This window comes from Triplophysa dalaica, chromosome 2, assembly GCF_015846415.1.
Source record: "Triplophysa dalaica isolate WHDGS20190420 chromosome 2, ASM1584641v1, whole genome shotgun sequence".
NCBI lineage: Eukaryota > Metazoa > Chordata > Actinopteri > Cypriniformes > Nemacheilidae > Triplophysa > Triplophysa dalaica.
In genome coordinates, this window is record NC_079543.1 from 30,122,720 (window position 1) to 30,194,808 (window position 72,089).

Below are 72,089 nucleotides of genomic sequence, written 5' to 3' on the forward strand. Positions count from 1 at the left end.
GAGTTTTATGATGGTGAGCGTTTACCTGAGGCGGTTATTCAAAAGCTAGGAGTTCAATGCACTGAATGAGTTTGTTGTTCTAAATCTCTTCTCGCTATTAATAGGCACTTGTGCTAATCTTCTGTTTCTGTGAACTCCTTCCCTTGAGATTCAATTTGGTGTTTGGTGCAGCTGTCCTACATCACTGCTGATATATATCTGTAATGATAACATGAGAAACACCAGACATTCTTCAGGATAAACCTTCTCTTTGGTTGGACAGACATGAACGTTTCCTCATTATTTATTCCCCCTAATGCTGGTTAAACCTCAATGGCTTTGCTTTATTCATCAGAACAAGAAAAAAATGTTTTGTGTTTTTTCTTTCAACAGGAGTGAATTTTAACCATCTTTTCAAGGTAAACAAACTCCTGATGGCTCTTGGTGTTTATTCAAGTTTTCCTGTAGCTCAGTGGTAAGAGCATTGCGTTAACAACGCAAGGTTGTGGGTTCGATCCCAGGGGATTGCAAATACCTATGTAAAATGTATAGGATAAAGCAATGTAAGTCGCTTTGGATAAAAGCGTCTGCCAAATGCCTAAAAATGTAAATGTAAAGTGTCCTAAAGGCATGTTAACAGGATTGGTGATAAAAAAAACTTAAACACAATCCATTATTGTGCCTCTTTTCTTTGTGCGGGAGCGTACACAAACAACACAGTTTTCTCTTCTGTCCCGTGTTTTCACACCAACCTTTAAGCTTTTTTCTATTAAGTAAACATGAGTGTTGCGTATCTGACTGTGTCATGAAATAAGAGACAAATAGATTTGTTTTGTTCACTTTATGACTGTGCTTTTGTCATTTTTAAGACCTATGTATTTCTATAGCAGTGAGCTTGTGAACTCCAAAATCTCAAATTATTAAACTTATGAATGAATTAGGAGTTTTTAATAAGAAAGTCAGGTCAAAATATGACAGATGTTTCCATGAGATTTCCCAGCTAAGGTTACACTAGATGAGAGTAATCTCAAAAACATGTTTGATAGCAGAGATACACCGCCGCTGCACTTCCACCAACACAACCTTTCACATAACACATGAAACATTCATGATCATGCATGCCTGATGTGTTTCATGTGAAGCATGTTGCTATAAATATCTTTCCAAAGACTTTGGCCTAAATCCCCAGATGCAGCTGGAAAATGTTTGACTATAAAAAAAGCATCTGGATTTGAGTAAATGTGGTGAGAAACGTTTGGTTGATCTTGAGATCTTCACTTATATTGACTAATGTGAGCTCAGTTTGACACATTGTTGACATCTCTTCTGCCTGGTGTCATCATTTCAAATGAATCGTGCCTTCAAAACACTTTTTTACTCATGAATAATATCATGCAGATCTCTTTGCAGACAGGTTTTCTAGCCTGGACTGAGTTCAGAATAATGTATTCAAATCCAAAGCCTTTATCATCTGATATGTTATCTTCAAAGCTGGTTTTAACCCATGGGAGAAATCCTCTTTGAGCATCACAGGGACGTGTACCTTTGACATGACGTCTGAGCATCATACATACAGGGACGTCGTGACGTCAATGGTGCTCAAGTGATGTGAGCATTGAGCTGCTGTATCATGCGGAATCATCGAAGGAGTCTTGCATTGTGTAGTTAGGATGTATTCCAGAAGGATCATGCATACTCATTTCTAAAGATGGGTTAAACATTCCAATCACGTGACTTTATTATGTTGCATGTTTAAATAAATATGCTTCTTTTAAGAGCGTTTAAAGATTCAATCTGCAACCCTTTTCTTTATGGGATTTAAAGGTTAAGCCGTCAAATACGATTTTGTGAGAAATGTTTGATACCATTTAACTAACACACTTAAAGGTGTGATGAACTGGCCTTTTTGATAATTTTATACTGTTGTGCGAGGTCTACTTTTGACGTTCACGTGGTCTTTACATTCAAGAACATCGAAATCAATAAGTTTTACAAAATGCGTCTGTATCGAGCAAGGTGGGACGAGAGCCCAGAGTGAACGACGAAAGGCCGCTGACGCGAGTTATCATGAGTGGAAGCATAAAAGGACGAGCGACAGGAGTGTATGACGAGAGAAGACCAGGCCTGGACTTTACATTATGGTTTATTATGTTTGTTTATTTATTTTATTTGTTTATTATGTTTGTGTGCCCGACAGTTGACCATGAGGGAGCTGCCGGCATTTTACTTTTGTTTTGTTTTGTGGTTTGTTTATTTTATTTTATTTTATTTTATTTACATTTACATTTACATTTAGGCATTTGGCAGACGCTTTAATCCAAAGCGACTTACATTGCATTATCCTGTACATTTTACATAGGCATTTGCAATCCCCTAGGATTGATCCCACAACCTTGCGTTGTTAACGGAATGATGCATCATTTGCATCATTTGCACTCTATACTGCTCACTTGCACACCTGAAATATTACACTGAATGCTCATTTGCACTAATGGACTACTCTCATAACTGCATTACCTCATCTACTGCACTATAACTTCAGTAACTGCACCAACTTCTCTACTGCACTGTAACTCATCTATTGCATAACTAACTGCATCTACTCATCTATTGCACTATAACTTCAATAACTGCATTAACTCATCTACTGCACTATAACTTCAATAACTGCACTACTCATCTTCTGCACTGTAACTGTATAACTGCATCTACTCATCTACTGCACTATAACTTCAATAACTGCACTACTCATCTACTGCACTGTAACTGTATAACCGCATCTACTCATGTATTGCAGTATAACTTCAATAACTCATGTACTGCACCGTACCTTTAATAACTGCACTAACTCATCTACTGCACTGTAAATGTATAACTGCATCTACTCATGTATTGCACTGTAACTTTAATAGCTAATGTCTGTAACTTATGCACACTCAGGTCACTTGCACTATTGTATAGTCTATATTGTTATCTGTTCATAACCACCTGTACATTAATGTTCACAGTATATAGCCTTCTGTTTATATTGTTCATAGTACATACCGACTGTCATATTTTCATAGTACATGCCCATTGTAAAGTATTTTCCTAATATTGTATTCTGTATTTATTCACACTGTATATCCTGCAATTGCTAATTGCACTTCTGGTTAGACCTAAACTACATTTCGTTACACTGTATATGTGTAATGACAATAAAGTTGAATCTAAAAAAAAATGCTCTTACCACTGATCTACATTTTATAAATATTTTATAAATCATTGTTAAATATTCTCCAGTTCCCACCTCCTTCTTCCCATTCCTTTAACTTGTTACAGCATTTTACAAAATCAATAAGTAAAACGCATTGAAGACATGGAAGTAAACGCCCACTGCTATGATTGAACAACAGTCCCAAAAGACATCAGTGTGCCCTGTAATGAACATCTCTGTGTCTCATTGACAATCTACGTGCGGAGTTGGAGCCTTCTGTAAACTTGGTCAGACGCCTAGGTTACACACAATCAGGACATATAAACACATCTAACATAGCAATAATGAAGCATCATACATACGGTATGTGTTTTACTCACATAAGATTCCGGTCGGATTCAACATTGACGGCACAGCATTGCTTTTTCATCTCAGTCTCTCTGCAAATCCAGCATGGAAATGTGTCTTGTTTACAAAGAAATCTGCGGTGAAATGAAGCAAACAAGCGCTCAATGTTTTACCCACATGAGCTGTATCGTCTATCACAAAGAATGTTTCTCTGCATCACAAATGCCAAACTGTGATGTCAAAAGCCATTCTGTCACAGGGTTTCTCACTAACATCCGTTTAACTACGCCAGCTTTTTCTGGATTAATTTGTCAATGAATCAATATTCATGCCACAACTTTAATTAGCATCCACTTGTGGCCTAAAGAAAAGAGCTGGATTGTATTAATGGAGTTTTTAATCATTTAAATGCACCTTGTGCTGAAGTCACACACATTCAGGATCAGTAGAAAAAATAAAAAATGATCTGTTAGAATCAAACAAACAAATTGATATAATAGCCTACTATTAGTCAGCTGTGTGCAAAGTGACCCACATTTGCTTTTCAACCATAAAATGGGTTCAATTTGCTCATGGAGATGTATTGAGCTTCCCATATCTCTGGAACTGTACCATGTAGGACCTTATAAATGACAACCAGATAAGATTCCCAAAGATGTTTTAGATATCTTTAATACTTCTAAAGTAACAGGCATGCAAACCTTGAAAAAACGTACAAAAAATATGCTTTTTCTTCTATTAGAAATGCCGCCATTGGCATGTAATGTACCAAGGATAGCTGAAGTCAACAAATTCTACTTATAGATCTACCAATCTCTGTTAAAAAATAAAATTATGATGCTGACATTTTTCTAAAGCCATATTTTACCCCCTGGAATTTGGATCCAAATGGAGAAAACATCACTTTAAAAATACTGTAGTTTGGAACATCAATTATATTGTGTTGACCTCATACCACCTTAGATATAACTTAAGACAAATTCAAAACACCTTAGCAACCGTAGCTGAAGCAACACCCTATCAACCATCTCGAACAGTGTAGCGACTGTATTAAGAAACATGTTGACAACTATGGCAACCGCAAGCTAACATCCTTCCAATGAATCACACAACATACGAGCATCATTGTGTCAAATTTCCTTGATGAAACGCTCAGATGTCATTTTTAACACTGCTATCTAAAAACATCACAGGACATTACAGGCACTATATGGAGCTCATTATAGACGTCTGAAACAGCTGCGTGTCATACATCACCAGAGTTTGCACGTGTTCAGCACGTGACCTGTTCAGACATTCTCTTCTCGTACTGTACACGCTGCTCTCGGAGCCTCTGGCTGGAGATATGGATCGGCTCTAGATGTGCTCAAGAGTTCAGATGGCTTGTGAAAACCAAACGGATGAGATGCACTTGATGTCTGGACTCTGGAGTGAACATGGATGTACATGGATGGTAATGGTCTATCTACACTGAGCGCAGTTTGTATCTGTATTATTATGGCAGATGAACAAATACACTGTCAACTAAATGTCTATGGGGCTCCAAAGAGCATAATGACAAAACATAAATGAATCAATTCTGGTTCAAAACCATTTATACGAGATACAGTGTTTGCAAGCCATTTGAATTGTTTGATGTGAAGTGATCCCGAACAAAACAGGATATTCAATGAGGAGACATGTAGGACGGGACTTAATTGAATCTATCAGGACATGAACGGACTATGAGAAATGTTCTCTATATGACAATTGGAGGCAAGTAGTTTGCAAAAAATTCGGTTACATTTTATTTGACAGTGCTCTTGTTACAGTGTAATTAATTAACCATTTTTGTACAGAGTAAGAGAAAAATACAGGTACATGTACTTACTATAGGGTTAGGGTTAGTGAATACAATATAACATTATTATTATTTAACATTTCAGCATAAAACATTGTAGAAAACAAATGTAATGACCAGATTAAGAAATATTAAGAATTGATTTGGTGTTTTGTTTTAAAAAGTTTTCTAAAATAACTGTGCATGCGTGCATGTGTTTTCCAGCAGAGCACAGGTGCCGATCAGAACATGCACCACAAACACTGGAACATCAGGGGGACATCAACCCCCCTCCAGACATTTATCTGTGATAAAACCACACGTGCACTAGCAGGAAAAATTTAATTGTTGCCCCCCCGGAATGAATGTGTTTCCTTACTAACATAATAAAAAATGATTATAGAACATGTCAAATGTATTGTATTAACTCCAAAAAGACATCAGTCCCACTTACATTTTGTCATTTGGCAGATGCTTCTGTCCAAAGAGTTCAGGGAACAACAAGCGACACCTGTGTCTTTTTTAATTAAAACAATTTTTGATGAAGTCAAAGATCTGACTTAATGTTATTAAGTCTTAATGTGATCAGTTTGGTTATGAGCATTCTTCCAAATGTCTTTCTCTGTGTCCTCCGAAGCAAGAAATTTATACAGATTTATAACAACTTGAGGAGAGTAATTGATGACACTTTTGGGTGAACTGTCCCTTTAAATGAGATATAAATGAAACTCGTCATGACTCCTGAGCGAAGAATTAAAACCTCTGAGCAATAAAAAGTGTCAAGTGGTGGAAGACCAGCACCATAAACAGACACACAGCTCGAGGACAATGTGTGTTCACATAAACAGTGAATTTTTCACTTTCTCTGAAAGAGAAACTCTAAACAGTAGCCGTACATGTGTTGTTTTTTAGGATTGGTGTTGTTAACTATCATCTGTAGTGTAAAATAAACAAAATCTAAAGAAAAATATAGACTTTAAACTTATGTTTATTTAGGTAAATACATATGATAAGTATCATAAATATATAAAGTTTCTAATGAAGATCTCAAGAAATGTCCTTTCACTCAATACAAGGGCTTACGAACAGTGTCACAACAGTGTTAACCACAACTGATCCAACACAACATTACATTTGAAGAAATAAGAAAAGAAGAATTATTTGTGGAATTTCAAGACAAAGCTTGTAAAGGAAGAAAGCAGTTGGTTTCTATTAAAGGTTTGGGGACACTGAGCTCATTTCACATCAAATGTTGGAGCACCTCGAGGTTTCCATCCTGGGCTTCAAGCTCCACGGCATGATACAATCATGACACATCATGTAAAAGAGTCTTTTTCCACCACCACGGCCGACATGCTTGATGACAACATTTAAATCAACCAATCAGATTTCAGATTAAAGTTTACAGTTATTTGAAGTTTAATCTTACAACTACGATTAGGTGTTCATTGTGTTCATGTAGCATTTCCCTCTGATTTAAGGGGTAAGTTATGGTTTGCGTTTTATTTATAAAAATGTTGTCTTTAGGTCAACACATTTTTTTTCCATGAGGACATCAACCACTTGGCAAAATCAGTTTGAGCGCGGCCTACAGTCACCTCTATAACTCCAGCCAATGACTGCTGGCTATGTTAGTCTCAGGTCAGAGGCTCGCAGGTCTTGGAACGGAGTTTACGAGGGAGAGTCTATCAATACGTAGACCTCCAACCTCCCATCGTTCAGCCTGAACATACAAAAACAGCTCAGCTGCACAAACCGACAGATGTTGTTTTGCGCTGATTCAAAAAAGAGTGTTGTTTTACCCAGCATGCCGAGCGCTTGAGAGCGGGGGCCTGCGGAGCGAAGGTGGTGAGGGAGGTCAGCTCATGAAGATCTCAAGACATTCTGCACTTCTCTCTCTCTCTTTCTTTAATGTTTGTTCAGTTGGACTGAGGAACTCTTCCGCCTACATTCACTCCCACCAACACTCATTAACGCTCCACTTTATGACCGGTGAGCTCAGCACTTCAGGCCATCGATAATAATCCAAATGCATTTCAAAAAGTCCTCAACTGCTCGAAAAATGTGAAAAGCAAATTGATCCTGTGTGGGCTGACAGAAACCCATCTCAGAGATGCTGACAGGACCGGCGAGGATTGTACCAGTCAGACTGATGTCACAACAATTCATTCTTAACATTTGATAATTCATTTCAATTACTGTGAACTGTAAAAAAGTTATAATTTTAGAAAAGGCACTAATGAGACCTAACCGGCAGGTGCGCAAGAGCAGATCGCACTAAAACATACAAATGAATGAGAATTCAACATAATAACTCTCTCTAGATTAGATCAGATGAGTTGAGTTGATTATTTTCATCAGATGTTAGAGGTCGATTCTTTCATTTTCAAGAGAACAGTGTCAGGCTGTGCTGTTGCTGTTCTCAGAAGCGTCCTGCATCTTCTTTTCAAGCACAAAGAAAAGTCAGTGAAGTGTTTCACCTGATCCAGACAAACTCAGATTCCCTGTTTGCTCCTCCAACAATTCCTTTTTCTAACCTTCTGTCATCATTTCCTCACCTTAGAGTTCTTTTAATCTGTATAAATGTATTTGTTCTGATGAACACAGAGAAAGATTTTTGTAAGAATGCTCATAACCAGACAGATTTTACCTCATACATTCTTCAAAATATCTTCTTTTGTGATCAACAGAACAAAAAATGGGTTTAAGTCTTTTTTTTTCCTCACACAATGGATGTTGAGAACTGTTTGGTTATGAGCATTCTTCCAAATATCTTTCTCTGTGTCTTCCGAACCAAGAAATGTATACAGATTTGAAACAACTCTCAAAGGTGAGTAAACGATGATAGATTTTTCATTTTTGGGTGAAGTGTCACTTTAAGATTACTTAGGCAACTATCTTCCTATCTTTTCATTCTCACTGCAAAGAATCCAAACCCAAACTATTATTTTTTGGCAATTCACCAGTATTTTATTAGGTAGGGTTAGGTGTAGCCTGACATGCTAAACTCCATCTAAAAGAGAATATAGCCCTTATATCTAAACCTCCACTCGTCCAGGTACAGTCAAATGTAATATTACAGCGCCCCCTGCAGGGCTTTCACCTGAAAATAATATTCCAGTAACTTCAGTATTAACTACAATTTTCTTTGAAATAAAATTACTTTTCTTGTATCGCAGTATTATTCTATGTGTCACTTGCCATTTTACCGTGCACTCAGAAATAATGTTTTTAATATATTACCATCACTCACAGAGCAAATCCTATAATAAAGAACTGGTGTCATCCTCTAAATTCATGCTTCATTCTTTCACCCTCAGGTGGTGGATATAGACAATTATCACACAACAAAACAGGTTCTGGGAAGAGTTTTGTACCCTCAGCCATGAAAGAAAATGTGGAGTGTTTAGTAATTGACTCAATGATCACCTCCGGTTGATATTCATAACACACGTGTAAGGGCTGCTGATGTATATCTGCCATAGGATGTGTATAGCATGTGCATTGATCTTGTTTCTGTTGTATATTTGTACTCACTGGGAAGATGTGTGTATCATGTGTATTACTGCTTGGATTACCCCTTCCACTTGGATTTATTACAGTAGAAGTGAATGGGGGGCTGTGCTGTTCTGCTATCAACATTTTTCAAAATATCTTCTTTTTGTGTTCTGCAGAAAGAACTGGAATTAAGTCATACATGTTTGAAATAACATTAGGGTGTGAACATGATGACAGAAATATCATTTTGAGTGTGAACTACTGCTCTTATAATGTTCCATGTCTTTCTAGAAGGACAACTGTCTCTTTAAAGAAAGAGATTTTGATTGGCTGCGTACTTCGCACGTGTCCTAATGCGTAAAGCTTTTAAAACGTCACGAATCATGATCATTGGACGCATTGAACTATTCCTCTAGGTGGCGCTGTGCGATCCAGAAAGACAGTTATCCATTGATGTATTCAAATATCAGAACGCTTTTCATCGTATTGGTAACATTTGTATAGACAAAGTTATGGTCGTTTGAATAGTTCAATCATACGGGATTTAAACTATGCAGAAATGTAAACGTGATCAAGGGACCTACATGTATGCGTTTATAAAAAAATCACACTCGGTAAATCAAAAACGACACCGATTGGTTCTTTCTGGCCACCGAATTAAAAAGTAACGGCCGTCACAAGACAACGTCGTTTGCGTGCAACGTCAGCTTCTCGAACAATGAAGCATAGGCTATTTAAACCATGTTACAGGGACATTTCGACGTATTTCATGAAATAAAGTTATTTTATGTTTGTCCAAATTTTTTATATCTTTGAGCCAAAGGCCGCATTTAATTAAAATGCGCATATTTTTATTGTTTGCTTTTCCACCGATTTTCTTTCTAACGTTACCACAGTGCTCAAGACACGCCCCCAATGGGTCATTTTACTGCCACGTGTGAAGATGTTTAAATAGAAAAGCCTTCAGTTAAATTCAGAGTTTTTATTCACCATACAGAAGAAATAATCATGATCAACTGGCGGGTAAGACTATGCCTTTGTTATTTATATAATGTATTATGTCAGCCGGATGTCGTAGTTCGGTAATGCTACAGTAACATCGTTATCATTTTTGGAGACGTATTGACATATGGGAGCATGCCTTTAAACATGTTACATGTACTATGATATTTATACGGCAATACAACGTACTTGTAAACAGTTGACAAAACACACGGTATTACCGCGGTACATGCAAAGAACTAGGTCTTACCGCGGCACTTGATACTTTATTTGTACTTTTTTGTAACAGTTCACTATACGTGTAATTAAACACCGCATTATACTCAACGTTAGTAACTTGCATGGTACAAACAGGGCAAAATGGGGCACTACAGGGTTAACGTGTGTAAACAGCTGCTACGCACGCACGCGCACGCGCACGCATAAAGAAACCCTTCCATTACCTTCTAGACTGTGCTAGACATCAGCAAAGGTCTTAAGACGTCTTGTTTGTGAAGTGACAACAATATCTCTGAACGTTACTTGTCCATGTTGTGCCGAGTAGTTTTCTATCATGGTTTAGTAACTATAAACTTTTCAGTAAACTTTTTAAAATGTACGTAGTGTTGTTACCTACTTAAACTTAGGTGCTTAAACAAAAAGAGACAAATCTACTGACGCCATAAATCATCACAGAATGCATTCAGTCCATTGCTCATAATAATCTTATTTTTTGGGCTCTCACTTTATCCTTGGTGTTTCGAGTATGACGTCATCACGCACCCGTGTACTTTGGCAATTTTAACAATCATATGTAGTTTAGATGGTTAGAGTAAAGGTTTCGTGTCAAAACCAACAACACCAAGGATTTTAGTGAGAGCCCTGTTTGTTTGTGCAGTTGTTGTCCCTCCAGATTGATGTCACTTCCTGGGAGATGATTATGTCATTTAAATAATTGTTCTGAAAGTGATATTTACGTCATAGAAAAAAAACATAAATGAAATGATATATACATAGTTTGGTATCAAATTAATTCACAAAATTAGGATTTTTTTGCAGAAGACAAACACACTAATCTTTTTATTTTGTTGGGAGTTGTTTTTGAAACTTTACACTTGTGGTCATTATGGACTATCATTGTAAAAAAAAGAGTTGTATTGTTAATTCATGAATACTTAGTTATGCATTTGTGTTGTTTAATAATATTATTGTCATAGTAAAGCACATATGGATTATAACCAGTATTACTGAAAAGAAATGTGTTGCCTTTGAAATATTGTCACCAAAAGAAAACTCCTCACGTTCTACATTTTTCTTTTGAGGTTGAATGTGAATTGAACGTTTTGTGACTGAACTGTGTGTTTTATAGGCTTTGGACAATGTTCCTTTGCTGCTCTACATACTGGCAGCCAAAACTCTGTTGTTGTGTTTGGCATTTGCTGGAGCGAAGATCTATCAGAGCAAGAAAGCAGAAGCCGCCCTCAAACAGCAAGTGGAAATGAAGAAGAAACTTGCTCAGCAAATTCAAGAAATCATCGATGACAAGAAGGATGACTGACATCATGAGTTTGTGAGCAGGTACATGTGTCAAAGGTAGAAATAAGAATTCATCTTTGATTTAAATAGAGCTCCGGCAGTTATCAGACGCCGTCATCCTGGCAGGATAGGACAGACGGCAGCCGATATGAAATGATTGAGTATCAAGGAAACAGAGTTCACAGACCTGTGCAGAGCAAAACTTCATACATTAAACATAACAGATCCCTGTAATGCCCATCAATAAAGAAACCGATCGATTTCTAATATCTACAACTAACTCATCAACCTTTCATCGTCCTACGTTACTCCGGAGACTCTTTTAAAGCCTGGAGAATTTTGTAATAAATGTTCAACTTTGGTGTCTGCCGGATTTAACCTGCTTGGTCGTCATTATAACGGTAAGTCAATTGTGTTGTTAGCTAACGTAATCGACCCTAGCGGTCCTTGTTTGTAGCCAGAATAGCTAAATCGCTGATCTTGCAGGTTAAACCTTCCCACAAAACTCAATGACCCTCCATTGAAGCCATGGGTGGTGTTCAGACACGATGGAGCTCACGGCTGGACTTACGTTAGGCGATTGCTGCTCTCATGTGTCTTGTTTGGGATTGGGCAGCAAAGAGATCACGTTATTGGTGACATGTGTTGGTTAGCACATTTTATTGCAGTTAACCATTTAATCGTCTATCGGGGATTCAGGATCCTTTGTTTTCCTCACCTGTTCTGGCATCCTGGCGCACAGCAGGTGTCCATCGTGTTACAATAGTAAGATTAAATGAAAGCTCCAAACAGCCTGCTTATAAATGTTGCTTTGACCGGTGTCAACACCAATGCTACAGCCGTTCTCCTGAATTCAGATTGCATGACGCAAACCTCCGGAGCTCTATAGACCAGTGAATCACGCATGACCTGAACAGTGTTTGTGTGTTTCAGGAGAGTATCAGCGTTTGGTGTGAAGACGTGTGTTCAGGCTGCTGTGGATTCAGATGCTCATCTGGACGTCATGTGTTACTGCAAAGTCTCTTTTTGATACTCAGATTTTATTTATTACCTCTTTACGTTTGTAATAAAAATGCTTTGTCTACTGGTTAGTTTTGATTTATAGCAGTTTATATATACAAGCATTTATATGATATATTTACAAGGGCTGTCAAACATCCAGAATAAAGCTTTGTGTTTACATAACATAGATCCGTGTACTGTGCATATTCATTTTGTATTTAGAAAGACAAAAAATACAAATACAGATAAACATCATTTCAAATGTATGCATTTATATTTACCAGTAAATGAAATGTATTAATTGTTATATTTGATATTTTTGTTTAAATATATGTACTTATGTGTATGTTTTCATAAATACAAAATTATATGCACAGAACACCGACCTATATTATGTAAACACAAAAGTTTATTCTGGATATGATTAATGTTTGACAGCCCTAATATTTACATAAAAGTATTTGACCTTTTAATATAGAGTAAAGACTGTTACAAATCATATCATTTTGATTAATAGTATGAACATCGCTCATTGACTGAAAGCAGGTGGCTCCATTCTATTGTTTTGGAGATGAACTGTGAGCCAGAAACATGACCATGGCAAGGACACTTCCACCTTTTGACCAAGATGTTCCTGATAAAACAAAGCCTGCAGTAAACCACATCAAGCGTCTTAAAGGGATATATCACACAAAAATGAAAATGCATCATTGTCGCTCCAAACCTGTTTTGAAGAATATATTTTGAAGGAGGCTGGTAACCAAATGACACTAACAAAACCACCAAACCATTTCTCTAAATATTTTCTTTTGTGTTCAGTGTTTTTAAAAACATGAGGGTGAAGAAATAACAATCGTGTGTATGGTCATAAAACTATAAGATCACAAGAACCTGATTTCCATAAGACACAAATAAACTCGAGATTCACGTCTTTGGTCAAGATGGTTTTATTAAAGGTAGGTTAATCTCTCCTCACACTCCTGCTAGCTGATTATTTCTTCTTTTCTGATAGAAATCCTGAAATATTCAAGATATGAGCTACATTCAAATACATCAAATATACACAGTACATTACAGCTGCTTGAAATGGCTGGATGACATGTGAACATCTAGAATAATGCAAAGATCTCCAGAGACGGTAGAGCACAACTGAGCCATTCTGCAAACACCACGATGAGCGCACGGCGGCTGTGTTGAGGAGCTTACATTCAGAATCTTCATTGAACGTCTGCTCGTGACATGTCATGTCATTTCAAAGAAATAGATTTGCCGATTTCTACACTATACTAATAAGTCAAGATCTCGTCGAATATTGTAGAATGATCTACTCAAGCTTATATACCGCAGGAAAAAAAACAAGAGAAGGTTCCAAATCTTCATTAAATCATCATATCTAGATGTGTTGTGGCCATTCCGGTGTATTATCTGTTGAATTTCAACAAAATCAAACCTCGGGAGTGACGTAATCAACCAACAGCAATGTGAAAGACTGACAGCAGGACAAGACACGTGAAAACTGTGAGAAAAACCACAAACAAAAAATACTTTTTGAACGTTTCCTTAATACATGTAGAAGTATTAGTGTTATATTGTTTCAAAGTGAATCTGAACTTGTTTTCTTTGGAGTATGTGAGGTCTGAAAAATACAGAGGATATTTTCTGTTATTAGAGAAAGAGAGAGAGAGCGACAGAGAGAAAGAGAGAGAGTGAGTGAGAGAAAGAGAGAGAGTGAGTGAGAGAGAGAGAGAAAGAGAGTGAGTGAGAGAGAGAGAGAAAGAGAGAGTGAGGGATAGAGAGAAAGAGAGAGAGAGAGAGAAAGAGTGAGAGAGAGTGAGTGAGAGAGAGAGAGAAAGAGTGAGAGAGAGTGAGGGAGAGAGAGAGAGTGAGGGAGAGAGAGAGAGAGAGAGAGGGAGAGAGAAAGGGAGAGCGTGAGAGAGAGTGAGTGAGTGAGTGAGTGAGAGAGCGTGAGAGAGAGAGAGAGAGTGAGGTAGAGAAAGAGAGAGCGTGAGAGAGAGAAAGAGAGAGAGTGAGAAAGAGAGAGAGCGAGGGAGAGAAAGAGAGAGAGTGAGAGAGAGAAAGAGAGTAAGAGAGAGAGTGAGAAAGAGAGTGAGAAAGAGTGAGAGAGAGAAGGAGAGAGAGTGAGAAAGAGAGAGAGAGAGTGAGAGAGAGTAAGAGAGAGAGTGAGAAAGAGAGTGAGAGAGAGAGGCATCAGCTCCATAGACTTCACATCGATGGAGGTTCATGGAGCGTCTCAATAGTTCCCAGAAGTAACTCGTGGAGCTGTGGCTAAACAGAACGATTGTGACAAACCTTTATCCCATTCAAAGACGTAATAATGAATAAACGAATAACCAAATAAAGCATTTAAAGAGAAAACAACTTCCTGGAACTATCTGAATGCTCCATGAATCACGTGACACGTAAAAAACTTCCGTTATCACGACTCTCAACGCCTCTGGACTAATCCACAGTTTCCCGACTAGTCTTCTTGTAGATAATAATTGGGATTTACTGATAATAATCGTTTTAATCACACTGGTTCTAACAGAGACAATGATAGTAAAGAAATTCGACTCGCAAATTTGAAAATATGTTGATCATGCCTCAGCGATGCAGAAAGATCTGTGGAAAGAACGCATGGAAAATGATTGACAGGATCAAATGGTGAGGCTCCTCTCCAACCTGATGTTTGTGTCAATCGCAATGCTTCATGGGATAGCAGTTCTCTAGCTCATTACCCCTTGATCTATCTCAGATATTTGTCAGAACATTTTGTGCTTAAGCAGTTTGATTGAGTTTGGGTTTAAATACTCTTAAGAATGAAACAAGAATTCTCTCAGGAACAAATAAATTGGAAACACACTTCCACGAGCGCTGGACATGCGAGCGATCACCGTTGCGCTCTATATACAAAGACGAGTACTTCAGGATGTTGTCTGTTCACCACGTTATAAGGCTCTATTCTTAAAGTGCTTAATACTTAAAGGAGCTCGTGAAGTACTTCAGCAATAATGACTTTAAAAAAAAAAGGTGGTACGAACGCTACGTGATAATGACGATGAATGTGAACACATGGCAACAATACACACTCAACACTTCAGACACAATGTTCAGCTTTCTGTGCTACACAGAACTCCTTCAAACCGGATGTGATCGCTATTACACAGTCGCCATGTCAAGCAAATAATGACATTCTTAAGACGAGAGAAACTTGCAGAGTCCCTGATTCCATCAGCGATGGACAATAAGAAATGAACTTGAGATAAGGAGAATGGTCAACTCTGCCCCACTGGGAAGGGGCTGGCGCTCAACACCCTCTGGTGGTCAGGATGACAAACTGCAGGTTCCTGGTTATTTCCTTGCTGGTCAGCCAAATGAAATTCTCCAGAATGGCTCTCTCACTGGTTTACTGAAGGGACGTTGTCTGGACGACGGGTCTGGATGATTTTGGGGCGAGCGCGTTTGTTGCCCTCCGTCTCCTCTTCGCCCTCCGAGCTGTCGTCTTCACACACGTGTACGATCACACTGGGCGTGTTGGTCGTTCCCGTGTGGAGCTCGTACTGCTCACCTAAAATACATTTGGACACATTTTTCTTGAACAATAAATAGATTGAGTTTGAGGCCAAACCCTGCATCGTGTTTAAACACAATGTGCCACTGTGAATGTAAAACTGAGAACCCTAAAAAAATGAAAGCAGCCTGTTCTTCGAGGTATCAAATGATGATAAACATGATCATATTTTTTAGAGTAACAACAGAAGTGATGCTGAGTATTTTATACCTGGTCCTAGTTTAGTCACGGCACGCAGGAGGTCGTAGTTGATGTATGGCGTGGCATCCTGCGACTGCTCCCAGCCTACAGGGGGCGACGCAGGGGGAGAGATGAGAAACTGCTTGTCTGGTTTAGGAGGCTCTAGGCGAGAGCTGCCGATGTGTATCGACTGTACAGAGACGTCAGAAAGACAAACAGAGAAAAAGAACAACGTTTACCCAAATGAGGACACAATGATGTCGTCGGTGTGGCGTTTCAAATACAACACAACACAAGGCATTTTTACTCCCTCTAGTGTATTTTCTAATGTTGTGAGTTATCGAATGTGACGAGTCTCTTTCTCATTGTAATAAAACACAAAGCATGTGACTCTGCCCCGTAGCTCGATCAAGACCCCTTCAAAAACAACACAAACCTGCACAAAACACAATAGAAAATGAAATGGATTTGATGGTTATAATAAGAATTGTATTGGTTTTAGTGAAACTACAACAGTGTCTATGGGTATGTGATGGATTCTATTGGTGGGATGTGTTTTAATGGAAAAAGCTACTGTTGTGAAATGTTTTTTCATTGATTAACATTAGAATTTCTGTGACATTTACATTTATTTAAACATTTGGCCGATGCGTTTATCCAAAGGGACTTACATTGCATTATACTATACATTTGTTTCTATTAATGTGCAATCCCAGGGATCGAACGCCACGCTCTAACCTGAACTACAGGAAAGGTCAGTGGTTTTTAAGCAGGGAAAAACAAGATACCATTACAAAAGGTTTTGATGGTTTCCATTCAAATACCATTATGAGCCATTAGCCTTTTCCATTAAAACCATCACAAAACTCATTTTTGTAGTGTGTTTTGGGCATTATTCCAGTAGGATTTACCCCAGCCCATCAATATAATCCATCAAATACCAGAAGACACCCTTACAGTTTCCATTAAAACCAAAACAAATCCCCTTAAAAGCATTAAAACATCTTTAATGGTTTCTATAGTTTTTTTTCTGCATGGAAGAATAATGCCCAAAACAGACTACAAAAGGAATTTTGAAATGGTTTTAATGGGAATGGCTAATGGTTCATAATGGTATTTGAATGGAAACCATTTGAATTTCTGTAATGGTTTCAGTTGGGTTTATATTGTTCTTTCTGCAGGGATTAAAACTAATACAATTCGCATTTTATTGATGTGTAGCTCCATTTATGATACAGACACGAACGATTTGTGAGCGAAATGTTGTTTTAATAAGCGATCATACTTACACAGTGGCCAACAGTCATAGAGGGACTTTGAATTAGACTGAATGATAAAAGAATCATTTAATTCCACACCCTCACTGTACCACGGTCTCTTCAAAAAGCTTTTCTGTACGTTTTTACCTGAGCGAAATACAACCGCATCTCTTTTCCATTGAAGTCGCTCTTGTGGAGTTTGACACGGGCTTCCGCTGCGGCGAGAACATCTGTGAAGTTGATCCGAACCCGTCTGAAGCTTTTGAAGAACTGGAACGATGCGCCTTGATCGAATTCACGAAATAAAGCTTCAAACTGCACCTACAGATGAGAAACACAGACGCTATAAATAAAGTGTGGTGAGCTGGTGGTGAGCTGGAGTCTTTCACAGGTAGAGTTTAAATAAATGATGACAGCATTTTTATTTTGGGTGAACTATTCCCTTAAACATTGTCTCTATAACCACGAACCTCACCTGGATCTCCGGTCGACTGAAAGCGTCATGGTCTACAAACATGGCCACTAGACAGACACTGTTGCACATAGTTGTTTTAAGATGCATACTTCAGTTTGATAGCAAGCCAACTCCTCCACAAAAAGGACAACCTCCAATACCAGGATTTGAAAACATTCAGAAAGTCACACACAGAGCCAGATGAAGATGCAACCAATGTGACCCGAGCACCGATTCTGAACTTCTCTCCAGCAAACAGACTCCATACAATCCCAACAGAGAGGAGCTTCTGGTCTTTCCTTCGCGCTTTCAGCTGTGCTGCCAGGTCTGAGTAGATCTCATGCTGTTTATAGCACAGCCCACGCCTCCGAGCACCTCCTTCCTCTCGTACACACCGCTAGAGATGACCACACCAGTGTCTTTACCTCTCCGACTCCCTCTCTTTGTTATTTACTAATCCTCCTGAGGGACTGGAAACTCATGACATCACCCGCTTGTGTCCGACACTCTTCAGTGTAACCTTTGCTTCTGTCCCTGCAGCATGTTTCCATTCACTTTCAGATTGTCAATTCTAAACTCCTTTATTCTCTGGCAAACAAGAACTGATCTGTCAAAGATCTAAACTAGAACACTTCATTGGTTTGGATGATGGTCTGTGAGTGCTGATGCTGGTGTCTGGTTGCTAAAGTGTTGAGTGTTTATTCATTCATATCTATGCAGTTGCTAGGGGTTCTTGATGGTTGCTAGTAGGGCTGTGCGATATAAAACAAAAATGCGATATTCCAATGCTAAATAACACGATATCCAATGAAAGTATTTCCCTTCTAAAATCTATTTAAATTGTTTTAAAACATATTGAATGTGATAACCAATCATTTGATAAATAATGCCATGTGTGATAGAATAATGGTTCAAGTTTGTAAAATATCTATTTAACAACTGAAGGTTATATAACCAACATACATATTTGACATTATTTCTGATTACTGATCATCTTCACAAAAGTCTCTCCACCTAAAGCTTAAGGACTATAGACTACTTCACAATATGTAAACACTGGTCCAGAAGCACTTCTGCTTTCAGATTTATTTATTAATTGGAATCTCACATTTTGATTGGGTTAAAAATTGCATTTTGTTCAACCAATGTGTAGTGTTAAAAAACTGAAAGAAGTTATTTTTGTTCAGCGTTGTTATCGTCATTCAAAGTGGTCTATACAAAACTTTTAGAATTTTTTTTAATTCAAAAATATTGTGATATGCACATTTGCGATATATTGTGTGTCCCTAGTTGCTAGGGTAGTTTTAAACAGGGTTATGGTATTTGTGGAGAGGTCGAGATACGCTTCATGAGAAAAAGTCCTACTTCGAACATTAATCACAGACTCTAAAAAGAAGTAAATACTTTTAATAGTGCACTAAATATCTAGCATGGATAGAAAGCATTCTTTCAGCCGTAGTCACACATTCACCAATTCAGTGGTAAACCTGTGCTGTTCTGAGTTTGACCAACATTACAGAGACAAAACTCAAAGAAAACAAACTCAAGACATTTAGACCATCGAGAGGATTCTTGTTTATCTTTCACATACAAATGGCTTAAAATACTAAACAATTAACATGTTTCCATCCACCTGTTATGTGCATTTTTCTGCAAAAAAAGCTTTATGGACACGCCATCATGTGATAAGAGAAATGAGAGTTATGGGTATGTTAGAACGATGAGGTCTGGACTTTATTAATGGTTTATTTGTAAAAGTGACATATCATATATGTCCATCCCAAACCTCATGTATGTCCAGACTCAGCACTTCCATTTCATCTTTAATACTGACGACAAACATCAAGCCATTGCTTCCATTTCCATTTTTATTAGTGATGTTTTGTAACAAAATATTATGATATTGTTCTCTTCGACTCACCGAATGGAAACCATTGACTTTATCTGCAAATGTTTTATGCGATGACTCAGTTTTTAATTTGTAACTTTAAATGGAACCCAAGCTTATGTCTCATTGAAAATGCAGAACGGTTTGTGTGAGGTCTTAGAACATGTCATGAGCTCATTGTTAAAACCATTACATCAGTGAATGTACAAACGTGTCGGTGTGTGTATGTTTTCGTGGGTTCTGTTAGTTTACAAAACCCAAACTGCTCAAGCCTGCGTGTGCGTGGAGGTGCGTTCATGGGACGAGAACAGCGCATCTCTGCCGCTGTGACAGAATGGAAACATGGAAATATGAAACCGAAAGAAGTGATGGAAAAAATGCAAAGGGAGGCAGAACTAGATGCTTTATGCAAAGACGTGTGGAGGTGAGACAGCAGCTGTCGCTTATGCACGGTACATTTAAGCCCCTCACAGACGTCTATACTATTATTACCTTCAGTTGAAGAACTGCTCTTCTAACTTCCACAGCTGTTATGAGAAGGAATTTCAAGCATGTCGTGTAGTCTACCTTTAAATGTGCAGATCAAGTTTTCTTCATTGACCGAAATATAAATATCTGATAACAGACACGATGAAACCACTGTCTGACCATTCAAAGTGTGTTACGAACACAAGACTAACCATAGCATAAAGCTTGAAGGAAACCAATGACAATGTGCCTTATTTGACTAATCAAATTAGATCAACCGTAGATCATGAACCGTGTAAACTTCCGAGACTTCAAGTAGCATTCAATGGTGCAAAAACCCAATGGGACACAGTCTTCTGGAAAAGTCCTTTTTGTGTTTATAACGCAGTAAGCCTGACTGACATTTCCATTTCTCTTACGGGATGGTTTCAAATTCAACACCTAATCCTTCTTTCCACTAAAAATAGGATGAGTAATATTACATAATAAATCTAATTTTAACAACTGCTGTGATGAAAGTCACGAACGGTGGAGAAAAACCAACTTGGTGTCAGTGGTGTCGGAGATAAACATCCTGCAGGTCAGCGATTGGTCAGTGATCTTGTCATTGGAAAAACACAAAGCGTTGAGGCGTTCTTTTCTTTTCCATCTGTGCAGACGCAGGTCAGCAGGTGTGATGCTATATTAAAATGACTGCTCTCAGATGAATGAAAAACCCTGAACAGAAGTACACAACTGAAACTATAACCAAGATCTTTGATTAAAATGGAACATGAAGAGAAGTTGGAAAATGGACTGTATGATTAATAAATCACATTATCACAGTATGTAAATATTTAACTCAATGTGCTAATAGTTAGGGATACTGAGGCCCTTTGAGCAACATCATACAAGAGCCATAGAAACTGCAGAGCATCATGGTAAAAAACCTTAGCAACCACCCAAAACATGAATTAAGTGCCATTAAATAACAGTAATAAATAGTTCACCCCAAAAATCTAATCAATTCCGTCACGATCATTTACTCGCCCTCTTGCCAATCAAACCTGCACGATATTCTTCCTTCTGTAGAACACAAAAGAAGAAAGTTGGAAACTGCACCCCGCTGGCACACATTTACTTCTATTATATGGACACAAAAGCAATGCAAGTGGATGCAAGTCTTCTTTTGTGTTCTGCGGAAGAAAGAAAGTCAAAAATGGTTTGAAATGACAGGAGGGTGAGGAAATGGCACAGGACAGTGTTTTACGTCATAGGCCCGACATCAAAATAAATTCATCATAGCTTGCAGAGGTTTGGTTTGCTAAGTTTACATCTTCCATAAAACAACGGTCCGTCTTAAGGATGGTCCAAGCGGAAATGGCAGCATCAAGAAAACACAATGTTGGCATGACCCACATGTGAACAACAAAACAACACGGTAGCATGCGCGCACACAAAACCAAAACATGGTAGTACCGTGATCAGTGTTGAAAACACACAGCGCCAACGCGCATGTCTATATAAGCACAGTGTCGTTTCCTGATCGCGATACTCAAGACGAACAATCCTGCCTCCAGTAGATCAAGCAAAGCAGTTGAGCTCTTCACGAAAGCAGCATTTAGCTCGCGTCCTGTTTGGATACCCTGGTGCACAGTGATCCGAGTGCGCGCACGGTGCACGCCTACCTTTAAGTGGTGCTCGTTGAAAACGTCCTCTGCCACTTTACATGCGATGAGCGCGTTGGGCTGGTCGCTCAGCTGGACCTCAGACGCTTCCGGCTGCTGCATGGCAACAGATGTTTTGGCGGCCGTCGGCGCTTTAGATGTCAAACGCGGCGGCGCTTTGATCTCAGACGCTGTAGCGCTTTGATGGCATACGTCACCGCGCTCAGCTCATGGCGGAAACCCTACAGCCGACACACACAATGCCACTCGACACAGTCGACACCGGCGCACATGAAGTGTGCCGCATAGTGCTGCGTGATGTATTCCTGAAATGAAGATGATGACGTCTGCACTTGCGACACTACACTGGGGGTCGAAACAGCTGATTTGACGTCATTATTTCCGCTTACGCACACGCGCTCTGTTTGTAGCATTGCTCGACGTGATTGATTATTATTCAAATTGATGAACAATGTTTAAAATGTATTCACAACGAGTCATTAACAGTTTTCTGTGCGCGTATGCGTTTGAAAACTGTGATGTTTAAGTTTATGGCTAGAAAGTGCCCGCTGAGCGCCCTCTTCTGTCAGATCGGATGCAGTGCAGTAATAGACATGGACGCCGCATATGTGTCAGTAGAGCCGCCATATTGGACCGGTCAAGTGAGTGAACTGTAGATATGCTACTTCTAGAGATAAATTGGGCCCCGTATAGACAGCGAGTGAAAACCGTTTTTACGCTGTTCTCTGAATATATTAAATACACATGAACATATGTTACATTACACGGCTCCACAGTGTTTACTGTCACATATGACAATAACTAATTTTCCGTCTTACTTTCGAGATTATAGGTTCAAACCAAATGTTGATGTACTCCACGTAAGTCATTGAAATCAGTTGAGTAATGCGAAATAGTTTTTAGTCTCGTTCACTTATATGTGTTAATGATGCAGTTTTGCCTTGTCCAATATGGCGGCGCCAATGCTGTGTCCGTGTGTATGAGAGCTACGTGTCAGAGCTCATGCAGTCTTTGAATTACAATGAACTCGTATAAGATCTGGACATAAGAGCCACAATTACAGATGTGTTTCATTTGCATTTAGATAAAACTTAAATTCTATTTAAAAAAAGAAAGATGCAACAAAGTTGGACACTTTCTGTATGTGAGGATTTGTGGAACATGCATGCATGTGTTCCTGAAGAAAAGAGACTTCATAAAGTGACAAATGTTCTGGGTCAATTTATCAGCAGGTGCCCTTGATATATTTATTTTTTCTTTAATAATTGTGCAAAAATCCGTTTGAGACTATTTATAATATTTTCTATTGACATATATGATTTGTGTATATTTTCACGTGTTTCACAATTAATAGCTTTGAAAAAAAAACAGTAAAGAAATGAGCTTTGCAGGATATAGACAACCTTTTGGCATAAAGACATAACTAAAAAACAGAAAAAAAACGTATAAAACACTGAAGAAGAAAAATTGATATAAAAACGATAATAAAACACTTCTTTTTTAAAAGTCACAAGATGTTGATTTTACACCACTAACTATAAATCAAACAAGTAAATAGGAGGCTTGAAATACGTGCCCTGCCCTATAAACCGATCATCTTGAGTTGACCAGTTTCCCGTCGAAGGGGATTTGAGAGGGCAGGCGAGTCATGTGGGGATCAGAATCTAAAATGTACCATAATCCTCTGAAGGAAAGAAGGAGGGAGAGATAGCCCTGGGGAGCTCAGTGCACCAAAGTGACCAAACAACCAGGAGCTTCAGTCAGCTGGTTATACAGAGAGACCTTGCTGTATAGTCCCTGAACTCTAAACATCTCAGACGTGTTGTGTTACGGCTCAGACCAAGAGTGATTCCAGTGTCAACATGGAGATTACTAACGGCTCTGTTGTCCACTGTCCTGTAGGCTCGTGTTTGGAGATGGATGATCAGAGGACTGCCGAGGAAGAGGAGGTTGAACTAGCTGAGGAGGTGGATGAGAACATTCATATTGTGAATGAGGATGGTGTGGAAGACAATGTAATGACCTCAAATGCTCATCAAGCGGAACAGCAATATGATCTGATGGATGACACACAGGAGGAAACAAAACCTGGGCCAGAAAGAGAGGTTACCCAAAATGAATCGCCCCTAGAGATAAAAGCAGAGATAGAAGTGGATGAGGACAGAATCACAGAACCAGCAGAGCCTGAACTAGAAATGGAAGTTAAATCATCAACAACAGCAGAATCACAACCTCTTGTAGAAGAAGAGCTTGTGGAAGATTTTAAAGAAGTGATGGAGGATCAACGCGAGCATGTGTGGGAGGATGAGACAGCGGAGAGCATCCATGTGCAGACTGTGAGCGCAGGACCGGAGGTACGAGAGGTCACTTTCAACCTCATTTCCGATGAACAACAATTTGCGAATTCAGTGTTTAGTGATGATGAAACACAACAGATTGAAACTGAGCCAATAGAGCAACTTAAAGAAGTGGAGGATGTCAATGAAGTGAGTTCATATGAAGTTGAAGAACCACCTGCGTTGAGCAACGATGATGAAGGTGAGATATTCAAAGAGGAACCCGTTTCAGTCGACAAAGAGCGTTGGATTGTTTCCACTATTGAAGAAGAATCAAAAGAGGATCTGCAGCGCTTCAGTGAAGAGACAGATGATATGCGATGTGAAAGAATGACTGTGAATGTAGAGGCAATACACAACAATGACTTGGAGATCCCGAACGATGAAGGAAGTGAGATTGATTTTATTACAGCAGAGGCACCACCTGAAGTCCTCACCGATCAGATTGGTGGGAGCGAAGACCAGAAGCTTCAGAATTCAGATCATTTGGTATCCGAAAAGGGAGTTGTTGCTGTCACTCTAGAAGAATATGGATTTTTTGAGCAGGTGGCTGAGAACATTTCAACGATGGGCGAAGTTGAGACCGAGCAATATAGAGATGAAACCTCTCATACACACTCAGCTCCTGAAGAGACGATAAAAGACAAAGAAGCTGATGAAGAGCGCACTGAAAGAAGTCATCATGTGATAGAACCAAAAGAAGAAGTGAAGATTATAGAAGAGTCGGGAGGGAGTGAACATCCTGAACAGCCACAGGAAAGCAGAACCGCAGATGCACTTGAGGATGTACTGGAGGTGGTGTGCGGAAAACCGGAACAGCCAGACGATGTTAACAGCGACAAACAGGAGGTTGTTGAAGAAGCGAATTTAGCAACGGAACAACCCAAGCATGTCAACGAAGAAGTGTTGACATCTACAGAGGAGGGGGCAGGACAAGGAAATGAAGAGCCAAGAGGTGTTATCCAAGATGAACCCAAGAAGAAAGCGAGAGAGGGGGATCGAAAGGTGACAATACCTGCCTGGTTAAAGGCCAGCGAGATCTTTGATTTCCAGGAGCCACCGAGACCCCTCAACGGTCACCGGAGAGACAACATTGGTCAAAGGGAAGGTGAGGCCAAAGGTCAAGAGGTCACCGTGGAGAATGGGATATCAGCCTCTCTAGTTCAACAAGAAGAGGAGAAGATGGTGAATAAGATTAGGATGACCGCTCAACAGATGGATGAAGATGTCTGCGATGCTGATCCTGATGATGTGAAAGTGTCCCTCTATGTGAAGGTACAACAAAACTTTGCAACATGCTGTAACAGCAACAGAGTGCTTCAATTTGAGTTTATATTTCAACGGTACGACTAGTTCCCTTGTTAGTATTGTTAGTGAGATTGCAAGTCTGTCTCGGCTGAGAACTGAATTAGTGCTTGGGCTCTGCTGGATGGTTTCTCTTGTGTTGTTGTAGAGACACACAGATGCAGCACTGACCGCTCAATCATATGTCCATGCCACTGCCAGATTAGTGTTGACTGTTTCTCCCTGCTTTGTGACATCATTTGTTTGGCATGTTTAGTCCTTTAGCTCATGTTCAGTGTGATTGTGGAGGTCTTTTTAGGGATGCAAGATATAACAAAGTTATTGAAATATCATCAATGTGCAGATTGCAATGGTTTGCATGAACCGAATGACTTAAATACTTCAACAACTAATGTACAGTGAGAGTTTCAGGTCGAATCAGATGAAACAGACAGTGTTGGGTTCTCTTTCTAGAATGTTGCCTTGCCAAATCATTTTCATTGGCTTTTTTTTCAATTCCCAATGGCTTTTTTGAAAAACAGACAGCCTTGATGTGATTTCTGGAGGACGCAACCTTCAAAATGAGACACAGCTCGTGTATGTTGTGACTGATGGTGTAATATTGAGGGAAAATGCATGTCTTTTTTTGAGTTATCAAATGTTGAAAATAGTTTCTTATTATGTGCTTTTATAGATTAAACAAGTCTGGAAAGTTGCTGAATCTAGAGCAACAAAAGTGCAAATTTGGCATCATTGAAAGTAAAATGTATGTTGGCTATATCATTTGTCAAGGTTTTTTAAAACATAAGATTACAATTGATGTGGTCTTTTGAATGGAAATGTGTAAAGCAGTGTTCATATACAGTACAGCTGTTCATTAACATGTTTAATGTGAACCTTACAGTAAGAATAGTTTCTAACCTCTATGAGGTTTCTTTAAATTCTCAAAAACATTCAGTACAAAGTGCGCAGAGCCAAATTCTTGTTTCATGAAGTTGCTGAGCAGCAGGACATTAAGCCGGGTTAAATCCCACACGTATGTTTCTCTAGAGCCACACTCATAATAACAAAGAGGCCGTTGTGTTTGCTGCAATGGCTGAAATATACAAAAAGAGGAACATCCACAACCCCGCTATGTTAAACTCGCAAACAACGGGTGTAACGGGTTAATCTCCAACATTCCTCTAAACTGCAATCAGATTAAGATGTGTGCTGGTCAGGGGCTGTTGTGAGAAGGATCCGAGATTCAAGCGTGGTCAGGGGGTCAGTCCACACTGCTGGGGTGTTCTGGATTGTAAAAGTGTTCTCAGTGGTTGTTGGCATGCAGTGATGTGTTTATGAAAAAGGTCCAGTGAATGAAATGTAGCAGCATCTAGTGGTGAGGTTGTGAATTGCACCCAACGGCTCAGTCCAACACCCCTCCCTCTCACTGTTGAAGCACTACGGTGGCTGACACAGGACAAAGATGTGGTCATGATTTCACTTCTTTGCTGAAGGAGATCATGTATTAATGAAACACGTTCTGAAGAGCAGTTTGTGTGTTTAGGGCTTCTGTAGAAACAACATGATGAATTCTGTGTGAGGAGACCAGTGGTGTGTGTAGACAGAAATAACTCATTCTAAGATAATTAACACATGAAGCTTATTCTGTGAGGCCTTTATACACCTCTGAACACACCGTAGTGTTTATCATATTGCATTTTTTGTCAGTATTCATATGTCTTCTATGTTTAGTGCACTGGTCTCTGATTTTCTTGAATGCCCTCATTGGCCCCAGTTCTGTAACACATAGAATGCATTTGGTGCTTATCTTCAGGTGAGCAGACCTCACATCATCATTCTCACCACCTCCAGACTCCAGAAATATAGCAACGGTAATAAATCTATTCAAACAAATACATACCATTACAAAATGAACAAACCAGTTTGACGTCACATGCTGGTGCTGCTTATCACACGTGTGTGTGTGTGTGTGTGTGTGTGTATACAAATGGATGTGAGTGACAGTAAACATAGTAAACTGATGTAATGTTGGCCTTCAGATTAAGAGAAAGCTCGTGTTTAATTAGGACGACACAGGATCTGTTTTGATCACATTAAAAGGTCCAGTAATTTGGCAAGATGATAAACAAGTAATTCAGCAATCTTGAACAATCTGTGTCAGCCAATCAGAATCCGGCCTGTAAAATTGTATGGTACAGTAGGAGTTGATCACATCAGACAGGGATTCCCATCATCTTAAAGGACATACAGATCCTCATCTCTTTCATAACACACGTCTCATGAACAATCTCTGTGTTTCTGTGAGCTGTGAACAAACGTCTCAGTGTTTCCTCCTGCATTCCCCACCCCGACTCCCACACAACATGAATCAGTCAAAATCACTTATTGTTGTGGACGTTAACACAGAGAAACACACAGAAACCTTCTAGTTCCTGTTCTGTAAAACTTTAGTGTATAGTATTGTTTTCAGAAGAAAATGTAGAACGTGTTTTGTGTCTTTACGTATAAACTTCACAATGGCTTGGTTTGATGTAGCAGCTAAAAAATTGGGATTTCCCACCATTGAACTGTTTGTGAAGGTAAGGCAATATTTCAGCTTGTAGCAGTTATTTCTATTCATTTGTATTACAATGACAAATATCATTGTTTCTTGTTAACAATCCCACAGAAATTGTGTTCAGAAAAATTCCTGTAGTGCTACCCACATGTGTATGTTCTGTTTATATAGTGGGTTTAACAGATTACTTCACAATTAAACATAATCATCATCTCATGGCAGTTTTGTATGTTTAGCACAATCCCCTCTGACACCACTAATGATTAGGTTGAGTTGAGGTTCCTCAAAAACAAGTTCGTACAAATGACGTTCCTTAGTTTTCTGTCTCATTTCTACTTTAAAGCCTCTTTTTTTCAACAATGCAAAATGTGAAAAGCACTATAGAAGTGATTTGAAGTTGATTTTATTATTTGAGCTCTTTTCTTGTTTGAAGTCATTTGTTGTTTACTATTGACATGGGTGAGATTCTGTAGTTTGATGAAGGAATGACGTTGTGACGTTGTGTTTCTCTCACAGGCCGGCAGTGATGGAGAGAGCATTGGAAACTGTCCTTTTTCTCAAAGAATCTTCATGATCCTCTGGCTGAAGGGAGTTATATTCAATGTCACCACTGTGGACCTTAAAAGGTGAAGTGTGACAATCATCTATATGGCCTTTAAACTAAAACATGAAATAACATATTGAGAATTGTGTTGTGACTAAAGAAATCTGAAAAAAAATCATAAAGACATTGATCATAGAGTTTAGTTAGGTCACAGCGGTTCTTAAAACCTCTATTTAAAAAAAATATATTATAGGAATCATTTAGTTCTCTTATGAAAGATGTTGATATGTTGGCACAATTACAAATTTTCTACAGAAATAATTTAGAAATGTTTAGACATTCGCCATCAGATCAAAAGCTTTGTAAGATGTTTAGAAACAGAAGTGTATCCAAACATGTTGCATGAATATAAAGGCTTAATCAGTAATATCCTGTGAATCATTTAGACTGGATTTTGACATGCATATACAGAATATATATACAGTATATTATTTGTTGATGTGTGTGTGACAGAAAACCGGCAGACCTGCAGGATCTGGCCCCGGGCACACACCCGCCGTTCCTGACCTTCAATGGAGAGGTGCTGGTGGACGTCAACAAGATTGAAGAGTTTCTGGAGGACAGACTTGCTCCACCACAGTACTAACATTCACTTATTTACTTTCTTTACCGTCTCATTAACCTTCTTTCCTTCTTACTTACTTTCATGTGTTTCTTTTTAGATATCCAAAGTTGGCAGCAATGCATCCAGAATCAAACACAGCAGGAATAGATATATTTGCCAAATTTTCTGCCTACATCAAAAACCCTCGCAAGGAAGCTAATGAGGGTATGTTTGATTCTTTTATTTGTATTTGATTTGGTTAAGACACTTCTAGAAGAGTTTGCTTTCATGTTCTGAAGGTTTGGAGAAAGCTCTTGTGAAGTCACTGAAGAGACTAGATGATTATTTACGGACTCCACTTCCAGATGAAATAGATGCCAACAGCACAGATGATCTTGGTGTGTCTACTCGCTCTTTTCTGGATCGACCGGATCTCACGCTGGCTGACTGCAACCTGCTTCCAAAACTGCACATCTTGAAGGTCTGGCCCGAGTTCACCACCTTCTACCGTTTAGTCATTTAAGCAAACACATGTGTATTTCCCAAAATGCTTTAAAAAGAACTATCGTATATCCATCATAAAGGTCCTCCAAATCAATCCATTGGGTTAATAAATGTCTTCTACCGTAGGTTTGTTTTAATTTTAGATTTGAAGCCTGTATAGTAAAATGATATCATGTCAAACATCTGACACGTGTCTCAGACATTTTTGAGAACTTTGGTTGGTGATAAATGACAAGTTATCCTATAAGATAAATAGAAATTGATTGAATTTCTCACGACATTTGATACAAAAGTAAAGATGCAGGTCAATATCACAAATATTCTTGCAATTGATTGTTGACCTTGATATGTTACACAATCTTCATTTTACATCAAAACTTCTTAATTGTGGGCCCCTTGATATATAATTTATTTAGGTCATTTTTATATTTTAAGGCCATTTACTGTTATTGTTATTTTTTACTATAATATATATATATTTTTAAATAAATACATAGATAAATTATTATTTTATATAAAATATTTGATTGTTTTATAGCCATTAAATAGATATTTTAGTTGTTGTTGCTTATATAAGATTGATATTATATGTGTTGTAGGTTGTGGCCAGAAAGTACAGAGAATTTGAGATTCCAGCTGAGATGACCGGAGTTTGGCGATATTTAATTACAGCTTACCAACAAGAAGAGTTCATGAACACCTGCCCCGCCGACCGAGAAATTGAGTTCGCTTACCTGGACGTGGCCAAAAAAATCTAATAATCATAGAGATGGTGTTTCAGACCTCACAGACCAGTTTAAAAGTTTAAGTGTTCACAGAAGCCTACATTCTACATCTTATCATTTTATACATACTATAGAAAGTTTCTTTTAAAAAATATATATTTTTTATTTTTACATGTTACACACATTTTCCCCTTTTATGGATGAGTCATATAGCTTTAGGCATCGGTTCAAATGAATCATTTAAAAGAACAGTGAAATCTAGATATGTATGTTTAGTTTAAATTCATTTTGTTCGTGTGTTTATTTGTGTGTGTGTGTGTGAGAGAGTGTGTACTTGTACATCTTTCTTCATGAGGACCATTTTGAGTTTTAGACCAGCAGAGTGAGGACTAAGAGAGTAAAGTGAGGACATTTTGGCCGGTCCTCACTTTCTGAGACCCCTTTAAAGGGCAGTTTGGGGATCAAGACCTGGTTTTAGGGTTTAGGTTATAATCAGGTTTAGGGTATAATCAGGTTTAGGGTGAGGGTCAGGTACTCACTTCTGATGGTTAGGGTGAGGGGCTAGAGATTGCATTGTGTCAATGTATGTCCTTCCTCATAAAGATAGCTGTACAAACGTGTGTGTGTGTGTGTGTGTGTGTGTGCACTCACTGGTGGAGCTGCACTGGGGTTTTATTCATCATGAATTGATCCATTGGCTAATATTTTCCTTTCATTAACAATGGCAGGACCAAAAAACAGTGACCCAGTAATGAAGTATTATAGCTCTTTTCTTATCTTTTAACCCTTTGAATGTCTAATCTGTCTTCATGAATTATATTAACATTCATAATGTTCACAATGGCCTTGACCAATGAGTTTCTCTCATTCTAACAATGAAATCTGTTGATACTTTATCTGTACTAAATGTATCTATTTTTATATTTATTCTGATTTCATAAAATAATTTGGATTCTTTTGTTTGGGCCATAATGTTTAATCTTTCATTTTGTATAAAAGAAAAACGTTGATCTTATAGCATCACATACTTAACTAGACTTTTCTTTCTGTCCTCATGGCTAACATCAGCCTTGTACGTACTGTAGGACATTTCCAGTTAATTGCTGTGTAATTTAAAAACTTACAGGGCAAAACATTGACATGTTCCTTTATCATTTGAGTGAGCTTATTTGTGCACAGATGTAATTTAGGTACACGTGTTTAACCTTGAAAAATGAAGCTCTGATGAGAAGACTATAATTAAACTAATCAGAAATCAACATTATGTCTTCTCGATTCCTCATTTCCGCCATAACGGAGGCTTGGGAGAAGGATTTCATCTTGATATTGTGAGTTGCATTTGTGACTTGACCAAAGACAAAACAAGCACAAATTAAATGAAATAATTAAATCTTGGATTTATTGACGTTTCCTCTTGAACTTGAGCGACTCTCTTGTATTCTGAAGACCCTCATGGAGCATTCGCCAAAGCAACAGCATGAACAGTCCTGTAAGTTTAGGCGATACGATGTGCACATCTTGACCCCCTAGTCCACTTAACATTGGTCATCACCATAGTGACCCCCAACCATGGGGTATTGAGACCTTGTGCAAACGTTTAGAGTACAACAACACTCAATAAAATCTTTTTGGCGTGTGATTTCTAGTTCACCGTTTTGCAATGATCACCGAGAGAGCTGGCTGTAGAAAAATAAAAGTTCTTTATTTGTTGCATGATTGTTTTTTTTATTGGAGCCGATGGAATGTTAACAGAATTTCGTGCACAAAGTAGTGGTACACACGTCAGAAAGCGTCAGTGGTGTTATGGACGGGTCCATTGTGTAGAGCTTAAGCATACGTTTGAGAACAGGCTTGGTAGCTAGTAGTTTCAGAGGATGGCGGGCGGGCGGGTGGGCTTCTCATCTAAACTAAGCTATAGCGAAGTAGCTGTGGTCATCCGTTTAGTTCTGAGAGCAATATTTCCAGAAACACACTGTTTTTGAGAGAGAAAAAAGCAGATTATTTAAAATAATGTGTTTCTGTAATATCCCTTCAAATAGGACCCATGGTTTCTTTTTTATGAAATAATCAACCCATGGGTCATTTTTGGATGGGATTTGATTTATTACCATTACGTTTGACATCCCTGCCGTCTTTCTGAAACATCGTATATGCATATTTCGTGACTTTTATTTAAATCATTATCATAAGCCACCCTTTATGTTTGTCACTACTTTTTGCAAATATCTGACCATTCAAAAGCATTTTCAACTTGGTCAACACAGTATTTAATCATTAGATAGTACAGTGGGGTGTTTTTCCATTTCCTGAAAGACATCTGAGGTTTGAGAAGGACGGCGGTGATATTATTATTACAGTATACAGTAATGTTTTTATCCATGCTGACCGATGGATCATACTGTACCTCTCTTGTTGGGTTTCTTTGAAGCTGATGAAAGGATCTTTTTAAAGCCTTTCCCATTAAGTTTGGGATCCGTGTGGTCCATGCTGGCTTTCGCTGAAGTCGCACCACTGACTATGGTTGTTGCTGTGGTCGCTTTAAGATTTCCATCTGTCACTACCTGCAAATAGTGATAATTATTAAATGAAAAAACTTGAATAGCACAATCTAAAAGTTGCACGACTGAAACACACCACTTTATTCTTCTTCCCAGCATTGCGACCATTGCCATTGCCTATGATGTTAGAATCAAGACGAAAGGAGGAGTTAGACTCAAGAAACATTCAAGTTTCCATTTAAAGATAATTGTCATCATGCCATTCCAAACCTGTATGACTCTCTTACTTCTGCAAAACACAAAAGAAGGTATTTTGAAGAATGTTGGTAACCCCATTGACTTCCACTGTTTGAACCCTAAACCACTGAGACATTCCTCAAAATATCTTCTTTTGTGTTCCACAGAAGGAAAAGTCAGGGACAGGTTTTAAGCCACAACGAGGGTGAATGAATGTTAGGTAAGCACCTCTAGGCATGATGGTTATCCGATGGCTCAGCGCGCTGTTCATGAACTCTTCAAGCGCACTCAACATCTTCACCAGCTCCCCTTGAGTACCACGTCCTCCCTCGGCTGCTGTTGAATCCTCGTCTCGCTCATTTGAATTCATCACTGCAGACGACCTGAACAAACCGTCGTCTTCTGTCTGCGGCGGAGAATCTGAAGAGCCGCTTGTGAAAGATCCATCATGTGTGGCAGATGCTGGAGGATTCTCCTGTTGTCGGCTTGAGAATGTCTTTAATGGGTTATTGACACCTGTGTCTCTGACATGTGGGCTGCTTGTCGCTTTCATTATTTCTAAGTGGAAATCTCTCTTTCCATCTCCATCTGGAAATGTCGTCATGGATCCGGTCTTCAGAAGTTTATCAAGCATCTGTGTCGCTAGTGCTGTCATTTCTTCTTTGTCTGTGGCGGTTTTCCAGGGATCTGGAGGTTTCTTATTGTCTGTGGAACGAAGGGAACATTGGAATATGAGTCAATGAACATCCATTCAAAAGGAATTTATTGGCTGTTTGCATGTCTCTAAAATTCCCTTTTATATGCGGTTCCTCTCTTGTTTGAAAGGTTTGTCTCATTTAGTGGTGTACAGAACCAAAGCCGTCATTCTGTTGACACAGACCCATAGAAACAAGTGAAAGCGAATGGCAATGCATCTTCAAATATCCTTTTACAGGCCTTCTCTCAGCTTAGTCAAACATACACGACACAACAGATGAGAAATGTTCTTTGACCGTGAAGCTTTCTAACCCTTTTCTTCATCATCATTCTGATGTAAGAGGCGGACAGTGACAGATCACTTCTTCACACTCGTGTGGGACCTGCTCAAGGGTGTTAAAAGAAGTTTTGGGGATGTCAGAGAGTTGTCACGACTACTGCGATGAGTTTCAGTGACGTCACCGGGGGATGACAGCGAGGGGCTTTTTGCAAAACAGACATTTGTAAACATGGAACGCAGCACCGTACCATTAAAAGCTCTTTGAAGAAGATATTGTCAAAATAAAAGTCTCAGGCAAAATAAGATTGTAGAAGTGATATCATGTGAAGATGAGAAATGTTTGAGTTGATATTGAGATCTTCACTAGTTTGACACATTGTTGACGTCGCTTCTCAAACTCTTGAGAACTGACTCTTTTCTCAGGAGAAATATCTGAGACACACATGAGACTGAAGCAGATGGTTCCATTTGTTTCCATTTAATCTTAATGATTCTGAGAGAAATAACTGCGGTCAATGAAATCTCAACCTGTGAAACTATTTCACCTTAAATTTCAGGAAATGATGTCACTATCATTGAATGTTATTCATATATCGTTTCTAAGGTTTCAAACTAATCATAAATATTGAATCCACAAGATTTGAAGGTTTACACACAGGGTTCAACAGAAGATCACGAGCGCCTGGCGCCGGAGGTTTGATTATTTTCTTCCTCGGACATCTTCAAGTCGGTTGGCTTGACAACCGAGAGACCAGCAACCCAAAGTAAAGAGAAATCACAAATGAGATATCTCATTTCTCCTGAAGGACTCTTATTCATACATACATCAAATATATGATTTCAGTGTGAAGTCAAACATTTCTCCTCAAATTCTTTCTAGATTAATATCTCCACAGTATAATTATATTGACATATACGCCATGTTTCTATTCTACAAAATTAAAAGACTTTATAAGGTGCATGTGAATCTACTCCTACATATTTGATAAAATATGTTTTTATTGGAGAGTTTAGTTGTTTGTGTTTATTCTTTAAGTCTAAACTGGCTTGAACAAAGACATGTGATCTGGAACAACAGCAAGTGTTTAAATGTGTTTGTAGAAATGTCAATAACGCTCCAGACCACACAGGTGCAGTGCAAGTGTGACACATGATGTTCATCGGACCGTCTGTGGGAAAGTCTTACAATGATATTTAAGTTCTTCATTAAGAAAGGCTGTAACATCACTTTGGGAACCAGGCCGTTTCATTTATTTCCTTTAAATTGAACACATTTGTGCGAGAAACAAGGCTGATAACTATTCAAACTTTATTAGTCTGCTGTTGGAGTCTTAATAGTCTTAGTATCTTATTTCTCATCAAGGTCAAGTTAGAAGGAAACACCCAACACAATTGTCTTTGGCGGAATTACTATATTTTGATTTCTGTCATTTCCGTTTCAGCGCAGCTTTAAAGACAACATTTATCCAAAGACACTTATTGAGCAAACAGAAGAAACTGATACAGATCTTTCATAACTCAGAACTTTTACTGTTGAGTTCTTAGGAACCAATGAGGTGAAGTCATCTTGATGTGATGAGAAATGCTATTGAGATCTTCCCTAATATTGACTTTTGATTGCAGACGAGACAAATCTGATCTCAGTTTGAGACTCTCTTCTGAAACTCTAATGACAGATACGTTTCTGACTCTTTCTGATGAGGAATATCTGACACACACATGAGACTGAAGCATGTCATCTGCTCTGCATTAAATCTCAATATGTCAAGAGGTCACAGGTGTTTCCGGCCTTACCTCCATCACTTGGGTCTTCAGAAGCATCTGGTTGACCAGGCACCAATGGAGCAGCGAACAAACCCGGAGCGAGCGTAAACAGAGCGACAGCGGTCAACACCTTATTCATCTCAAAGGTCAAACGGTCAAACTCTATTCTTTGTCTAGTCGTATTGAAAGAAAGCTTCTTAAACAAGGTAATTGTCTCTTTTTGGTCTCCGGGAAAAAGCGCACACCTCTCACAATATCTACAGCGATGCGCCTCTTGGATGAGAAGGCTTGTCAATGTTGTACTATAAGTGTCGTCACCTTTCCTCTCTCATCACGCCGGATCACCCGGGCCTTTTAAACCTGCCTCGACCCCAGCGTACGGAGGACACCCACATGGACATCGTCCAATCAGGTGAGGCATTTGACTTTGCCACGTCTGTGCGTTGCGTGACATTTGGGGCTGTGTTTGGTGTCGGGGTCCTCCATTGTGAAGACGGCAGCAGGCGCTGGACCCTTCTGCGTCAGAGAACCTTTTCTCTCCGGCCCCTGTGCAAACACATTAAGAAGGGTCTTATCACTGCTTACACAGCGGCGCACCCGACGACTCCCTCCGCTCCTCGGACAGGTCAAAAGGGCCATCCCGAATCTGGGCTACGTTTGATGTGCGTGCCAATGCAAATAGACTTCATGCATATGAGCAGAAATCCGAAGGTGAAAATAGAAATTGAACACATTTAGAGAAATGTCACACAATGGGGTTCAATATTGTTATCAACGTTCTTTAAAACATCTTCTTATGTGTTCTGCAGAGGGAAGAAAGTCACACTGGATGGTATTGACATGAGAGTGAATAAATGATGACACAATTCATATACTTGAATAAAGAAAGTCCCGGTAAAGCTTTACCAATCATTTATTCTGCCACGTTTGTTCACTTCTGTTTGAGCGAGAAAATGTTGGGTGTTAATGACACAGAAAGTGTAAATACTGTTTGCTCCCTTTGCTGTGATGTCAAGAGAGAGGGAAGGGGAATGCGGTCACAGCGGACAACAGGACTGATGGAGGAGTGGAGCCGATGTGGCTCAATGGAGGTTGCTGGGAAGGCAGGAGCCGACCTGAGAGCATCCAGTAATTCATTAGTCGTCTTGTTCTTGCCACTTCTGTGATCGGTGTCTGTGCGTGATTCTCCAATCTCCTCTCCTGTCACAAGCTCAGATGAAAGAGAAGAAATAGCTTCTCTCAAAGTCAACAAATTCAGGCTGTGTGTGGCCAAGAAAGTAGCCTTTGATTCTTTGTTTCCTGGAGTCGAGAGCCAGAGCAGAACTCTGAGAGTTCAGCTCACAAGAGTTCATATTCATATTGTGTGCATTCAACTAGAAATATCAATAACAATAATATCAAAGAATATACCAGGCTTTTTTCAATATTTTTGCAGTCACATCGTAAGACACATGTGCGGTATATTTCTCAAACATCTGCATATGTTCAGCTGATGTCTCTTAAAGAGACAGTTCACCAAAGAAGGAAAATTCTGTCATGAATTATTCACCCACCATAAAACATTCCTTCATCTTCAAAACACTAATGGGGCGCATCTAAAGCACGTGCACACCCATTGCACACATATATACGACTTAGTTTGACTTACCGCGTGCCGTTCATGTCCGGCATCATTTAGCGCCGCTCCATCTCCTAATCCAGCGTTAGATCTAGCGTTTATATAACATTCATCATCCGAATGCAGTGAACAAACAAACACAGCTTAACGCAGTGCTCTCTCTCTCTCTCTCTCTCTCTCTCTCTCTCTTGCTCCAGCTGTCTGACATGTGCTCTTTCATCTGGCTCTGGAGGGATGACGCGTTTCCATGCTTTTCCGGGAAAACTGTCCAATAAGGGACTAAGAAAAGTTGTTACCAAACAGATTTTCAGGTTAAAAAAAACATTCTGAAACCTTTAGGGACGCTGGCGTAGTGTACAGAGCACAGAAATACTACGTCACACGCCCAGAACGTTTCTTGGCAAATTGACCATGTCAAGCATGAGAAGACAGCACGTTTAACATTGTAATGAAGTCAGCATGCATGAAACTCCACTGCTAGTGAATTCATAGTCTTACATCCATAGCCTACTGTATGTCACCTCTCGCCATTTTGTCCCATCCTCCTTGAAAAAAACACCAACTGAAAGACCTGTCAGCTCCTCCAATATCTAACTCGGTTACATTGATATTTATGGCTGGTAGACACTTTTATCCAAGAAACATAGGCTGGCAATTGCAAAGAAAATGTTTTACGAGTTGATTTCATCTAGGCCTATTATCTTTCTCTGGTGTGTCAGTTAAATGTTTGGTTCTTATAATAAAAGTTTTGATAAAAATAAATAAAAGTGGTAGAGGATACACGAAACAAGATGGACGTCCAGCAGAGTGTGAGCCCTTCAAAACCCTGTTATTACCGTTAAAAACTTAGTTATACAAGTTAATACAAGCATAGTCACTATATTCACACACAGTACTTTGTTCAAATTACTGGTGGCCTCTTGTCTCATAGCTCTAGTCTGTCACTAGAGGACAGTGTTGCATGTAGTTTAGACATAACGTCCTGAAAACACTGCGTCAAAATGGTTTCGTCTTTTGACTTTTTTTGCATTTAGGAGGTAAACAAGGAAGAATATTTGTTGCTGACTTACAGTCTCAGTTATCACTTACTTTCATTTTATAGACATCAACCGACAATAAAATTGGACTGGTCAGGTTGCTCTTTCATAGCTCAGGATTTCCCCTAAAAGTTCTTAAGGGAAATAAAACAATTGTTAAAACATGCAAAAAATATGCAAAAAGTTACACTTCACCCAAAAATGAGAATTCTGTCATCATTTAAATGTGTATAAATTGAAATTTACATTTAGACATTTAGCAGACGCTTTTATCCAAAGCGACTTACAAAGCGTTTAGGAGCAATAAGCGATAGTTCATACAGGAGCCATAATACATTAGGTGCCAATACAAAGTTACTGGTTTTGAACAAAAGCTAGACCACTACCTGTTGAGAGAAAGGGTTAGTTTATTTTTTATTAGTTTATTTTTTATTTTTTTCATTTGTTTGTCAAGTTTTACCAGAAGAGATGGGTTTTAAGTAGTTTTTTAAATGTTGTGAGAGATGTGGTTGAACGGACAGAGATAGGAAGAATGTTCCACCAGGACTAAATGTCTATATAAATGTCTTTGTTGTGAAAGATATTTTGAAGTAATTGTTCCTACTATGGGAGTCAATGGGCATCGATATCTGTTTGTGTATTAGCATTCTTCCCGATATCTTTCTCTGTGTTCATCAGAACAAAGACATTTATACACATTTGGAACAACTCGAGGTGAATAAATGATGACAGAACTTTCATGTTTTTGTAAAGTGTCACTTTAAGTTTCCATTTACCTTCCATTTGATCTCATTGGAGAAATATTGGAGATATAACAAAGATCTCATCTGTGTTTTTCTGATGGGAAATTATGAATGTTAATATTGACTAATAATGAGCATTTGTGTAAGAAAAACGAGTCTTGAGGGAGTGTGATAATAACATAATAAGATGTTTTAGTCTACTTTAACACTTTATCACCTGACATGACACACATGAACACATGAAGAGATCCAGATTTAAGACTTGGGAAGGTGGACACAGGAGGGAAGGTCAGGCCGCAGAAAAGAGCGATTTGTTTTCAGTGAAACCCGAGAGTCGCCCCCACTTACCGCCGGCACAACCTACAGCGGAATCAATTACCACTTGTCAGGGTGAAACCAAAGCCATGGAACACAATAAGGGCACGACCTCAGGTTTTTGTGGGTCGCTTGTGTGATCAATTGGGATTTAGTCTGTAAGTTTTATTTTCTGTTCATGTAAGAAAGAAAAATAACAGAAAAAAATAACAGTTCTTTAATGTCTAACCCAGACATCAATGAGAATACATTTGCTCATAGTCTTCAGCATCCCAGATATTTCTCCTGAGAAAAAGAACCAGTTTAGAGATTCAGAAGAGATCTAAACAATGTCACAAACTGAGCCTAATATTACTGAAGATCTCGAATTGAGCTTAAACTTTTCTCAGTAAAAGTTACTACTATAAATTCATTTCTTGTACATTTTCTGGCTTATTTTATTTTTGCTTTTTCTTGAATCACACTCAAATGTAGCATTTTAATAGGCAATGAATCAATACTATGAATCAAAGTATGACTGTCTGATACCATCATTGCACCAGTGTAAATCTGCAGTTCTTTTATCTTCTAAAAGGTTTTATAAGTTGTTTTGGTTGTAAAACATGATTGTATAAGTAATTGAATTATTTTGCACTTGGTCAAAAGCCAAGGTAATATCTTTTTCAGGCAAATTATTTTTTATTGAGATTATTAATATTACAGTAATACATGAAATCTTTTATTACATATTGGTTTGTTATTGTGGAGTTGTTTTACCAAATCTAAAACAGAAGATGATGTGTTACAGTGATTTCACCACTTCAGCACATTCATTCTTTACATTTTTTATTATATTTATAGATATCTGTGTTGAATGCATTGTAATTGTATAAAGTGCAGTATGTTTGCAGAATGAATATGTGAATGAGTTTGTGTGTGCGTGCATGTGTGCGCATGTGTGTGTGTGCATGTGTGTTTGCGCGTGCGTGTGTGTGTGTACGTGTGTGCTTGTGTGTGAGTATGTCTGTGTGTTTCATTTATTGAGTGTGGGCCGTTCGTCTGGTGTCACTCTACACCTCACGTACGTTGTGGCTCCGCAGAGGCCTGTGTGGTTCAGAGAAGGTTTGGAAACGTCTGAAACCTCTAACCACAGGAGCGGACCGGCCACCCAAGCCGACAGAGTGTGGGCGAGAGCCAATATCTGCGATGATGGTGCCACCCACCGTTGTGCCACAGAGAGGAAGGTGAGACGGGGTGGATGAACAGATTTACTGTAGGAATGATTGTGTTACAGCAGCCAGACACACTGATGGTGTTGTGTTGGTGAGAAATATACAGTTAAACGTTAATAATGCAGTTCACCACTCATGTATTCTGTGTTTTTCAAAATTATTGTCATTAACGCTAATACGAATATATTATGTTATGTATTGTCCATATCATATAAAGATGACGGTATGTCAATGTTTCTTTATTAAACTGAATGTGTTTTTTCAAGTTCTCTATACATATACTTTCAGTTATTCATGTATTTTTTATTTATCAATACTGCCACTAGTGCGTGAGTGAATGAGTGAGTGTGTGTGCCCTGCGATGGGTTGGCACTCCATCCAGGGTGTATCCTGCCTTGATGCCCGATGACTCCTGAGATAGGCACAGGCTCCCCGTGACCCGAGGTAGTTCGGATAAGCGGTAGAAAATGGAATGGAATGGAATACTGCCACTTGTCATCATTGCTATGGGGTATTGTCAAATTGTGTGAAACAGCCGATAAGAAACAAAAATCACAGATGAGCTCTTGTTAATCAATGAGATTAAATGGAGAGCAAATCTCATCTGCGTCTCAGATATTTCTAAAACTGAGCTCAGATTTGTGAAGTCTTGTGTCAATTATTGAGATTACTTTTATTTAGGGTAGCTTTCACTTGAATAATGTTTATTTGAATATTTCAATGGTTTATTGTGTAATTTTATAAGATGTATTTTGTTGTTTTACTTCTTCTTGTAAAGCGCTTTGAGATGCACTTTTAAAGGCGCTACAGAAAAATAAAGGTTATTAATATTTTCATTATTATTATTAAGTCTGCAATCAAAAGTCAATAGTATTGAAGATCTCAATATCAACTCAAACATTTCTCATCACATTTACTCACATCCAGATGACTTCACCTCTACAATCTACATTCATTTACACCTCCAGACTATGGAGTCCACGCCTTCCCGGGAAGGTGTTCCGGGCATGTCCCACCGGGAGAAGACCCCGGGGAAGACCTAGGACACGCTGGAGGGACTATGTCTCCCGGCTGGCCTGGGGACGCCTCGGTGTCCCCCCGGAAGAGCTGGAGGAAGTGTCTAGGGAGAGGGAAGTCTGGGCATCCCTGCTTAGACTGCTGCCCCCGCGACCCGGCCCGGATAAGCGGAAGAAGATGGATGGATGGACTATGGAGTTCATGGGTTTACACTTTTTTTCTATTTTTTATTATTATTTGTAAACAAATACGAGGAAAAACAGCAGTTGATACTTAAATGAACTTTAATAATACAACTCCATTAAAACTTTAACAGCCATCTGTACAAGGCGCTGCAAGAGAAAAGCACAAGATGAAGATTGAAAGGTAGAAAGAGTAACAGCGGGACATCGAGGTCCGCTGTCATTGGCTGAGAGAGTGTGAATGTGTCCTGGAGGAAATTGAGGAGGACACAGCTTGTGATCAGTTACTATTAGGAGACTAATGGGTGTGACATTGATAAGGACCGTAACCGGATCCCATGTTTTTTTGTGCTAACTCCTGCAGTCCCGTCCATCCGTCAATCATTATTGCATCAGACCAAAACTCCATTGGCTTGTTAAATATTTAATAAGCTTTAAAAAAGATTACAGAACAAAAAAGACAGAAAACCTTCATACCCTTCCATTTTCTTCTTTAGTCTTTTAACTTCTCATCATTCTTTATTTTGCATATACTACTGTTTAAAGTACCATGAACATATCACAAATATGTATGATCAAACAACCATGGAAATGCAATGGTACGTTTGTAAGGACACTTCATTTTTTAAACCGCAGCGTTTCTAAAAGTAGTGACTTCGCTTTAATCCAAAATATCTCACCCACACAGACACACTGGCCGTAGCTGAGGTCGACCCTCCGTCCCGTCCCGGCCGGGCCACTGACACGTTCCCAAAGTCACCCGACACCCGAGCCCTTCCAGCGGAGTCATAATTAAAGTATTCATTACTGCACACAGCACGGTGTCCAGTGACCAGAGCCGAGATTTGATCCCTGAGGCTCTGATTCTACAGCCCCCATTAGCAGGTATGAATTATACAGCAGAAGGAGAGAGAGAGAAGGGGAGAGAGAGAGAGACAGAGAGAGAGAGAGAGAGAGAGAGAGAGAGACAGAGAGAGAGAGAGAGAGAGAGAGAGAGAGAGAGAGAGAGAGAGAGAGAGAAAGAGAGAGACAGAGAGAGAGAGAGAGAGAAAGAGAGAGACAAAGAGAGGGAGAGAGAGAGAGAGACAGAGAGAGAGAGAACCATGAACAAACTAACCTACACAACAAACTATGCACTCTGGAGTCAAAAATTAAAGATTACCAAAACCCTTTAGACTAACCAATTACACTCACTGAACTAGGCCAAAATATACCAAAACTTAAATCCCAAAAAGCAAGTGGTATCGACGGTATCCTAAACGAGATGATTAAACACGCAGACCAAAAACTTACACTCGCCATCCTCAAACTGTTTAATATCATCTTTAGTACAGGTATATTTCCCACAATCTGGAACCAAGGTCTCATAACTCCAATCCATAAAAGTGGAGACAAATTCCACCCTAATAATTACCGCTGAATATGTGTAAACAGCAACCTAGGTAAACTCCTCTGTAACATTCTTAACAGCAGACTTCTCCAATATCTAAACAACCAAAACATCCTGAGAAAATACCAAATTGGTTTCCAACCCAAATACCGCACATCCGATCATATATACACTCTTCATACCTTAATTGACAAAGAAACAAACCAAAAGAAAAGAAAGCTCTACTCATGCTTTGTTGACTTCAAAAAAGCTTTTGTCTCAATCTGGCATGAGGGACTTTTTCTTCAGTTGATTCAATGCGGCATCGGAGGAAAAACCTACGACATCATCAAATCAATGTACACCAATAACACATTTGCAGGTAAAATTGGCAACAAGCACACAGATTTTCTCTCCCAGAGTCGTGGAGTGAGACAGGGCTGTAGTCTAAGTCCTACACTATTTAACATTTACATGAATGAATTAGCTGGAGCTCTAGAACAGTCACCAGCACCCGGTCCGTCCTTACAAGACACCGAAGTGAAATGCCTCCTGTTTGCAGACGATCTGGTGCTGCTGTCACCCACAAAAGAGGGTCTACAGCAACATCTGGACACCCTGCACACTTTCTGCCAAACATGGGCCCTATCGGTTAACCTTAAGAAGACTCGAGTCATGATATTCCAAAAAAAGCCCAGTAGCCAAAATCAACATCACCGTTTCAAACTAAACAACGTGCCCCTAGAACACACCAAGAACTACACATATCTTGGTATAAACATTAGTAACACCTGAAACTTAAACAAGGCTGTGAATGACCTGAGAGACAAGGCACGAAGAGCCTTTTACGCAATGGAAGGGTTATCCCTAACCGTATGGAAGTGAGGTTTGGGGTCCTCTCGCCAACCAAGAGTTCAGCAGATGGGACAAACACCCAATAGAGATTCTACAAACAGAAATGTGTAAAAACATTCTACGGGTACAGAGAAAAACTCCAAACAATGCCTGCAGAGCAGAATTAGGACTGTATCCTCTAATCATTAAAATACAAAAAAGAGCTTTAAAATTCTACACACACCTTAAGAACAGCAACACAGACACACTCCATCACAAAGCCTAAAGTCATCAAGAGCTGAGCCCAGAGAGAAACCCCTTCATCCAACTGATCTCACAACTAACTCTACAACCCCAAACATGCCCAAGTCAACCCCAAACCCCAGCCAGACTAAACCAAATGATGAAAAGACAAAAAGAGAAATATCTCAAACACTGGACAGAAGCAACAGCTCAGCAAAGTAAAGTGGAATGCTATCTGTCACTAAAGAGAGAATATAAAGTGTCAGAATAGCTCACAAGCGTATCAGACCCTAAACTAAGAAAAGTGTTGAGCATGTACAGACTCAGTGATCACCAGCTTACTGTAGAGACGGGCAGACACAGACACACATGGACACCGAGAGAAGAGCGACTGTGTCCACACTGCACACACAATCAAGTGGAAACAGAGCTGCACTTTCTCCTCTCCTGTCCCAACTACACACACATCAGAGAAACATTCTTCCCCCAGTTTACAAACTTACACAAAGACTTTGACCAGTTTCAACAAAAGGACAAGATCTCATACATACTGGGAGAAAAGTCAAGAAGCTCAAACCTGCTGCAAAATATGTCAAGTCCTGCCACGACCAAAGAACAACCAGCACAACACAACACAACACAACACAACACTGACAGGACAACACACACAAACTGACACTATCACCCTCATTGTGAACTTTAATTAAAACTCTTTTTCTGTTTATATTGAGATGTATATATATATAGATTTTTACTTATAGACTTTTAATTTTATTCTATCTTATTTTGTATCTTAATCTGTATTTCTGCATGTTTATATTTAATCTTTTGCTTTGGCAATCTAAATTTTCTTTTATCATGCCAATAAAGCACCTTTGAATCTTGAATCTTGAGAGTGAGAGAGTGAGAGAGAGAGAGAGAGAGAGAGAGAGAGTTAGAAAGAGAGAGAGAGAGAGAGAGAGAGAGAGAGAGAGAGAGAGAGAGAGGAAAGAAGGATGACCAGAGATGAAGAGAGACGTGAGAGAGAGAGAGAGAGAGAAAGACTTTGACTTTTAAGAGTCCATTTATTACAATTTTTTTTAAAATACATTAGTCCAAAATCATATTAACAAAAAAAAGGCAATGTAAATTTTCTTTTATCATGCCAATAAAGCTCCTTTGAATCTTGAATCTTGAGAGTGAGAGAGTGAGAGAGAGAGAGAGAGAGAGAGAGAGAGAGAGGAAAGAAGGATGACCAGAGATGAAGAGAGACAGGAGAGAGACGTGAGAGAGAGAGAGAGAGAGAGAGAGAGAGAGTTAGAAAGAGAGCGAGAGAGAGAGAGAGAGAGAGAGAGAGAGAGAGGAAAGAAGGATGACCAGAGATGAAGAGAGACGTGAGAGAGAGAGAGAGAGAGAGAGAGAGAGAGAGACTTTGACTTTTAAGAGTCCATTTATTACAAAAAAATAAAAATACATTAGTCCAAAATCATATTAAAAAATAAAAAAAAATAAAGGAATAAATAGTAATATTAACAGTTAACACCTAGACATAAATTTCCAGAACGCCATCATTATTCACATCACACAGACACCGGTTTACAGCCCATTTATATTTAAACATTTCCATGTTATTAACCAGTTTATAGTAAGTGAACTCAATTTTGATTCGAGATTTTAGTAGGCCCTTTAAAATTGACACGTTATCTGTTGACCCAGTACCATTCAAATGATTTTTCCTTGACAGCCATATAGCCAACTTTGCTTGCCCAAAAAGAAAATTAACTAACATGTGTGTTTCCCTCCTACTTCTACAATACTTTGGCCCATAAAGGAAAAGGACTGGCTTAAAAACTTCTCATAATGTATGACACCACTTATCTAATATGTAAAACAATGACGAAGTCTTTCACATTTTAAAAACAAATGAAAAACAGTTTCCTCTTCACTACAAAAAGAACACCCCTCCCCTACTTGTGGATCAATGCGTGTTCTGTATCTGTTTGTAGCTATAATCCCATGTACAATTCTCCACTGAAGATCTCCAGATCTTTTTTCAATAGGTGGTTTGTACAGGGCCCTCCAGCTTCCTTTGGGGGAGACACCTGGCCCAAAGAAAACCTGCCATTTGGACTCTCGGACACTCTCTAATGCATTAAGATGACTTAGTTTCAAGCACATAATATAAATAGCCTTTTTGTCAGCATCAATAAAAGAATTCAGGTAAGGCGTCTTAAAAGTTAATAGGCAGCCTTGATTTTCTTCCCAAAGTCCAATCCCAGCTGAAAAAAACAACTCTGGAAAATCTTTTTTCCCTGCCTCTTCATCAAAGGTCTCTAATGCAAGTCTATATTCCTGAGGCAGAGATTCTATCATCCATCATGTAATATTTGCTGCCAACATGGCTTTTCTGAGGGTGTCCGATTTAAAAACATCCAAATTTAGAGCAGGGTTGAAAAATAATGGCTCTTCATTCATCCACAGTTTGAGGGTGTTGCTTGCATCTCGAGAAAAATTAAAAAGCGTCCATGAGCTTAAAAGTGATCTATAAAAAGGGCTCAGACCAATCAAATCCAGTTTCATAATGTCCATGAGGAAGAGGTGGCGGTCCAGACCCATTTTTCCTGCTCTTCTAAGGAGGGCGCAGGCCACTTCAATCCAGCACACATTCACTCCGTAAAGCAGTCTCTTTGCCGTCTGAATCCTGAAGGCCTTTAGTCGCGATCTGATATCAATCAGCACTGGCCTCCTTCTTGTCTAGGTAAGTACAACACCACCACCTTCAACCAATGATGTCCCGTCCAAAAAATATTCACTAATGCGCGGTTGTATTCCTCTCACCAGATTCTCTGGTGGTCCGATTATTGACATTTTGTGCCATAATGAAGAGGCAACCAGGTTATTACAAATCAGAACTCTCCCCCTGTAGGACAACTGGGGTAGAAACCAGTTCCAGCGAGACAACCGAGCACACACTTTCTCCACAAGGCCCTCCCAATTTTTCTTTCTATACTCTTCTGTCCCTATAAAAACACCCAAGTATTTAAAACCTGTTTTTCCCCACTGGAGCCCACCAGGAAGTATTGGAACTTTAAGATCTCTTCCACACCATAAAGCATCACGTTTACCCCAGTTAACTCTTGCTGAGGTGGCTTTTGCATAACACTCTAAAGCCTCTGTTAGCAACTGCACATCACTTTGCTTTCGGATTATAATTGTGACATCATCTGCATACGCAGATAATTTGAATGAACAGTTAAAAGTGTTTATATACAGTCCAGTAAGCTCTCGCCTAAATTTGCACAACAAGGGTTCAATTGCAATGCTATACAGTTGACCTGAAATTGGACAGCCTTGTCTTATCCCTCGATTTATGTTTATGGGGATACTTAAACCTCCAGCCATTTTAATCATGCATGTAGCTTTAGTATACAGAAGTCTTATTTTAGAAATAAATTTCCCCCCAAACCCAAAAGCTTTTAAAGTATCAAAAAGAAACACATGATCAACCCTGTCAAAGGCCTTTTCCTGATCCAATGAGACCAATCCCATATCGACATCATTATAGTGAGCAAAATCGACAACATCCCTCATTAAATGAAGATTGTCTGAAATTGATCTATTTGTTATACAATATGACTGGTCCTTATGTACAATCTCGTTCAATGCATTGTTTAGTCTGTTGGGTAAAACTTTTGATAAAATTTTGTATTCGGAACACAGAATTGCTACGGGTCTTCAATTTTTTAACAGTGTTAAATCTCCCTTTTTTGGGAGCAGAGACAAAACAGCACGTTGACAACTTCCATCCATCCATTTTCTACCGCTCATCCGAACTACCTCGGGTCACAGGGAGCCTGTGCCTATCTCAGGAGTCATCAGGCATCAAGGCAGGATACACCCTGGATGGAGTGCCAACCCATCGCAGGGCACACACACTCACTCATTCACTCACGCACTCACACCCTACGGACAATTTTTTCCAGAGATGCCAATCAACCTACCATGCATGTCTTTGGACCAGGGGAGGAAACCGGAGTACCCTTGTTGGGAGAATTCCTTCACTGCAACATTTTTGTAAAACTTTAAAATAGTCATTTCCAATGGTAGTCCAAAAAGTCTTGTAAAACTCAGATGGTAGTCCATCCAATCCAGGACTACTACCTAGTGAAAGTCCCTTAACAGCCAAGGTAACTTCTTCAAACGAGATGTCAGCCTCTAAACAGTTTTTTTTTCTTCAGATAAAACAGGTAAATCCTTTAGAAGCTCATTTCGACAAAATTCATCAAAAATTTCAGCAGCGTATAAATTAGAGTAAAAACCAACGGCAAAGTCTTCTCATCTCCAGTGGGTCTGTTGTAACATGTCCACTTTTGTCTTTCAAGGAAAACATTTGTTTCTTTTGACCCACTTTCCGCTCCAGGTTAAAAAAATACGCCGTAGGAGCATCCATATCCTTCAGAGACGAATAGCGGCTTCTTATCAGGGCTCCTCCCACACGGAAAAAACCTATATAAACCTATATGTTTAAATATAGGTTTTGATATAGGTTTTTAATATATGTGACATACATAAAATTGGCCGTTTTCCTATATTATATGCACATATATGCACATATACGCGGAAAAATATGCACATATATGTATACATATACGCGTTCATATATGCACATATATGCGTACATATACGCGTACCTATATAGACATATACGCGCACATATATGCGTACGTATATGCGCACATATATGCGTACATACATGCACATATATGTGTACATATACGCGTACATATATGTGTACATATACGCGTACATATATGCACATATACGCGTACATATATGCACATATACGCGTACATATATGGGTACATATATGCACATATATGCGTACATACATGCACTTATATGTATACATATACGCGTTCATATATGCACATATATGCGTACATATATGCACATACATGCGTACATATATGTGTACATATCAAGTCAAGAGTGCAGTTCCAGTCCCCCTTTACAACAAGAAAACACATCTTTCTTTTCTTCTTTAACTATACTCTCCAGTTTAGTAAAAAATACTCTTCTTTCTTCTCCAACATTAGGGGCATAAATATTTACCAAAAATAATTTAATGTTATTAATTTCGGCCTTTACAGCTAAAAACCTTCCTGGCTCTACTTCAGTTTGAGATAAAATTTTCACTTTTAAAGGAGAAAAAAGAACAGCTACACCAGCACTTAAATTGGACCCATGACTCAAAGCGTGCTCTCCTTTCCACCATAATCCCCAGTTTACTTCATTACTACAAGTACTATGAGTTTCTTGTAAAAAAGTGACACTCAAATCTTTTAAATCTATAATTTCTGATAAAAGTACATTCTTTCTCCCATCCCTCATTCCATTGATATTAAGAGATCCTAACCTCAAAAACTCCATGAGAAAGAGAGAAAAGAGCAGAAAAGAAAGTCGACCCAGACAAGAAGAGTAAACAGCCATTATTTTTTATTAGATTTTCCCCTCGCCTTACTTATCTTTCTACCTGTTCTGAGTACAGTTAGATATTTATTTAAACGAAATCTTTTTTGTTGATTAAGTTCATCATTACTTGTTATTTTCTTAGCTCGAATCACAGAGGCAATAAACTTTTCAATATCAGGGAAGTGATCACCGACTTCAATACCTGATTTTCCTTTAGTTTTATCAAGGAATGAATTGATCTGATCAATAGTGTACAGATCTGTCTCAACCCTGTTAGACACATCAGACCATTGCTCATCATCTCTTATTCCATCATCAGTGTATTGTGATAGACTCTCAGTCTCATCAGCCATATTCTCCTCAGAAACACCAGCTGAGCGACTTCACTGTCAGCACACACATCTTCAGCATCTCTCTGATCATTAACGTTATCAACACTCACAACAGCTTTATCAGGCACAATACTGCATTCAGGTTTCTCCACACTGCCAGTATTGACATTAATAACACTCACCTCTTGCTGCCCCTTCACTTCCTGTGTAACTGTTAGATCCTGTTCTTCAGCTCTCTGAGATTCTGCCTTATTGATATGATCCGTATTGTCTCCATCAGCACCAGATGTGGACACGCTTTGTACGTTTTTATGTGGACACGCAAAGCGCTTGTGTCCCGAATTACCGCAATCAAAGCATCTCATATTCTCAGTGCTTCCATACACCATGGAAGAATCTTTACCGTGAGTAACACGGAAAGAAACCTCCAATGTTCGCTCTGGAGAATTGAGAAACATGTAAACATGTCGCCTAAAAGATGTCACATGCTTTAGGGCGACATTCTTACATCCTAGGGGCACAGTTTTGACGGGGCTAGCGATCTTACCAAATCTCATCAACTCTTTAACGATAACTTCGTTAGAAACAAAAGGTGGAATGTTCGAAACTGTGACTTTAGTTGCTGGCGCGGATAGCGGGGTCACTGGGACGAAGGTCTCCTTCACCCATATTCCGCTAACAGTCAACTCATTAACCAACGCTTCCGATTTTAAAAACAGAACTACTGCTTTGTTCATCCGCTAGCCCGAGATAATATTTTCAAACGCGAGTTTTTCATCAATTATCACGAGCAGTTCTCAACACGTGCTCAGCACCTCCACACACTCCCAGCATGAGAGAGAGAGAGAGAGAGAGAGAGAGAGAGAGAGAGAGAGAGAGAGAGAGAGAGAGAGAGAGAGAGAGAGATGACCAGAGATGGAGGGAGACGTGAGAGAGAGAACAGAGAGAGAGAGAGAGAGAGAGAGAGAGAGGAAAGAAGGATGACCAGAGATGAAGAGAGACAGGAGAGAGACGTGAGAGAGACAGGTGGGACACAGCACACCACATTAACCTTGACTCACAACATCAAGTGTCAATCAAAGTTTCCTCAGATTTGGACCAATGCAGTGGATGTAATGAGTGGATCAGTGTCTGAAGGAAACACATTGAGACTTTAGCGAGATCTCATGTGTGCTCGTTCCTTTGGGTTTCTCTCCCCCGTTTGAATCCTGCAGGGGTCCAGGGGTCAATGGGATGGGCTGATGGGTGGTACAGACAGTGACGGCCGATACACTTCATCCGTGATTACAGGACTTTTCCATCTCACAGACGTGCCAGCAACTCCCACAGTATTGATCCTCTAATAAAAGTCAACGTGGAGAGCAGAAAGATGCAGAATGAAATTACTGCCATCTCTTTCTTACTTTCTCTCTATCATTCAGCTAGTTTCTTGGCCCCTCCTTCATTTCTCTGGCTTGGCACAGCTGCAGATGATGAGATCTGTCTTTGACCGACAGGACGGGCCGGACAGAAGTGATGTAGATGAAGACCGATCTTGATGGCTGTGTTCTGGATGAGGAGGGAGGTTTAGCAGCGGTGAAGGGACGGCCGATGTGTGCCGTGTGCCGCATGTTGAAATATTCACATTTCTGGACCCTGAAGAAAATTCAAGACTATAATTGGAATAAACTAAAAACATTGAACTGCACAATGCTTTATACAATGAATGTGTCCATGTGTTTGGTTGGTTCTCTTTTGTTAGAATACACATCATTTATAGTATACATCATTTTATATTTGTTCAAATGAAAATTCCAGATAAAACATGATTATTAAACTCACAATTTTTTAATAATGGAAATCACATTTTTCTAATAACCCAATTAAGTATATGAAAGCTTGACATTTTTTATGTCCCCCTTTTTCTATCTTAAAGGTTTCAAATAAATCAAAGTTTTTTGCTGTGTTGTTTTCTAATTAGTTTAAGTTTTGTCTTTGTTTTGTATTTCCCAATCCATCTTGTGTGATGCTCTGAATGATCTCATCGCACAGGAAGTGACATCATGTTAGAGGGAAACAGCACAAGACTTCAGTATAGGTTTCGTTTCATTCTGTGATGTTTTGGGTTTGTATCATGTTAAGGTTCGTTTGATAAAGACATTTCTATGGTAACAAATTACAATCATTTCAAGGTACTTTCCTACATTATTTACTAGGTTAACTCTTAATCCTTCACTGAGAAAAGAAAATCTTTATCATCCTGTTTATTTTCCAGTCGATACGTTATAAAAAAATCAGTGAGTGACTGTAGAATCGCTTCAATTATATCACAAATCTGTTTTATCCATGAAATGGTTGTGCATAACATGTGGAAGCAACTATTTCATAGAGAAATGAGTTTGCTCAAAATGGTGAAATGTAACTTTGATCAGCACTTATTTGACATGCGTGTGCTGGGCTATTTAAATAAAACAACCCTATTTGTTTAGTTTGTAAGATGACGACAGAAAGGTGTTTCATGTGGGGTATTTGATCAGACAGGTGCGCTTCTCTCTCAGTGTGTTATTCCCATAAACCTGTTTATTTATGTTTTCATGACGAGTCATTTTGTCACAGTTCAAATCAGTGGGGGTTTTATTCAAATTATTACTTTTAACGTGTGAATGCGTGTTCATTTTTACCATCGACCACCAGTTGTACCTGTGAAGCGAACGACTCGTAGGGAAAATAAATACTTCGGCAGTCAATGCAGGATAAGATCTGTATGGTGACTGACATTCTTCAAAATATCTTCCTTGTGTTTAGCAGAACAAAGAAGATTTGAAACAACCTGAGGGCGAATAAACCAAAAAATATTTTACATTTACATTTAGACATTTAGCAGACGCTTTATCCAAAGCGACTTACAAAGAGTTTAGGAGCAATAAGCGATAGTTCATACAGGAGCCATAATACATTAGGTGCCAATACAAAGTTACTGGTTTCAACAAAAGCTAGACCACTACCTGTTGAGAGAAAGGTAAGTGTTTTTTATTTTTATTTCATTTTTATTTATTTTTTCATTTGTTTGTCAAGTATTCACAGAAGAGATGGGTTTTTGGGTGAACTTTCCCTTTAAGGTTAGATGTGAGCTATACAAGCTTTGTTACATTTGAAGGAGTATTTATTTGCTGAAAACCGATTACTAAATACCAAAGATAATTCACACGTTACTTTAACCTCTTTTCTCTCGGCATGTCTGAGAAGGATATCTGTGGTAATCTTCAAATACTTGATTAAAATGATATTGTATCTTAGATGAATGTCTCAAAGATGATATATTATCTTATCTACCAGATATGTTTGTCCTGATATATGCTGAAATGTTTTTATACAGACTATTGTTTTGTCACAGGCTCAATTCCTTTGAAGGAAGTAATTTTTGAGTGACACGCCAAAGCAATTGATTGTTTATCGAATCAGTTATCTGCTTAATTCTATTATTTCAATCAATGAATCATCTTTCGCCGTTATAAATGGAAATGAACTTTTCCCATCTCATCACTGACTCGATGTATTGGAAATTTTAAGTTCATGTCTAATTCAGAAGAGCTTTTTAATCAAAAAGAAAGAAGTATAACTTTTAGTGCATAACTCAATCATTTTCTTTTACAGTAATACTGTTGTGTACTTTGAGTTCATGTTTTCATTTCTTACAGGAACGCACTCTGAAATCTGTTTAAAGACGACAATGTCGCCAGTGTGATTTATGAGATGAAGTGAAGCAGGAGGGGCTCAATCTGAATCATTTTGTAGAAACAATACACTTAAGTATGCAGTCTAGAACCCGACGAGGAACGTCACGTGAAGCCTGAAAGAAATACAAACTATTTGAATAAAAAATTTGAATGTAATTCATTGATTCTCCATAGTGTGTGTTGCCAAGATGTAAGCATTGATTTTTATTTTTATTCATGTTTGTATCCCTATACGCTTAAAATATTGTAAAATATTTTTAAAGTAACACCATTCTTGATGCATTGGGTTCACTTGAGGTGCTAATTTTCTTCAATTACTTATGAGGAAAACATAAAAATGATGTAGTGCAGTTGGGTTTGAGGCGATTCATAATCAGGATGTCAATCTCCAGTTGTTATCTGAAATATATAACCAATTAATGGAAAACTCAGGTTTAAATCTTTGTTTTCACGTGCCGACTTCTTAACAAGGTCCAGAGTTTGTCAATGATATTATCCGTTCCATGAGAAAAAAAGAAAAGCTATTAGAAGGTAAAGGGGTCAATCTCTTTCAAAAAAGACAAATGGGCCGCACTTAGAGGGGTGACCAGTGGATCATTTGTCTTGATTTGAATTAGCATAATGTGAGCATTATTAAAGCAACGCTTGAAGATTTCAGATTGGGAATGAACGTGCATCCTTTGACTTTGCAGGTGTCATTGAAGACCATTTCTGAGGTGATTTGCTCTGCTACCTATCGTGTCTTTCTGTGAGAACAAATGTAAAAGTGCAAAGTATTGAATAGTTTTGTAATATTCTAGTTTTAATGTACAGTCCACTACAAATCAAGCTATTGGTGCTTATACGAGATTCAGAGCCTTTGGGGAGATGAGTGTTAATGTTTGCAGTGGGTTTGTTACTTTCCACACTGTGCTGGCAGTTTGGCCGGTTAATTGAGGGTCTCCCGAGACCCCAGCGGCTCTGAGAAGAACCGAACAGAGTGGGATTGTTGCCTCAGGAGCGCTTCGTGGAGAAAACCGGAGGATCCCGGGGGAGAATTATTGAAGAGCGGAAACCGGGCAGAGCGTGACGGGTAAACAACAACGGTCTTCCTCCTGTCCTGTAACTAGCGGGGTGAAACTAAGGATGAGGCAAATGGGATGTTTAAACCTGGAGTGGAAAGTGAAATGCGCTGTATGATGGTCAACAGAATATTTTCATCTTTGTCTACTTTCACTGACTGAAACTATCGTTTTTTTCAATCCGGAAACACAAACCACAATCTAGTGGCATTTTAGTATTTTCTAAAACCCTGAAAATGATTAAATGGATACTGTAATCTGTAAAGGTAGACGTAAAAAACAGAAACAAACATTAGTTGAAGCAATTTGCGTTGGACTGGTTTTGCATGTTTTTATTACTGCGGTTCTCAGCAGGGCAGGGCTAAACTATGATGTTTAGTCATTTGAGCACCATAAATAAGGTCATTATTAACTAACCCTTCATTTATATTGTTGACGTCCAGAATGATTTACAGTGCATTACATTTCATAAGCGTGTGTGTTCCCTGGGAATCAAGTCCATGACCTTTGTGTTACTAAACGTATTTCTCTACAGAAACACAAATGTTTATCATTTTGCATATTATTGGGTCTCTACAGAAATATCAAGTTTACGGTTTTGGCATTTCGTTATTTGAAATGCACCATAAGTGAAAACTGACGAAATAACTCGTACCATGTAAAATCTGAATTGTGAATCAAAACCAGTTGAGAATACCCAGAACATATTTCAACAAACGCCACTGGTCTCCTCACACAGAATTCATCATGTTATTTCTACAGAAGCCCTTAACACACAAACTGCTCTTCAGAACGTGTTTCATAAATACATGATCTCCTTCAGCAAAGAAGTGAAATCATGACCACATCTTTGTCCTGTGTCAGCCACCGTAGTGCTTCAACAGTGAGAGGGAGGGGTGGAGTGAGCCGTTGGTTGCAATTCACAACCTCACCACTAGATGCTGCTAAATTCCATTCACTGGACCTTTAAACGTCTGAAATTTGTTTTAAAATGATTCTAAAATGATTTCAATATGTATAAATTAAAACATGAATAAGTACCCCAGAACTTTTGAATGTATATTTTGTGTTTTTATTGTACTTTATATTAACACATTACAGAAGATAACTGTGATTTGCAGCACACATTTCAAGCATATTACATTCATTTTAAGGTCTCTTCGGCATCTTCTGACCCCCACGAATGTTATTGCTGAACCTTCACCCCCAGTAACAGAGATTCCCTGTTGGATTTGTGTTTCACAACAGGATGAATCCTTGTTACTGAGAACAAGAGGTCAGATGTCAGGTCAGTGTCTCAAGCCACGCGAGCCTCTTATCTGAAAACAACACAAAGACATACACACTTCATTTGTAAAATGCTTTTATTTGCAATCTGTTAAAGAAATGCTCATTAAAGCGGGCGTGATGGTATGCGGCGGTCGCTGACCGTCCCTTGTGACATGGCCGATGGAAGCTAACAAAGCAGGGTTAAAGAGATGGAGTAACGTGTCTCCTGATGATTTGACCTGTTGGTCCTCCATCCCTTGTGTGTTTGTGTTCAGTGAAGGAAACTTAAATCAGCAATTAACATAAATAATGAATGACTCTGTGGGATTAATTATTCATGTGCCGGTGGAGCGATTTCTCCCGCTTAAGAGAGATACTGTAGCACCTCGGAGAAAACAATAGGACGTAAGGAGTTACTTTGGTTTCTTCCTCTCTTCCCTGATAGCACACATGCATCTGGTTAACGTCTATTTGAAGTCTGCATTTACATCTGCAAGACATCTACATTACATAGTGTTATGTATTGTGCTATCTGGGTTGTAATGTCCTTTTCTTCAATTACTCACTCTTGTGTCATTTAAAATCTGTATGTGACTCTTTCTTCACGAGAACACAAAAGAGGATATTTTGAGAAATGTCTCTGTGGTTTTGGGTCCCTATAATGGAGGTCAATGAGGTTCAATGTTGTTCTTCAAAATATCTTCTTTTGTGTTCTGCAGAGGAAAGAAAGTCTTTCAGTCCATACAGGTTTGGCATGACATGATGGTGAGTAAATGTAGATTTTTTAGCTGTGCTGGGCTATATGAGACTGCACCTCTGCTTTTTGTTGCTAAATGACAATATAATGTCCATGTCAATCATTTGGCTTTCACTTTAGAAAATGTGTCTGTCAGGCAGGACAAACAGAAGACGTTGATCCAGAGAAACCGTGATGAACCTCTCTCATTTCACCTGACGTTCCATCGACACCTCTCGCTCCTGTGCTCTTGTCTAGTCTGATAGCTCTCTCTGTGTTTGTGTACTCAGAGCGTCTGTATCGTGTTGCTCAGATCGCACTCCTTAATTGCTGGGTAATTACAGCGCTTCTGTTGATCTGTTGGTTTCACAACGCTTCTACAAACCTTTTAGAGCGTCTGCTTGAAGCTCAGACTCTATTGGATTTGGCTCATGTGCCCGTCTAACGCTTTGAGAGCTGCGCTAATGTGATGTCGTGCACTTCCTCTGATGTGATGCGCTCTTCTGTCTGGCCAATTGTTGCTACGCCTAATTCGACCAGGACACCCAGATGAGACGAGAAGCCGTCTAAAAGCGTGAAGTTGTTGATGGTAACAGATCATGTTTTGCAGAGCACACAGAGATGTCAGAGTTGAGGAAAGAAACAGTGATTCATCAGCAACACAGACAAGTTAGCATTTGCAATTGCAAAATGTGATCATTTCTTATTTACATTTGCATTGGCTGATCATGTGTTTTTAATGAAGATTCTTCACTCAAGTGTCACTAATGATAACTTCTTACCTTCAGACTGCAGACAGTGATATTCATTTCTTCTGCTCCTGCCGTGAGCTCGGCTCCATCTCGACTAACTGAGCACCTTCAGCTTAATCCTAAAGTCTTCAACTAATCCACAACCTCTGGACTCCAAACTCTGATCACTTCTTATCTTTACAACGGCTCATTCTGGCCAAAGAACCCACAGATGAGACCAGCCCTTGTTAACCATTAACACCCCATTTCTACCCTGTTTCACCCTGGTAAACTTCTGATGCACGATTCTCTCTGGTTCCACCTGTCTTTCTCAACCTCAGTCAATCTGCTGTTCTGTATCGTTTCATCTGCTGCTCTTATCAATTGGCTTCTTATCAACATCTAAGAAGCATTATTAGCATGCGTGTTCTAGTGGTAAATAGCGTGATGTCATCAGACAAATGTTACCACTCATGGACATATCAAACGGCCTATCATCGCCCGTGACCTCTGCCTTGATTCTCTCCCTAATCTACCTGCAAGAAAGCTCAAAAGTCAGATTGGTAATCTTAAAGATAAAAGATGGCTCTGTCGCAGTAGGACAATGAGACATTGTCTAGATTTTTGTTTATTCAAGGACTTTGAATACATTTTCTTTGCAATTACCTTTTGTTTTAATTTGTAGTTGTTGCGTTCTTATTTCTGTAGTGGTTGGCTTTTTATGTGCTTTTGACATTTTGTTATTAATTTTCTTTTTCAATTAACTTAGTTTATTTAAATTAAAGTTGACTTTATTTTTCCATTTTAGTGCCTTAATGGGACAGTTCATCCAAAATGAAAATTCTAACATTAACTTCCCTTCAAGTTGTTCCAAATCTGTATTCATTTATTTGTCCTGTTAAACACAAAAGAAAATATTTTCTGAATCAGACAGTTCCAGGACATTTTTAAAAGTTCTCCATTCTGTATCATCATATCTGTATTCTGTCCAGCAGAACAACACATTTATACAGATTTAGAACAACTTGGGGGTGTTTGAATGAAGATTTTTCATTTTTGCGTGAACTATTCCTTTAACTTTGAAGCATATTACTGAGGCAACGTTTGTCATTTTTGTTTATTTTACTTGAATCATGTACTGTTATATTTTGGCCAGTATTTGATTTGATTTCAATGACCAGAAATGTGGTAATAGCTTTATGTAGCTGGATCTCGCTCTGAAACCGTCCTGGATCAAGCTAATAAGCGCCGGCCAATCCAGAACTCTGGCCTGCTATAATAAGGCAATTAAAGCGAGCTGGCAGTCTGACACTTCCCACAATGCCGAGACTCCCGAGACAAGCCCTGCCAATGCCAATCTCTAATAGGGCCCTGAGCACAGTCCTGGGGAAATGCAATTGGATTTGAAGCCAATCAATCATCCCAGCTATTGACCTATGATTGGATTTAGAAGACATGTCAGGGCTGCTTTGATTTTAGCTCGGGCCCAATGAAGCTGGATGTGAAGGTTTATTGTTTCGGACGGACAGAGAGAGCTGTGTGGGGTTTGACACGCTGCCAAAAGAGATGGATGCGTACGGTGACTGCTGTATCCATCCGTCAGAGTTAGAATCCGTCATCTCATCTTTCACAGGAGTGCCGTAGATCATCATCCTTTGTTGCGTGTCGTGCTCCTACTCTCAGCTAGCAACCAAAGAAAGTTCCTGATTCTTCTGTATATTACATTGTATATATTTCTACATCGAAGCCAAGTCACAAAGATTTTATTGAGGTTTTAGAGTACATGAATCCTAAACTTGTATAAATGATTGTGATGTCAGGCGACTCTTTTAAGAAATGCATGTGTTGTTATGTTTCACGTGATGTAGAAGCTGCAGAGAAGGAGAGAGAGAAGAGAGATTTATGGTCCATGCAAGGAGACTTCGGCGTCTGTCCTCCTCACTTAAATTATAAGTCAGAGATGAATTTCTTCTTTCCAAGCCTTTGAAGGATGACAAAATCTTCCCACAAATGGTCCGCTGATAAATGTAAAGCAGTGGCGCTCTCGAAGCGATGACCGAAATTTCACAGCGTAATGCTGTGGCTATCTAAGAGTAGCTTTTGCACATAAATACTGATCAATGCACCATCTGAATGCCTGCTGAAGGACGAGCGAGGAAAGACGGTCAGCGGAAACTGACAGGGTTTGGGGTGGTCTTCTTGATACGAGAACAGCAGATTATTGGAGAACACAGTGACTTTATAAGAACGCCAGCATGGTCCCAACTGGTTGAGCGATGGTGAAGTCTAGATGATGACGCTGGGTGACCAAGAAAGTCTTTGTGGAATCGAAAGCCAGCAATCCATTGAGGGGAGGATTGAGACTGCTTGGGTTGATCTAGATTGTTTGATGAAGTAAGAATTGGCCGTAATACTCTTGCTGGTCTCGATGTGGTTGCAATGTTGACACCTCCGTGACCTTTATTTGATGGAACATGTTTTCCTCCTAGATAACATCTTCCACTTGTAGAATTTCACTGAACATTGTTAACATATACACACCTTACGTCTGATAATAACAAACAAGCTATAGAAAACTTGATTGATTGCTGTCTAATTCGATTTTGTTTATTGACTTTAAAATAAAGGAAACCTCAACAAAATGAAGGACACAAGGAACCAAATGAGATCAGACTTGAACCTGTATCCTTGTGAGTTGATGCTGTAACCAGCGCACCGTGGGTCGGAGGTTTTGTTCGTGAAGAAACGTTACAGCTAACGTCGCACGCACTTATGTGTGCAGGAGAAATAAATGACGTGAGATGTTTCTTGGACAGACATCCACACAGTGAAGAACTGAGATTGTTTGTGATTGTTTTATAATATTATATGATCAAATGTATTCTGCTGTTTTTTCCAACAAATGTCAACAGAAGCCAACAAACCCGCATCCATCTTAATGAAATTATGTGCAGGCAAATACTTTCTTTCAAAAATAAAAACCATGCAAACAAAATACAAGTTTTTCCTCTCCCTTTATGGTTTACAGGCATTTTTCCACTGAATATTTGATTGCACGCTCGGCTGTTCTTCCTTGTTTTAGTTACCCATCGTCTCTCAGGACACAATTGAATTGGCGTCTCGTCCTCCACCGCTGCCCATCAACTGCAGCTGTGCATTATCCCATTACAGCCAAATAGTTTTGACACCCACTGACTAACCGATCCCATAGATAATATCATAAAGGGCTTGCTCGATACAAATCCGCTCAGAGTAACTCATTTAAAGCCACCATACATATTTCTTATGTGTAACTTGAAACGCTGGAAAAATGAAATCAATAGAAATGTTTCTTGTTAATGAAGATGTACCGGCCTGCCGTTCTTGTGGCCCGTGTGGCTTTCAGAGCTCCCTGTTTGTTTTTAAATAAATCTCCCAGACACCACTGCGGTCAGCCTGGCGGTCAACACACGGACCCTCTCTCGCCCCTCCCCAGTCGTGTGGGTCATGGGTTGTGTGTACATGCGTGTTTGTAAATACAAAACATGGCCGTTACTATTCTACTCTAGCACATCGATGATCTTAAGTTGGTGCTGACTCTAGTAAAAATATTTCAGTATATATCAAAATATATAATAATAAAAAAAACAAAAGTAACATTTTGATTTTTTCAAAAGTCTGATTTTGAATTTTTTACACAGTGAACAAAAGTGATGTCCAGCGTAGGAAAATTGACATCTCTACTCTCCATCTCCTTCTCTTCTCATTTAAATAATATTAAAGATTTTTTTCAAGTGTGTTTCTGTCTGCATGTTGCATAGTTGTGGTTGGAGTGTTAAATCGTAGCTTTATGTACTGTCCGCTTTTTGTTATATATGTGTGTAGTAGAGTAGGCGGGACGAGACCGTGGTTCGAGTCCGGTGAGTAATTGTGAATGAGCGCCCGCTGTGCGCACACCAGGCTCGAATCACGTAGGAGATTGGGAGCATATAAATGGAACGAGGGACCGGACCGTCGAGGAGAGAGGACCGGGCCCGATCTTGTGTTATGGTTGTATTTGTATTTGTGTTTATGTTTTGTTCGCCGGCGGTAGTCCGTTTGGGGCCGCCGGCTGTTATATTACTTTATTAAATGTTTAAAATGTCTTCCGGTTCCCGACGCTTTCCTTCCCTTTTATGGAGAATCATATTACAATGTGTTTTTAAATTACGATAAAACCCATATTCCCTGAAACATTTGCCATCGTAGGCCAAATAGTTTTGTTTGTATAAACAGTAAGTAGAAGTGTTCAACAATTAATTGTGATGAATCACATCCAGAATAAATTTTTGTGTTTGTATAATACATGTCTGTGCACTGTGCTTCTTTATTTTTTATTTATAGAAACTATTTACTACAGATTTGTGAAATGTTGCATGTATACACTATTTTTTTTAATTATATATAAACGTTTATTCATTTTCATGTTTTTTATATGCATGTATTTATAAATACAAATATGAACATGCACAGTTCACAGACATACATTATGTAAAGACAGTCTTTTTTATTCTCGATTGGATTATTTACTGGTTTTATGACATGCATTTCATGTCACATTTTGTTTATTACTACAAGTAATTCTTATCATTTAAAAACATTTTACCAACTAATTCTCGTTGACTTATTTGAAGTCCATCCTCGAATCACATTATTGTGACCCTAACTTAACCAAGACATAAAAAACCCTTCAGCCTGTGCAGGTTTGACACGTCAGCGATCAGAGATCACTCCTCAAGGTGAGAAATATGTTTTAGTGCGGTAGATAAGAATGCGTGGAGGATATTATCTCTGGTGGAGTGACACACACACACAGTGTAGTGATAAAGCGAGAGCGGTCAGCCCCCTCTCTCCCCCCTCTATGACATACATCACTGCCTCCCGTTTGCATGCTGCTTCACATTGATTGGCCGTCATAGTGATCACATTACAACCCCACCGGATTAGATTTGCATTTTTAATTTCCCTCCCCAAAAAACGACATTGACCGTGAGATGATATGAGAGGAATGTTTGAGATGTAGAAGTATTGGACAGAGGCCATAGAGGTCAATGGCAGATTTAAGTGACATGTAAGATGTAAAACTCCAGCACAGAATCACAGTGTGACTGCTGATGAAGGTTCATGTTTACACCATCCTAAAACCTTCTTTATCTTGAATCACCCCTCATGAGTTTTGCTTGTGGTTTAAATGGAATTGCGTTCAGCATTTTGAACGCTCACAATAAGAATAACCCACATATCTCTTTAATATCTCCATTTCTTTTAGACATAAGTTTCAGAACAATGTCTCAGATTTGTCAGATCTAAAGTCAATGGTTCTCGGTCTGTGTGAAGGACTGAACTGGTTCACATCCACACAGATGGCTAGGCGGGGGATCTGTTGGTGACTGAGAAAAACCTCATGCCATGACCTTTCAATCCCATCATGAGTGTCAATAAATCACATTCATCTAACATCTACAGTCCGAGGGGCTCATCTCATGGACGGGCAGAACATTTTAGTGTTTGTTTGACTTATCTTGAGGTACACTTTTGGAATCTGACAACAGTCAAATTACAGAGAATAAGATCTATAGGTATAAATAAAATAAAGATGATACTGATGGCCTTTTTGTCTTTTATTTTACAAGGAAATAGGTTGAAGATGTGACCGTCTAGATTCGAACACACCGCTGTGCCATGGCTCTGACATACAGGAGCAAAATCAACCATATGAGAGTCAATACAGCAGACACGATCAGATACAGATATTCATTCGTCTATTGTATTGGAGATTGCTAAGTGTTCAGAAGTCTTTCATTCACAGGCCAAAAAGTCACTATAAAAGACATTATAAAGATTATTGTGGTGAAGATCTAAATGATTGAATATAGTGAAGGTCAAATACAGTTGAGCATTAGGATGAATGTGACAAAAACAGCACCAATAGTACTTTCAGCCCTTAATTTTTATGCATTGTTTTTGTACCAAACTGTTCTTCTCAAATTATGCTTTTTGAAAAATGAGCAAGAAAAGAAAATCCTTTTGTAAATGATTCGGGAACAAAAGGAAACATATTAAAACTAGAGATGGACCGTTACTAAAGTTCTCCACAGATACCGATAGTCGACATTGAACATCAAACTAGTGGATTTATCGGCTCTGATCATCATCATCATCAGTCTTTAAACTATTGACTATTATTGAAATCTCAATACTTTAAAGGTTTTTATTAGAGATGCACCGATATATCGGCCAATAATCAATCAAAAAAGCAATTTTTCACACTCTCAGCTATCGGCTGCTACTGATTATCGCCCGTCAGTGCATTTCTATTTAAAACATTGAGATTTCAGTTTTGAATATATTGGTTAGCCTTCACTGGTAAACAAAGCTACTAAATTGTTGACTGAAACGACATTTGACCTTTGACACATCTTTAAGTTCATTAACATCTATGCATTTGGCAGATGGTTTTGTTCGAAGTGCATTTAAGCTGACCATTTCCATCAGTTCAGTATGTGTGAGGATGGCTTCCATGACCTTTGCACTGCTAAAGCGATGCTCAACCATCTGAGCTGATCAGAAATAACCCAGAATTCTTTGCATTTTCTCTCGGCATGAACTCTGTATAACTGAATTACCTCAAGGCTACAAACTCCTCCGGAACACACGTCACTTCAATCAGATGAAAGAGAGAGGAGGGAAAACAGAAGTCCCGACACCTCCTGTCCTCTCCCTCATTTGGCAATCTGTTATCTCCTGACATCTCCATTAACTCATAAATCCAATACAGTGGAGCTCGACAGAATTCACGTTGCGCCGGTCCCCGGCCGAGGGTGGGGGTGGAGAGAGGAATGGGAAATGATGAGAAGATCAATGGGTCCCTGAGCTGTCACTCCCCTCGCTCGTTTTCACATCCATCTCGCCCCATCCCGCCGTCGGCCGGTGACTGACACGGCCCCGCCTTCATCTGGCAGGCCCGGCAGATTCTGCAGGCGAGGCTGTTTCGGCCTTGCAATAATCCGATTGAGTGTGGGATCAATGACACGCTGTGGTCAGCGATCTGTAGTCGCTCTGCGTCGAGTGCTCCGGCTCTCGTTCCACACTGACCACATGAGCCCCAAACCGCTGACCACCTCGCCGCCATGGCCTGACCACTAATTTGGTCCGCTGTGCCAAGCCGCCCTCGCCGAGGTGGGCAAGTAAAACCCATCTGGGAGTGTATTACACTAATACATACTGCAATTATGAATAAATTAAAAGTATTGCGTGCTATTGCAACTTCAGCATACGACTTACAGGAACAGTATATAGTCTCCCCTTCATACAATCTCAAACTTCGGTTCATACTCAGTTCTGTAATGATTGTCACAACAACAACACGCCCTGACTGTTCTGCTACTATTCACATGTCAGGGAGCACAACTTCTACTTCAAGGAAAGCATCTGTTGATTTATAAAGCAACCCATTTTAATAAACATTTGTGTTCTTCACACTTTAGGTTTCGTTTGTTGAAGAATAAATCATTGGTGATTTTTAAGGTCCTACTGTGGTTCGTGGAGTGTCCAACAACAAGTTTATTGAAAAACACGACGTAAAAACACTTTCCTCTTTTAATAATAGGCCGTTATTATCATTAGCTCATTTCCTGACTGGCTCTTAAATCATTGTTTAGGCGATTCGTCTCATCTGCTCCTTTCTGTCAGCCCACTCTGATCTGATTGGTCAGATGGTCTAGTCTGCTGTGATTGGTCTACTGCATGCAGTGTCGGGCATTAGACTGAGTGACGCAAATCTGACCCGGAACTGAAATTACGACAATGGACGACTCGTTGGCTTTTTAAAGACTCAAATGTTTCTTGTCATTGTTAACTCGTCTTAACGACTGATACTTTTCCGTAAAGGGTTACTGACAGAATCTAAATTCTTATGAATTTGTGCAATTTCATTTGTACGTTTTAGTGCGTTTTGCTTTCTTGTCATTGTCGGTTCAGTTTAGGTGATGGGCTTCATTATTGCTCTTTCAAATATCCGTAAATGTCTGTTTCACATTATTCTAACTCATACACTAGACAAATTCTTGTGAGATCAGGTTGGTGTTACCGATGTTTTTGTAGTATTTTAGTAAAGCAATGAGACACGCCAATCAAGGCTTTGACTCTAGAAGATATTGAATAAATGATATGGCTAACTCACTAATGCTTTTAAGATGTTTTTGTAGCTTGACATTCTTTCGGATACATCTTTTGTTTTGAAGCAACATTAAACTGAAACGTTCTTTAGTGAACTGTTCCTTTAAGCTTCCTGATCACATCTGAAGAGATCAGGACAGGTCGAGCTCCACAATCCAAACTTGATGCTTTTTGTGTGAGTTTCAAGCGATCGATACCCGAGCACCGTCTCCTGGCCTCTATCGCGCCGCTCGTGGGTGTGGGTCAGCCGTCCTCTTCTCTTGATTGTGTTTGTGTGTTTCTCTGCTCTTGCGGTGTTCTCCGGTTTCCTTAATGGTTCCCAGGATGCATTGTGGCTGTGGAGGGAGGGGGGTGAATGTCACACGAGATGCAGGCAGGGAAGGATACAACCATCATTGAAATCTTCCACAATTCATATCCTGAGCTGCTGCAGAGAATGTACACATCAGTAAACACTTTTCTCATTCCTACATTAGCCGCTAACAACGTTAGGAAGTGAGAGACAGATACAACAGCAGGCCACGGACTCATCGGTCCATTAGCGTAACTGTTTTGGGCCGGTTTTCCAAAAGAACCATTATAGCCGCTCGGAGTGTTTTTAAAGGTCTTGGTAACCTCCATCCCAGGAGACACTTCTCCTGAAAAAAAGTTTTCGACACACTTTGGGTGTTTTTTAAGGATAATCGCACAGAATCAGCATTATTCCGCTCAGAGGTTTGCTCGATATCTTTGTGGAAACTAATTAAACAAAGTCTGCGCATCTGATTCGTATAGATGGCTTTTTAATGATGTCAGCTAAAGTGAATATGCAAGCGTTCCCGCAGAGCTCGGCTCCAATGGCAGATTGCGGATTGATTTTTTTCTCGGGTGTCATTACATATTAATAAAATCTAGCGCGGCGAGCGAGAAGAACATCGTGGACGACACTCGATTGCTGCATCTCACAGACAAGCCGCCTCCAGCCAGTCAGATGTTCCGTTTAGTCTTGAGCAGAGCTATCAACAGATCACCAAAACTTTTTCACCACTTCCTCAGATCCAGTACTGATAAAAGATATTTCTAAAGAAGAATTAACCTGATGATTTATTATTAGAATTCATTTTTTATGTATTCGGTTTTAGCAGTGCTGTTATGCTATAAACTGTATCATCGCTTTAGCTATGGCTTATATATTCAAATTAGTTACTCAAAAGATTGATCATTTATTGTAATGTTCGTGGTCAAATGTTGATGTTTTTATATGTGCTCACCTGAAGCAAAATGTCATTGCTCTTATTGGTATCTCAGGGGATTTGATGGCTTAGTAGTTAGTGCCTGGCGTAAGCATGCAAAGGTCAAGGGTTCCATCCCAGCGATTGCAAACACTCAGAAACACATGTCATGTAATGTACGTCGCTTTGGATAGAAGCTCTAAATGATGGAGTTCTCAGTTTTGATTCATTTTAAGTCTACTTAGTCTAAAATTGTTTAATTTTAAACCCACATTTCATAAAACTTGATTTGAGTAAATGTGTTGAGAAATGTTTGAGTTGATATTGAGATCTTCACTAATATAGACTTTTGACAAATGTGCGATCAGTTTGACACAATGTTGACATCTCTTCTCAAACTCTCATTACAGACACATCGATACTAACTCTTACCCTAACAATTAATATTAAAGAGATCTCATCTGTGATTTTTCATTGTTATCATGTAATTTTCTTGATTTACTGGCATCTAGTTTAACTCTCTCTCTCAAATGAAGGGTCTTACGGAGTTCATATCGAGGATCCATGGATGTAACGGGACCTCAATCCTTCAGGCTCCTGGTGCCGATCCGGTCCAAACTCCAGCTTAAGGAACCATTGATTTCCCCACTGGACTGTCCCAGATAAGAAGCCAAGAGGATGGAGACAGTCCGTGCATGTCGCCCTCTTGTCTGCACAGATGGCTCTGAATTACAAATCGTGCTGCTTCGAAATTAAATCTCCATTTTAAAGTTTGGGCATTGAGGTAATTTTAGTCTGCATACTGTCATCATCGATAGCATGATATAAAATGATATTTTTCGGAAATTTTTGGCAGTTTTATCTGTCGGTATATTTTAAGACTCATGATGTTACCCATAAGCACCTGCAGAGGGTGTAGTGTCACATGATACTTGCTATCATCCCGGCATCGGTTTCTTATTATCCACTGTTCCGGGATCAGCTGTAACTGGAGTCTCTTTAACGTATGACACGACCCCTAATCATCAGCAAAAGTGAATATAGACGTGAAGACTTTTGATTCCCAGATTTTCCCAGTCTCTCAGACAAAGACTACAAAAATTATAATTTCCAATAGTCAGAGATCCTTACTTATCAATTGCTTGCAGGACTAAATGGTTTGAACCCTTACATTTATATTTCTGTATGCTAAAAAGTGTCGTCTTGACATCTACTTTTGTTTCTTCCCCAAAAGAATGTCAAGAAAATATCTAAGGTTAAGTTAATACTTATGAAGAACACCTGATGTTTCCATTAAAAGATTCATTCTGTCACATTTACAACCGAAAATGATCTGATATTAAACAAAATCAAAATTTTCATTCCAAACAACGTGAAAACCCCCAAAAACCCACACTTGACTGAGAGAGAGAGAGAGAGAGAATGAGTGTGTGTAACAATGTCTCTCTTCACTGGTCCCTGGGGAGAAGTGAAACCCTTTTAAGTGCCGTCTCTCTCCTCTTGTCTTCCAGCTCTTCATCCTTCTCTCGGCTCGCTGACATCCTATCAGGGCCACAGCTCACCAGTCGATAGCCCATTAGTAAATAAGGGATGCATAATTTATTAAATATGCTTCGGATACATATTTCAGCTTTGGGTAACCAGTCAGATGTCGGTGAGGAGTTTGGTTTTAATTAGGATCTCTGGCACGGGCGTCTCGCTCAAGTGTGTGCGTGAAGAACGCTCATCTCCTGTGACATAGACGTTAAGAGGGAATGAGGGCGATTTGGTGTAAAGGGATGCCTCAGAATTGGCTCACTGTCAAACTGTCCTCTTGTTTGGAGTCTTTGGAAATATTATACCTGAAGTGGTTTTTGTTTTTATTTTGGAAAATCGGTTTTGAGATGTGAAGTCACCAGTTGATGCTTTAACTAGTTTAACCTGAAAGATCTTTTTGCTTCCCCTGAAAGGCTATGATGGTCAATCATACACTACATAAGCAGTCCGTCATATTTGAACGGTCAAATCCTGCGTTTGACAACTTGATAGCCAGTTGCCTGCGTATCTGTAAATATAGTTAAACACATCTAATGTGTGTATCAAATATCACATACAGTAACTCAAACATAAGAGCCAAACTTACACAGTTTAAGAAGAAGAAGGCGTTAATGCAACATAAAGAGATGCCATATAGTTGAACAAACTGTAATATTGAGTTAGTACATTTAAAATCACAAACCAAGTAAATTGTTTTTAATTATTTCTTCAGTAATTGACATCTTTATAACTTTATGTTGCTACAACCAATGTTGTGGCATCTTGAAAAAATGTATGGATTTTTACTATCTATGTGGTCAACCGTTAAATATCAAATTTAATATTTTTACAATAAATGAAAATGTTTTAAGAGTTTTACATTTTCTTTTATTATTTTTTTAAAAATATATTCTATATTAAGCTATTTATAGAATAAATTGTATTTATGTACACTGAAAAAATAAAAATTTGCATGAACAATTACATTTTTTTAGTCAAATTTGTGGCTATAATTGAAGTAAAACTTACTAACCAGAATAAAGTAAATTCTACTTAGTAAATGCATTTAGTTTTTGTTAAAATATCAAGTAAACGTTACTTTAAGTAAACCCAAAAAAAATATTCTGATCAAAATCGTGTGTCCTCCTCAAACGTCACTGATCACATACTTATATATTAAAATATACTATTTTTATACAATATATATTTTTTATATATGTTCTGTTCCAGCGTGAGCACAGTTACTGCTCAATAGGTGAAATAACGCACTTCATGAGTCGCATCGAGCTTCCTTCAGCCTAGGCACAATCTCTTATGAACAACTCTAACAACTTGAAAACCCAAACTTAAAAATAATACCAACACTCTCCTCAATCTCAAAGTAAACACAAAAAAGTCTTTCCTTTTACTGAAAAACACTTCAAATGACAGATAATCTGGAAAATTAATCTCCTAATGCAGTCAGATACAAAACAGTCTGGGAAATACAGATCAAGTGCCAAATGAAGTTATATCTACAATAATTTATTATGTAGTCAAAACACAAACTAAATTCGATTTTTTTTAACATAATAAATTGTGTGGGATTTTCTACATAATTGGTTAAATTAAAACAACTCAAACTAAATAATTGTCAAGAACTTCAAATGAGGACCCAGGTGCAGACAGCAGGTGGCAGTGACAAGAACAAAAGAAAACACACGATGAGGGAAAACTAAACTAAGAATATATATATACAAAAAACAAAAGACTTCCCACGTGGGGGAAAAACCAGAGAGAACATATAGAACAAATAACTAGACGAACAGGGATCTTGACAAGCCCAGACTTACTGGGGACAGACCACGACGAGAGGAAAATACAAAACAAATGAGCACAGGACCAGAGACGAGAAGGCAATATATAGGGGAAACAAACACAGGATAATTAACAAGGGAACATGGTAGTGGATAAAACATTGATTGGAAGGTAACGAGGAAACGAGATGGCGGGAACAAAGACGTGGAGAGTAGGGAAAGCCGATAGGTTCACCAGCTCTCCCTCCACACAAAACCCAAGGCTATGCCATGACTCCGCCGCAAGAACCAAAAATAAACATGACAATAATTAAATCTTAACAACAAAAATTTGTAGATTTTATTTACAATATTTTGACATTATTTTTCTATTATCTTTTTGGGGGGGTTAAAAACAGGCCCATATTCTTTTTTCAGTGTATCTGTAATGAATAACCATATGTTGTTACAACCAATGATGTGGCATCTTGAAAAATGTATTGATTTTTACTATCCATGTTAACCATAAAATATCAAATTAGAATTTAATAATAAATTAATAATGTTTTTTATTATAAATAATTTATTCACTATTAATTCATTTATTATAATTAACATATATATGTACATTTTTGTATAGAATATACTGTTTTTATATAGTGTAGTTGTTTTGAAAAGCTTTTTTTTTATTTGGCATCCTCCATTTTATGTACTCAAAAAAAAGATTGTTGGAGGTTGTTTGTTTAACTTAATCAATATAGTTGACATAAATAGGCGACTCTTTGACATAACTTATTCCGTTTGTGTTGGGACAACATGAATCATTTTCATTGACTAACTGAAACAACACAGTGGACTGAGTTCCCAGCATGCATTGGCCTTATGACTGGATTTAGATAGTACATTTTAAAATTAAATATTATTTGTGTGTTTTTGTCCGGGATAAAAGATAAGGAGACTTGATAGTGTTTACTGTTCTATAATGTTAAAATTGAGAAGATTTTCTGTTTTTGAGGGGTTATAGTGGTGAAGAGTAACGGTTTAACTGAGGTTGGGGACGAGCACTTTTGCATGTATGCAGTCTAACTCAGTGAGTAAATACTCTGCAAGTGGTCATGAGGTAAACTATCTGGTGCTTTCTGCTAGCACCTTATATTACATCTTGCTTACATCACTGAAGCATTCAAATTGAATTGGCTCAACACAAATGAATAACATTAAATGAAATAAGTTGATGAACTTAAACTGGGTGAATTGTGCAGACAAGTAAATCTTAAATTCGAATTCAATTGTGTGGAAAAATGTGTCATAATAAAATAAAATTAATCTAAAAACACATTTTTTTGAGTGTGAGTAATTTGTTTTAATCGACTACATTTGTGCTTTAGTTCTTGCCTTTAAATTGACTCTTAAATTTTGTAGATTTGTAGATTCTTGTTCCAATATTTGTTTGTATTTATATCTATTTGCTAATAACACGTTTGCTATGTTGTTGACGTATTTGTTGTGTTTTGTAATCTTTTCTGCAAATGAGGAAGACGGTCCCTGCAGTTCCTCAAACCACTCCTCATTATCAAAGCACACACGTCCTCTGTTATCAGTGTAGATATTTCTCCATCCTCATCTCTCAATGCTGCAACAAAATCAGT

General features: G+C 38.8%; 4 protein-coding genes and 1 long non-coding RNA gene across 5 annotated transcripts; 3 read left to right on the plus strand and 2 right to left on the minus strand.

The window, feature by feature from the left end:
* Window positions 1–11,394: 11,394 nt before the first annotated feature.
* Window positions 11,395–12,441, plus strand: LOC130413971 (uncharacterized). Its single transcript, XR_008905562.1, has 2 exons — window positions 11,395–11,758; window positions 11,844–12,441. It is a non-coding gene; the product is annotated as an uncharacterized LOC130413971 (long non-coding RNA).
* An 849-nt stretch (window positions 12,442–13,290) lies between these two features.
* On the minus strand, window positions 13,291–22,200 carry rcan1b (regulator of calcineurin 1b). The gene is made up of 4 exons (XM_056739542.1): window positions 21,847–22,200; window positions 17,517–17,690; window positions 16,141–16,300; window positions 13,291–15,927 (listed from the first exon to the last, which is right to left on the minus strand). Exons 1-4 carry the CDS (start codon window positions 21,946–21,948, stop codon window positions 15,758–15,760), a joined length of 606 nt encoding a protein of 201 aa, XP_056595520.1. The 5' UTR covers window positions 21,949–22,200; the 3' UTR covers window positions 13,291–15,757.
* A 191-nt stretch (window positions 22,201–22,391) lies between these two features.
* On the plus strand, window positions 22,392–27,415 carry LOC130413951 (probable serine/threonine-protein kinase kinX). Its single transcript, XM_056739515.1, has 2 exons — window positions 22,392–25,457; window positions 27,283–27,415. The coding sequence occupies exons 1-2, from the start codon at window positions 23,709–23,711 to the stop codon at window positions 27,394–27,396; spliced, it is 1,863 nt and encodes a 620-aa protein (XP_056595493.1). The 5' UTR covers window positions 22,392–23,708; the 3' UTR covers window positions 27,397–27,415.
* A 499-nt stretch (window positions 27,416–27,914) lies between these two features.
* LOC130413959 (chloride intracellular channel protein 4) lies at window positions 27,915–32,041 on the plus strand. Its single transcript, XM_056739528.1, has 6 exons — window positions 27,915–28,048; window positions 28,543–28,652; window positions 29,084–29,209; window positions 29,293–29,399; window positions 29,474–29,655; window positions 30,278–32,041. Exons 1-6 carry the CDS (start codon window positions 27,986–27,988, stop codon window positions 30,434–30,436), a joined length of 747 nt encoding a protein of 248 aa, XP_056595506.1. The 5' UTR covers window positions 27,915–27,985; the 3' UTR covers window positions 30,437–32,041.
* A 176-nt stretch (window positions 32,042–32,217) lies between these two features.
* urp2 (urotensin II-related peptide) lies at window positions 32,218–36,181 on the minus strand. Its single transcript, XM_056737798.1, has 5 exons — window positions 35,909–36,181; window positions 33,367–33,843; window positions 33,038–33,078; window positions 32,808–32,964; window positions 32,218–32,375 (listed from the first exon to the last, which is right to left on the minus strand). Exons 1-5 carry the CDS (start codon window positions 36,015–36,017, stop codon window positions 32,344–32,346), a joined length of 816 nt encoding a protein of 271 aa, XP_056593776.1. The 5' UTR covers window positions 36,018–36,181; the 3' UTR covers window positions 32,218–32,343.
* Window positions 36,182–72,089: the final 35,908 nt, after the last annotated feature.

Coding starts and splice junctions, on each gene's coding strand:
- rcan1b (XM_056739542.1), bottom strand. CDS start 21,948: ATGCAGCAGCCGGAAGCGTCTGAGGTCCAGCTGAGCGACCAGCCCAAC. Junction 17,691..21,846: donor TCAACGAGCACCACTTAAAG/GTAGGCGTGCAC, acceptor TCTCATCTGTAG/GTGCAGTTTGAAGCTTTATT. Junction 15,928..16,140: donor CGTGACTAAACTAGGACCAG/GTATAAAATACT, acceptor AATGTATTTTAG/GTGAGCAGTACGAGCTCCAC.
- LOC130413951 (XM_056739515.1), top strand. CDS start 23,709: ATGGAGATTACTAACGGCTCTGTTGTCCACTGTCCTGTAGGCTCGTGT. Junction 25,458..27,282: donor AAGTGTCCCTCTATGTGAAG/GTACAACAAAAC, acceptor GCTTATCTTCAG/GTGAGCAGACCTCACATCAT.
- LOC130413959 (XM_056739528.1), top strand. CDS start 27,986: ATGGCTTGGTTTGATGTAGCAGCTAAAAAATTGGGATTTCCCACCATT. Junction 29,210..29,292: donor GACAGACTTGCTCCACCACA/GTACTAACATTC, acceptor GTTTCTTTTTAG/ATATCCAAAGTTGGCAGCAA. Junction 29,400..29,473: donor TCGCAAGGAAGCTAATGAGG/GTATGTTTGATT, acceptor CATGTTCTGAAG/GTTTGGAGAAAGCTCTTGTG.
- urp2 (XM_056737798.1), bottom strand. CDS start 36,017: ATGAATAAGGTGTTGACCGCTGTCGCTCTGTTTACGCTCGCTCCGGGT. Junction 33,079..33,366: donor GATAACCATCATGCCTAGAG/GTGCTTACCTAA, acceptor CTAACATCATAG/GCAATGGCAATGGTCGCAAT. Junction 32,376..32,807: donor AAAGAAACCCAACAAGAGAG/GTACAGTATGAT, acceptor TCTCAAAAACAG/TGTGTTTCTGGAAATATTGC.